The 72,089-nt window shown below is 37.1% G+C and overlaps 1 protein-coding gene across 1 annotated transcript; it reads right to left on the bottom strand.

Annotated features, from left to right (window-relative positions):
* Nucleotides 1–15,531: 15,531 nt before the first annotated feature.
* LOC145984161 (proteasome assembly chaperone 2) lies at nt 15,532–67,367 on the bottom strand. Its single transcript, XM_083117648.1, has 8 exons — nt 67,089–67,367; nt 57,714–57,882; nt 53,278–53,336; nt 37,810–37,988; nt 35,094–35,114; nt 29,355–29,480; nt 24,364–24,472; nt 15,532–19,232 (listed from the first exon to the last, which is right to left on the bottom strand). Exons 1-8 carry the CDS (start codon nt 67,233–67,235, stop codon nt 19,131–19,133), a joined length of 912 nt encoding a protein of 303 aa, XP_082973774.1. The 5' UTR covers nt 67,236–67,367; the 3' UTR covers nt 15,532–19,130.
* Nucleotides 67,368–72,089: the final 4,722 nt, after the last annotated feature.

Genomic DNA, 72,089 nt, shown 5'->3' with positions numbered 1-72,089 from the left:
TTTCACAACATTGAGAAGAACCTTTTTTGGACCAATTTTAAGAATCTGAAAATTAATAATTGTATTTAAAACCTATCTACCTGCATTATATTTAAATTTCAACGGCACTTTTTTGTTGACGGTAAAGAATCGAATGCATAGGCTACTCGAAAAAGATGGGTTACCAAAGCTTAACGCAGAATTGAATAAGAAATGTCGATGTACTGGTCTACTGGTTAATTTTTAATTGGGAGTCCAAACTCAAATATATCCATAATTTGAATTTGCAATTTGAAACAAAACTAAATTTCCAGCAATTTTGTTCGAGGTCGGAAAGAATTTTGCATTCGACTTATAGTGCAACTTGAAAGTCAGATTTTATGGATCATATTTGCATGGTACAAAATTGTATTCAAAGTGAATGAAGTGATGTGATACTGATAAGATTTATTTTGATTTAGTTTGCGACGTTAAGTGATTAACTTTGACTTACGTTTAAAAAAATATCATCCTTCAATACTGTTATCTATAATTTGAACTTTAAAATTCGGAGCTACTGCTGGCAGTGTCACTTTAGTATAAATAATGACAAGAGATGTCGACACTTAAATGCACATGTCATGAAGTACATAGGTGTTTTTTATATTAGGATATTCCAGAAATGCATCTAAGAAACTAAAAAATAATAAAATATGCAATGAAGATAATGTTTGCGTTATTAATTGCTGAATTAAGAGAATAAACATAAGAAAAATATCAGCTGTAAAATTGCATTATTTGACTCCATTCTCCCGGCGAGCCTAGATACACATATTAACGCAAACAAAATAAAGCCTTAGAATAGATAATAAAGGAATTGTAATGTCTCATCCTAGAGTATACTTTAATCTATACGCTCTGCTTTAATTAAGCCAACGTCACCTGAAGTCACTGTCTACATATTCAAAAATATCTGCCCTCGGTTCCAATTCCGGCCTAGGTATGAGTATTCTTTGTAAGTATCCCTTCATCAACTTCATCACTCATACTCATCTTCGCGATTAGCCAAATGTGGCTCAAAAGCGAAATAAAATAAACCAAACCAATTAATAAAAAAAATGTCTGCCATCAAAAAAATCATGTTAGGTCAGCGCTCAGCAGTGGCAGCTACAACCTCCCCAACGACATAAGAAACTCTTCTTCTCTCGGCCAATTCAAATCAAAATTAACAAATCACCTTCTGGAGTCAACTTACCAGAACTGAAAACAGGGAAATAAAATTAAACCTTCGTGTAAACTGGTAGGACCAACACCCACCGACTTTTTCTGTAATTTGACTATGTTTGTTTCGTGTGTGTTTATGTTTTACGTGTATTTTTTACTTAGTGTGTATTTTTTATGTTTTTTGCGTCTTTCTCTTTTATTTTTCTTGTGTTTTTCTTTTTTTGGTATCTTAATGTTCTTAGTTTTTATAGATTTCATTTCTTGGTATCTTAATGTTTTTAGTTTTTATATATTTAACATACAGTCAGCCATAAAAAATCAATTTATAAAATGTAATGTAGAGATGGTTAAGTGGAAGAAAAGGTTTGTGCCTTAACTTCGCCATCCAAAACAAGGAATAAATAAATAAATAAATTAATTAATTAATTAATGATCATGAAAACCGAGTTCCAAATTTTCTCATATACATATTCCACATGTAAGATATCAAAGAACTACAAAGTTAAAGATCGCTTTGTATTGTATAATTATATGCAAGAAGTGGTACACTTCTCTGATTTTTACTGAGGTGCAAGTTCATAGGCGTGTGCACGGGGGGAGGGGCAATTGCCCTCTTAATCATGGGCGTCCGCAGATTTTTTCCATTGAGGGGCAAGCAAGGTATTTTTCCAGGGGGGGAAACAAGGCATATTGCGCTCATTATAGTGTTGCCCTCTCAAAAAACGCCACTTGAGTTTGAAATTATAACGTTCCTGCATCCCCATTACAATAATTAAAGTAAATTACTGTTACTGAAATCAAATTATATGTGTGAAATATGTACTTTTAGGTTGACATTAATTTTTCAGTGGGAGGTAGGGCCATCCTTGTCCCCCCCTTCCCTCTTCCTCATCTCTTCTGAACGTCCATGCCCTATAAACTTTCACCTAGAAATTTAGTGTAGAGGAATCTTATCGCCGTTATTAAATGATATTATACTCTTAAAGAAAATGAAGTATTTTCAAACCCATGAAAATTTCAAGCAACTACGGGGGAGGGGTGTGCATTATTTCCTACGTAATTGAACTATAATACGCCTAAAATTAGACTAAGAGGATTTTCGCTTGGTCCGGACACACGCTATATATACACACCCCTCTTTCGTACCCATCAATACAGTAAAACAGTGAGATGGAATGAGGTTTTTCTTTCCGACTGAACTTTCATCAAGGTTTTTTACCCAGAAGCGGCAACTTCATACAAATATTGGAGGGGGGTGCAAGATTGACAAAAATATTCTTGAGGAATTTTGAGGGGCAGAAAATGCCTTGGCCCCCCTTAAGTTGCCGCCTTAGTGTTTGCCCCCTAATCGGAGGGTCTGCGCACGCCTGTGTGCAAGAGGTATTACACTACATGGGATGCAAGAGGTGATGTACAGTATTCAGATTCCATGTGTTCCTCCCGTTTTGTTAACTCTTGTATTGTTTATTGACTTGGTATTATTCGTGCCTTCATCCAAATCTGCATTATTATACAGGGTGTATAAAAACATGTGTCAGAAACTTTAGGGATTTATTCTTGACATCAAAACATAACAAAAAGTTCATATGAACATGGGTCCGAAAATCCTTCGTTAGAAAGGTATGAAAGGAAATAATATTCATGGCACAAAAATAAGACATTGACCAAACACATTTACATGTATGAAAGGATTTAATATTCATGGTACAAAAATGATACATTTACCAAACACATTGCCATTTACAAAAATTGCTCGAAGTGACCACCTCCTGCTTCCATGCATCCCCTGAGCCTGCGTTCCATACTTTGCCGTACGTTGTGGAAAACACCTGGTGTGTTGCGTATTTGGTCAAATTCATGATGGATACGCTCCCTCAGAACATCGACATTATTTACGGGAGTTGAATACACCAAGGATTTTAAATGTCCCCGAAGGAAAAAATCCATTGGGTTTAAATCTGGCGATCGGGCAGGCCATGCAATGGATCCCCTGCGACCAATCTATCTGTTCGGAAACTGGTTATCGAGAAACTTGTGAACTAGCCGTGTAAAATGAGGTGGAGCACCATCGTGCATAAACCACATTCGTTGGATGACGTCTAGAGGTACATCATCAAGTAAATGCAGCAACACATGTCTGAGAAACTGTAGATACGTTTGTCCAGTCAGACGTTGCGGAAGAAGTAGGGGCCAATGAGATGATCATGAATGATTCCACCCCACACGTTGAGGCTGAACCTCTGTTGATGTTCGTCTTGTCGCACTGCATGAGGGTTTTCATAAGCCCAGATGTGATTGTTATGATAATTGAAGATTCCATCACGTGAAAAGCCAGCCTCATCAGTGAATAAGGTACATGCTAAGAACTGCAGAAACACAGCACACTGCCCTAACATGCGTTGACATAAATTTATTCGTGGCTGAAAGTCTGCCTCATTTAATCCTTGCACCCGTTGAAGGTGATACGGGTACAGAAGATTTTCATGCAGAATGTTCCAGATCGTCATGTGATTAACGCCTTCCCTTCTCGCAATTCTCCTTGTACTGGTTGATGGAGTTTCATCCGCAGTCCGAGGAACCCGTTCTTCAAGCTCAGGCGTTCGTACATCGCGTGGTCTCCCACCATCTGCAACTCTCTTCTCAAATGTGCCTGTCTTTCGCAAGCGTTGGTGTAGTCATACAAACGTTCGTGCACAAGATAACTATCTCCCAGGGTAAAGTTCAGCATAACGTTGACGTGCTGAGTCCGCATTCCCATCTGCTAGGCCGTACATGTAGTGCATATCCGTCATTTCAGACACTGAATACATCGTTGTGATGTGTTGTGATGGAAGTTACTGTAAAACAGAACAAACGACAAACAGACAAAAAAAAAAAAAAAAAAAAAATGCCATGCCCAACTGTACACAAGAAGTGAATACAAATGCACATTTGAGGTACATTACACAGCCAGGAGTCACTACAGGGAATTCCTTTCATACCTCCCTAACGAAAGATTTGCGGACCCATGTTCATATGAACTTTTTGTTATGTTTTGATGTCACGAATAAATCCCTAAACTTTCTGACACATGTTTATATACACCCTGTATATTTACGTTACGTATATCGTCTTTCCACAATACTAGTATAGTTATAACTACAGGCACGTATCCAGAGGGGGCCTCAGGGGGCTCGAGCCCCCTCCGAAATTTTTCGATTTACACTAGATAAAATGAGATTTTTGGCTTGTGTGTGTGAAAAAAATATTGTGATTATAATTTAAACAGAGATATAATTATCGAGGAAAAGTGGAGAATGTTCTAGAACCCTGAGGGATAACCCTGTTATTGATAATATTGTATGTAAACTTTTCTTGCTCTTTCGGTGTTGTCGCAACGAAATTGAGCATTATTTTAAGATTTGTCAGCATTTGTAAGTTGCGCAACAAAGCACTGTTGAAGGTAGCGCCATGAGTAGGACGATTCGTTTGATTGCTAATTCTTTGAAAACCTCGAGAGGAAACGTTCTTGAATAGGAGGTGGAGTCGAACTACAAAACATTTTATGTGCGGAACATTCCAGAATATAATATGGCTATAAATACGCAGATTCAATTTCACGGTTGGTCTGTACAACAGAATCATTCAATAAGACTTCAGGAGTAAGTGTGACAGTCGATTAGTGATCAGTCCGTGTCCATTGACAGTTTTGTAAGATGTAGAGATTAAGGAGGGGGGGGGGGGGCGGGGAGAACTAGTGACACATTTTGCTGAAAAGTGCTGACGTCTACCACTATTACAAGTTCGGGTCCAAAGCTGAAGACGTTGCCGACAGTGTAGTGCTAGTTTCGGGTCATGAGCCGAAGAGATCGAAGGTCTCTAAAGTAAATATTTCAGCAGTAATGGGCATTGGAGCATCATTTAAAAAAAAAAAAATGGAAAAAAGCTGCATAGATAGACTGAAAATCTAAGTTTTGAGTGACGATTTATTAGTGACCGGACCAAGTTTCGTGTATGCTGTTTCGTGGGTTAAAAAAGGATTTTTAAGTCAACTGTTTTGGAAAAACACTCAAACACTGACTACCACAAAGGGGCAGCCATGAAGGCCGAAAATTTTATGAATGTCGAGAAGAGAAAGTAAGAAGATGTTGCATATGTGGAAATTTTAGCGGAAAAAGCAAGCTCGACCATGACTCTGGCATATACCGTGCCATTCTTTGTTCTACCAAGTGAGCTACCGAGTCACCCTTCGCTTCGCTTGATCTTTTGCTGTCGCTGCAGAGCAATGGCACAATATGCCTGGTGGAGCCTGCATTTTCCGTTAAAATTTCTGCATGGCACATCTCTTGTGTATGCCCAACCGTAAGATGTTGCCTGTTTAATTAACAAGCACAGAAAAAGGAGATAGAATAAAACTAAGGGACATTCCCACCAGTTGACAAGATATTTTTCTTCTGTGGTCAACACGAGCTGCCGTTTCAAGGTGACAATGAGATTGATGTTTCACACCGAAGCTACAAGCTATACGTGTCGCTTGAGGATTTCACAAATCGAACACAGGCTTGTGCAGCCTGTCGTGCCGCTACGGTGTGAAAATTTTCTGTTGATTGGGTCACTCATTGCAAACGACGTGTGTGTGCCTTCGGTCTGAATTCTTCCTAAATCTTGAAGATCCAAGTCACAAGGTAAAATTAGGATTTTTGTTAAGGTTACGTTTCGAAGACAAGCGACAACACCATAAAGTATCATATCCAAACTTGGAAGAACACATTCGAATGGGCCGGACCCTGTGGCTGAGTGGTTAGCACATCCATCGTGCTGCGACGCCAAGGGTCCCGGGTTCGAATCCCGCTCGGGTTGGTTGTTTGTGAATGTCCATTCATCAATTTCATCATTTCAGCACTCATCCCCATCTTCGCAAATTAGCCAAGAGGCACAAAACGCGAACTAAAGTAAAATAAATCAAATCAAATCAAAACATTTGAATGGATTGTCCATTGCATAACAGCTTCGTGAAACGGACACAACATACACATACTGAGCCCGGAGTTCCAACTACCAAGCAGCTTATAAATATTGACAACAGATGTCAGCGCCTGAACACTGATATTAAAAGTACATTCTTCACTTTAAAAGGCTAGAAATGTATTATAAGTAACGAATAAAATGTGAGAATATTACAGCATGTAATAATAATTCACTTATATGTTATTAGCTTATACAATTTTAACATTCTTCAAAATCGTAATTTATATAACGTGGAGAAACAATGAGAATACTCTTAAAAGTATGCACACTCTCATGAAAGGCTAAACCACTAATCCTACTTTCATTTTCTCTTCTAGGGAAGTTTGTATGGTTGGTGTCTCTGACACTATTTTTTGGAGGAGGAACCAGGTTCCTTCATAATTAATAAATTTAAACAGGAAAACGCTCGGTAGTACACACATAGATACATACAAAGCGTCTCGTTCGAATCCCGGTCTGAGAATGGGTGTTCTATGTGGGTGTCCATTCATCAACTTCATATCATCACTCATCCTCATCTTCGCGGTTACCCAAAAGTGGCAGAAAGCGAAGTATAATCAATCAAACCGTATGAACTCGACATTAAAGAAATGAAAAAGGATATAAATATTTGGACGACGGTTGAAATGTCAGATATATAGAATTATCTTGTCTTCCACTTTGCCTAGGTTTTATTACTGTGCATTTTATTATTACTACTACTATTATTTTACTGTTCTTGAAACACTGTAATTTTCATTACGTTCGTCCTAAAAATAACACTTTCCATATCTTGCTATGCTTTATGAAATAAGAGTTGTTACTTCTTCCATGTAAAATATGAAATCACGTTAACATTTTTTGAACACTTAGAGTATGACCCACTTGCAGTGGCGGCGATTAGGAGGGGGCAGTTGACCCCACTTTTTCCCCCGCACTATGCTAAACCTTATGTACAGTGGGATCCATGAGTATTACCGTGCAAATTGTCCATCACCAAGTTCGTGTACTTTATTTGACCCAACAAGAGCTTCAAGAATTAAAAAAAAACTCAAAACAAGCTGTTGACAACTTCTATATCAGCATACATGAAAATCCATCGCTTAAAAACACATAGGATGGAAGAGAAAAATTAATGAAAATAGTCATGGACAATTTGCACGGTAATACTCATGGATCCCACTGTACCAAGTGAAACTAAACAGTCCTCCCCCCACTTTTGCACCTTGCTCCCCCTAGTTTTGGAACCGCCACTGTCCACTTGCACACTAAAATGCAGAGAAAAACGGAAATTGTAGTTGCCTTGTACCACTGCACAAGCGTTAATTTTTCTGTTTCATTAAGGTCGGCAGGATTACCTCGCAAGCCATAACGAGCACTGTCTTGCCAACAGGGTGCGAAATCGCTGCAGTTTGGTGGGGAGGGTGAGGAGCAGACAGACACCACACACACACACTATATATATATATATGATACATAATGATGATAACCCACGGCGCGACAGCCCTCGAAGGACCTTCTTGGCCTATCTCCCGACTGCCAGTCTCCCTCCCACAATCCCACCTAGAGGTTAGAGGTGTGGAGTTCTTCAACCGGTAATTAGAGTGACGTGGGGTCAGCACGTCGAACCCTCAGTCGTTATAGGAGATATCCGAGATCGGGTTACGCTACTCACTCGCAGCTCCCCAATTTCCTCACGATGGTGGGTTGCCACCGGTGCTATACACAGGCCGAGAACTTGGAGACTGAACCCAGGCGAACTCGAACCCATGCCGTCCCGGAGTCGAAGTCCAAAGCACAGCGCCTTAGACCGCACGCCCACGGAGGAGGACATAATGCCATTAAATATGTGCCAATTATTAAATAATCAAATTATATCATAAAATATACAATAGCTATATTATATCGACTGTCCTTCATTCAAAATGTAATTACAAATTAAAGATTTTATTATACTATGTACAATGATTTGCCTGACTAAGGGGGGTGCGGCAAAAATTAAGAGACATTAAGAAGATAATAGTTTCCTAAATAAAATTCACGTCTAAATGCTATTACGTGTTTTATTAATATATTTATATATTTTGCGGTAGCTAACGAAAGGTGATGAGAAATGGAGAAGAAATAACAAGTCTGTGTTCTGGGTATTCCTGCATTCAGTATCCTTAGAGATGAGGCTCTTTGTTGTTCGCTCTTTGTGTAAGTTTTCGATATTATTCCAGTAAAGTATATTCGACTCCAAAATAAATTGTTTATGTTTGTTGTTGAAACAAAAACTCTACCCCCGGAAAAGTTTGGTGGGGGGAAATTTCAGGACAAGATCGGCGATGGGGGGAATTCCCCCTCTCCCGCCCCCAGGGATTTCGGACCCTGCTTACCAACAATTATTGAGTCCTGGCACATCTGGTTTTGATCGAGTTGTATCCATTTTCAGAGAATTAAGTATCAAAGAGGAATTTCCATTTAAGAAACTGATCATTGCACGATGAACAATTGCGTTTAAATCTCTCCCGCTTCCACATGAGGTCGCCTTTGTTTGCCTAGCAGATTCGCAATCTAAATATTATGTATTTCGATATGACATCGGGGAGGTCCAAAAGCACAGTCTGAAATCAAGGAAATTCCAATCAGGTTGACCAGAACGCGCTTCAGGGCCTCCCAATGGCGTCGTTGCCTTGTAATTAAGGGGTCCCGGGTTCAATACCCGGTGGAGGCTCATAGTGGTTCGGAACCCACTTTAAACTGTAGGTCAAGTCCCAATTAGCCTTGCTGTGCATAAAGTGGACTTAAAACACCAAATCAATCAATCAGAACGCTCTTCGGATTTGACCTCGCAACTTCCCGAATGCGAGACCGTTTTTCAAACCACTTGCCTAACTAGGAATTCGTAAATTCGAGCTCACAAACGGAGAGGACAGGAAGATCCACAGACTCCCCTTGAAGCGTCCCAACAAATATTCGAAATTTCACCTTGCTATGGAGAGAGAATTATAGATGTAATATTTTGCACTGTCAGAGGACGAAACAACAGTACATTCTCAGAACTAATCTTGTGTGCTGGCGAATTATTCATTCTCAACCATAACTTCATTTAAAATTCCGAAAAAGAACGGCTAGAATGGGACATTACGTCAATGTGATTTTAATGTGATGCTTTAGGAAAGCGGCATTCCACAATAGAAGCCACTAAATTCTGCCACTTGTCACCGTTTCAAATATTTCCGGAGGATGGAAATCTAAATGCTTTTCAGCTATCTCGCAAGGAAAACGAAACAAAGGAAAGATGATAAATAACATTTCGAGCTAAAAGCAAGAACATAAAACCATATTCATTTCGATATCACAATAGCTGCTCCTACTTGTAGAACAACCACAATAATCGTTGGTTCTTTGTTAACATACAGGCTTTATGAGAAAGGGCGTGGGGGGAACTAAAGCGTGAGAAACTCAACTTTTGATAAAGATTCGAGAACTCCGAATCGCTAGGCCTCTTTAGCAGTACGTGACCTGTACACAATGCTCGCGATATTTTTCGATGAAGGCTTGTCGCACGACTCTGGCTAACTTCTCGCTTAGGGTCAGTAGCCTTGTTTGCAACCGACAGCAAGAGTTGATCCAGAATTTTCCATCTGGGGGATGTAAGCCAAATTTTGGATCTTAAAAGAAGTGTTCAGGAAATTTGGGGCGTGTTTGTGCGCGTGTGTGTGTGTGTGTGTGTGTGGATAAATCACTGGGAGACACGATCTAGGAATGCTTATCGGTACAAACTCTACCATAAAGGCCCGCCTCCGCTTTCCTGATGGCGTAGTGGTAACGCCGTCGCCTTGTAATGAAGGGTAGGTATCTCGTTCGATACCCGATAGAGTCACATAAACTGTAGGTCCAGTCCAGATTAGTCTATCTGTGCATAAAGTGAACCTAAAACAGAAATTCAAATTATGAGGTATGCAAATTGTATCGCACTGAAGAAAAAAACATTCTTATATTTATTTAGCCTTGGTTGGTTGTTGTTCTAAGTCCACTTTATGCACAGTAAGGCTAATCGGGACTGGACCTACAGTTTAAAGTGGGATCCGAACCACAATGCGCCTCCACCGGGTATCGAACCCCGTTATTTAGCCTTATACATAGTGTATTGTACTGGGTGTCCCACTCAGACATTTGTCTATGGGTCAAATGATGGCTATATTGCACAAGTAAAATGGAATATTCCATTGTAACGTGAATCGTGGTAGGCAAGGGAAAGCGGGGTCAATTGTAACACGGGGTAAATGTAACATTCGCTACTGTGCTGTTCTCGTGAGTTATTTTCGTAAACTACTCAAACTGCGGAAATGAGAAGTCAGTTGTGAGTGCCTGCGTCAGGGACGTCGGAACTTTTTTCGGAGTGGGAGGTAAGTTCTTAAATTCACCAACATTTCTTCTAAATCTCTTTTCATATATATACATATATTTTATATATATATATATATATATAAGGCTCTCAAGGGCTGTCGCGCTGTGGGTTATATATATATATATATAATTATATATATATTACATATAATTATATATATATATATAATTAATATAAATTATATTAATAATTTTTTTTTTAATTTTTTATATATATTCATGTAATTTATATTACATTTTAGACTAAATTAGAGATGCTGCTCCTATCGTTCTCTCCGCTCTAGGTAATATAATTGCACAAACAAGCGGTGATAAATACATTAAGCAGCCAATCGATGCTCTGTAATGTTTTTAATTCCAATTATTCTTACTGTTAGCTAAACTGTGATGGTATGTATACACTGGGGCAATACCAGCTTCATTGAGGTCACATCACGATCTAGAAGAGGTGCTCCTTAATATATCAAAGTTCTTAATTGTTCAAGACTTTTTTTTAATCATATCATTTAAATACAGAAAATTACCAATGGCTAGAACAAAGTTGGAAGAACGTAATGATTGAGAATATAAAGCAACCTTTTGACAAGCTCTTGCATCGTTGGTTTGCGGGTTCCTTATAATATATACTGTTCTGATTTCAACACGTTCATCGGAAGTGACCTCCCTACCAAGACTAAGACCCATGAAACTTCCTTAGAATCTCCATACCATTGCTTAAAGCTCAAGCTAAGGAGACACTCAGCACACGTAAGAACAACACATAATCCCACATAGGATTATACTGGCTGCCAGTGGCGTAGCGTGATTCTATGAAAGGTGTAAGGCTTCCTTAGATAAACTTGACCTGAATATTGGATAAAGAAAACAAAAAAACATTTTAACTAAATAGAATCTATTTGAATCTAAGTCATGTATGGGCATACTCAATTTCAAACACAAAATGCACACTCTCTATGTTGGCAATAATTGCTAATGTATGTATTACTTAATGAAAATTCTCATTTATACTGCAACTCGATTTGACGATCCTTTAGTCTGAACACCTGAATCATGTCGTCGTAGAATCGGGAGTTTCTGATCTTGGAATTTTCCTTTTCAATGGATATCAGTCCCAAGTCAGATTTCCTTGCCTGAGTCTGTGTGCTGCGTTGAAATGTATGAATCCTCTTCAGTGCAGAAAACGACCTTTTCACCGACGAGCTTGAGGCAGGAACAGTGAGGAACAATTCTGTTAGTTTGTACACTTGTTCAACAGCTTCATTCAAATGGGTAGTACTCATGAAGTTTAAACACACTCTTTACTCGATATTCGGCTTCAGAATAAATTACCTGTAGCTCAACATTCAACTGATAGCAATTGAAAAATTTTGCATACACCTTAGTTAAGGACACAAACTCTTCTTCTGGAAAGGTCATGTCATATTTTTATTCTTATTAATCTTTTTCTTTCACTAAAAACGGCATTTGTGGGAAATGAGTAGAATACAATTTGCAAATGCAAATGCATTCGAGAATATTGCTCATTATCATGGTTACGATATTTGCACACATTTTGAAAAGCATACCAAGCAACTTAGTGAAAGGAAAAGGTCAAAAAAAATTCTGTAAATCATAACGCTAAGTATTACGCGCATGCTTAACATTATGGGCAACTGGGATGCACGCGCTAAACTTTGCGAGAGCTGCCGGATCTAGGATTGCCAGACATTCCTCTTTTATCGTTAACTTCGCTGCTTCTAATGGAGGTAATATCCAACATTAAACTATATCGTTTGTGAACTTAATAGTTAGTTTACACATTAAAAATGACACCCGTTTTGTTACACCTCCCGTCAAGCATTGTTGAAACAACACGGGAGTCGAATTTCTTTGTTCTCTTCAGACAGTGACAAGTATATGAGTCATATGCAGCGGCAACCATGTCAGCGTAAGCTTCGCCTGCCTGGGGACATAAATTATCGCCAGTTAGCACCCACCGGTAATGCACCTTACATCTGACTCAGAATCAGGGAGCCCTGTCATTGGTTGAGAAGATACTACGTAAGCAAACACACCCGCCATGGGCGAGTCCAAATCATTTCTTCCATTCACCTACACGTAAGTCCTCTGAAGAAGCCTTACAGAGAAACAACTCGAATCAAAACAAGTCCTCAATTGTTTCGTTAAAAGTTCTACTTGCAGTCTGATATTTCAGTGTGTGTTCGAGCAATAAATACGGTAATGAAATACGTTTTCTTCAATAATTTCAACTTGTAAGGTGGACTTACAAGCCTTACGTCGGCACTACGCCACTGCTGGCTGCGGGTCCAGGTGCCAGAGCCCTGATAGGAAATGTACAGTGGAACCAAAGGCAACGCAGACCCGCGAGTCCTGTGATCGAACTCCCCTGTGGAGGGGAGGGGAAGAGTGAAGCATGCTTTGACAATACTTCAGTAAAACTGAAAAACTTTTCCCAGATAAAGAGTACAATTAAGAAAGTACTCTTTTCAACTGCGGCTAGATCACTTGCTTGAGATGGTTTACTTGGACAGCTCTGCTTAACTGAAGAAATTTAACAAAAATATGAAGTGAACCATGTTTTTCTAGAAATCGAGTTTTGCACATTGACACTAGATTTTTTTTAATGTCCGTTACATAATGCAATGTATTTGTTTTTAGAATTTCACCTCTGCACATATTATTAAAAAAACACATCAACTTTACTTACTGTACCAAAACAGTTTTCTTTAAAAAAAACCTTAATGGATGTTATTTACAGAATCCACAAAAAATTAAAGAATTTGGGGGGGGGGGGGTTCGGACACCCTGGATACGCCCTTGTGAGGGAAGAAGGTTGAGTGTCCCTCACCCCTGTTTTTTCGCGAGATCACACATGCATACTATGTATAAATATCCAGAAATAGGGGTATCCCAGATGTATCCACTGACTCTCAAACTTCTTATGTGCAGAGCCAGTAACTGTTTGAGCGATTGATTGCAGGATATTTCACCATACATATGCTAATATATTGCATAATGTACTAATTAATTTTCATTTTGAACAAAGACGAACCAGATGTGGAACACAGGCAGTAGTTTGGGTGGCCGTGAACTAATTAATTAAATCATGGTAAGGGACAGTGTATCTCGTCAACATTTCATAGTGTAACACTAGTATATGTGCAATGGGGAACAAAAAAATCTCTGGGTCGCAGATTCAAACCTAGTAACCAGCCATACTATCACATTTTCTACAGTTCTCATTCCTGCAAGGTTAGTGCTGATGTTGCCCCTTTAATAATTAATAGACAGGAACATTTCTCTCCCGTTTTACACCCTCATCTGCCAAATCTGCGGCAACTTCTACTTAGGCGAAACCTCCACCCCCTTGAACCTAAGGATCAATAATCACAGTTCCTCCAGATTTCACAGTCACACCAACAGCCATACCACCACCTTCAATAACTGTCTCCGTGTTGCCATCATCCATCTTTTACCCCCTCCCCCACTCTGACACATCTTTCCGCAGGCGATGGGAAAGGGCCTATATAGCAGGCATGCATGCCACTATACCCCCCGGACTCAACCTAGCCAACCAGTAACCCTTTCCTCTCCTCCCCGAAACTATCCACCCACCTTACAGTAAACACTGGTTAAAGTACTTTTTGTTCTCTATCAACCGTTTCTGGCAACACTGATTGTAGACACGCCATGGTCAGTATTCTGTGCCTCTACTCCATGTCACGCCAATCTATCTATCTTCTACTTTGAAAATGCAACATATATCTCGAAATATAGAATTATTTCTCTTTGTGTGGTAAGTGTTTACTGTCTCCTTTATCATTTATTTATTTATATATATATATATATATATATATATAATATACGGTTCCGGTTCAGTCCTTCTCCTCACACCGATGATGCTACGAAGTTAGCGAAAATTTTAAATATTTCTACTGTCTGGTAAGTGTTTCCTTTTACCTTCTTTGATTTTTACTTAGCCCTTTTGGCCCTCCTTGCTTTTATCCATTATATATATGATTTGGGGAGGATGAGCCATTGGGCTTGGGGGCAACCCTGGAATTAGAAGTGGGTTAACCAGCTTCACGTTAATTTCTGCCACATGGTGCTTGGAAGACACATATCCCAGACAACCAGAGTGCAAGGAAGACAGTTATCTCAGGCATCCAATTTACACAATGATATCTCTAGTTAGTACATGTCTTGGTACACCATGAAACAAATTAAAAACCTACCTCCAAGCACCTTTCACATGGAAGGAAACATGCAAGTTAGAAGAGGGACGAACTTAAATTTAGTTCCTGAAGAGTTCAATCCTGTGTTACTCTGGACTGTAGTATTATATTCTTTGAACTTACTTCCTCTCCAAACCTGCATTTTAATCTGCCAATGATAATCCTGAGAAAAGGTTAAAAGCTTGGAGCTAGGTTTCCGTTTCATGCTGTTTCTGATTTTAGTTTTCGGTTACAAGGCCAGTTTGGATTTATAGTTGGACCACAGGTAAAAGGACCTCAGCATAGAGCATATAATATGCACCATAACCTTGCATGGAAGGCATGATGCATGAAGGCTTTTGGCCAGAGGTTCTTTTGTTTGTGGTCGCTCTACACCATGATTGTTCTGGCACAGGGAGTAAGAAGTTCATAAATATTTAATTATGTTTTTCTACTGTATGCAGATACTTATTAGGAATAAATAGCAGTGATAATATGTAATCAACTTATTGCTTTATGATATATAAAATGATCAACGTTGATTTGACTCCCCTTTTGTGCAATAAAAAACAAACTTCATGTTTTTTTTTTGTTTTTTTTTTTACTCAAGGCTAATTTTTATAGACCATTATGAGATTTAGTGTCCTTGTAAGAAATACATTCATTTACAGTCATCATCTTTGCATTGTATTATTGTGAATGCTATGATCTCCAAAGGAAACACATGCATTAAGGATCAATATAAGGAGAGACAAATTTTGGCATTATTTATTGAAAACTAACATTTTTACAAAATTTAAATTCATATAACCATATTACACATATTGAGGAACCTTCAAATCAGAACTGAACTACTAAAAAATTAGAATTTTTAAGAATGCTTTGATCAGATTTTATCTTGAGAATCTACTGTGGTTCCTCATTAGGTTAGACCAATGAAAATCTGAAATTTAACAATTTTAAACAGACTTGCAAATCAGAATGAAGAAATTGAACAATAAGTAATAATAAAAGGAGACAGAATTTTGTAAAATTCAGACTCCTTTTATCAACTATTCAAAAAAGTAATCCATGAACAATGCTCCATTATTATAATAAATACACTGATCAAAAAATAAAAGTAGTCACATATAGAACCTTAGATTTAAAAACATTGATTGCAGGTACAGATGATCTAATATGGCTACAGCTAAATTCAAACATTCCTTGCACCACCATTGCTGCTTTCTTTGTCATTTGTTAAAGACATCTAAATGCTTCATATAACACAAATCAAAGTGTGTGTGACAGTTGGTCAGTGTGCATTGTGGTGCTTAGAAGCCATGGCTGATTGTGATGACCAAGGTAGGGAGCAAGGGCGGCAATTGTCGTAGAATGAAACCACTCGTGCAGTTACACTGCTTCAAGGCCATTTCCCAGCTGCATGTTGCAAGAATACTGAGGGTTGTTCAGGGTACCACATGGGAAGTATGGAAATGTTTTCAAGAGCATGAGAGTAGCGCCAGATGCCCTGAAACAGGTCATCAAAGGAAAACAACTCCAGTACAGGAATGTTTTGTTCATTTAGAAGCATTACGGAACTGCCATGTTAAGTACCCAAGAAATGCGGGAGGACCTATTGCATGCTTTAGGTGTGAGGATTAGAGACCAAACTGTTAGAAACAGATTAAGGGAGGCTGCATTACGATTTGGACGGTCTGCTAAAGTCCCCCAGTTGACAAGAAGACATCATGCAATGCAAATGCAGTTTGACAGAGACCATATTCAGTGGCAACTAAACCCAGGTGTCCTGTTTTATTCTCTGACGAGTCCAATTTCTCCTTGCATGGTTCAGATGATCGTAAATGTGTTTGGAGAAGGCAAGGGGAACAATTCCATTCCCGAGCAATTGAACCAACTGTTGCATATGGAGGTGGATATGTTATGGTCTGGGAAGACATCAGTTTGGATACAAAAACTGATCTCCAGACCGTTCGAAATGGGACCTCAATTGCAAGTTGCTATATTGATGGTATCCTTGTGCCACATGGCATTCTTCAGATGAGAGAACGTGGGCAAAATGCTAATGTCGTTCCAAGATTCTTCCAGGAGCACAATTTGTAAAAAATGGAATAGTCACCTAGAAATCCAGGCTTGAATCTGATTGAGTATCTGTGGGATCAAGTATTCGAGACCGATCATGGCTGTAGGCAGGAAAGATTTTCGGGGGGGTTTCCATTCATAATTGTTCCCATGGGCGTCGCCAGAAATTTGAATAATAGAAATAATAACAATAATTATACAATAATAATTATAATTTGATGATAAAACATTTTTTTTCAAAATAATAATAATTATTATTATGATTGCTGCTGTTATATCCTTCAGGGGGCTTACTCAATCCAGCAGATGAGTGAATATCGAGCACAAGTTGTTTTTATTTACGTTTCATTCAGAAATGCATAATTATTATAGTTTGTTATTAAATTTTAGATACCTTCAAGAAAAAGCCTTAAAAGTTAGATGGACATTTTAGTCAAAGTTTTTGTTGTTTGGCCTTAAAACTTAATTTTTGGAATTTTGAAAACTAACTGTGGAACCAGTTATTATTTTTAAAAACTTAGACTGGTACATGTATTGTAATCTCAATCATGAACGTAATGAGCTACGAAACTGGAGATCCTAGGATTGAACTTCTATCAAGGAGGACTTTAAACCTTATCAGACAGACAATTTAAAAGATGGAAAGGGAATATTAGGACAATAGTAAGGGAATATTTAGTTTTACCAAGAAACAACACTGAAAAGAGGACAGCAGAAGTGAAAATGGAGGAGTTGCGGGTGGGCTCCGATTCCTGGAATAACTCCTGTTTCACTCTCAAGTTTCAGAATTCCAAATGTATGAAAATTCTAGCTAGATTGTTTCAACATTGTCTGCTTGTATTTTTGTGGAGCATCGAAAAAAATGTTTGAAAATGAGTTGCAGATTTTGGTTTCTGAACTTCCATAAATCCAACATGTCAGAAGTTTCAGGGGGATGGGTTGAACCCAAGAACAACCCCCCCCCCCTCTAAATACGGCCATAAGACCGATATCAACTTCCCCAAACACTTCAGGGATTTTCAAAAGCCCTTGTGGATGAATGAAAATGTCTACCTCAAGTAAACATACGGCATCTTGTCAGAAGCATGAGAAGATGATGAGTGCTGTCCATCAGGCCAGGGGAGGCAGTATTCCATGTTAACTTGCGGGCATTACCATGTAACCATGTTGATTTCTTTGTCTTTGACAAGTACACACAGGTATTCTTTGATTTGTGGCAAATGAACACTTTGGTTTCAGACATTAGGACAAACAAAACTATGAATTGAGTCACATAAGGATAATTTCTTTGTAATTTGTTGAGTGTCACAAAGAAGAGTTGTTTTCATGTTGTATTTTTCATTTTGATATGTAGCTGTACAATAAAGTTATACTAGTTTTAATAAGTGACTACTTTCATTTTTTGAGCAGTGTAGTATATTCCACTAAATAAGAAAACCAAATGTAAGAAAAGTTCTTGTGAATTAAAAACAACAGAAAATGGGCCTCTTTTCAATTTTATACACATTGGTACAGTCACGGACACTTCTGGATTGTAATGAACCCATGGAAAGTCAATGGGGTTGTTACAAGCCAGAAGTGTCTATCACTATACAACGGCCACATCACACTGAAGAAATTGAACAATAAGTAATAATTTCATTACTTGAGAAGACTGGATTTCATGAAATTCAGATTCATTTATGAAGTGCTTAAAAATTAATCCATGTAAAATACTCCTGCATTATAATGAATTTATACTCTTAACACATGAGAGTTAAGGGAAAAGGCCTCTCCGATGGTGCAGTGGTTGCATCATTGCCTTGTAATCAAGGGGTCTCAGGTTCGATACCTGGTGGAGGCCCATATTGGTTAGGATCCCACTTTAAACTGTAGGTCCACTCCCGATTAGCCTTACTGTGCATAAAATGGACTTAAAACACCAAATCAACCAATCAAGTTAAGGAAAGAAAAGTTACTGTACATTAAAAATAACTGAAATTTGACATTTTTTCAATTTTAAAACATATTGGTGCAGTGGAGAACATTCAACTCAAAACTACTCAAATATTAGTAAGTTTCAAAATAGTAGAATTTTAAAAAATAATAATATTAAATGTAGTATAGTCATGGACATGGAAAATGAGGTGATATTGTTCCAAATATAATTATAATTATGTAACTACCAACAATGATATAGCAAGTGTGTCTCATAGATCACAATTGAATAGAAAAATAATTTGTAATAACTTCAGTTATTGAAACAGTAAACATGGCAAGAAACTTTAAAGTTCAGAATATTTCCAGAGGTGGGCCAGAACCAAAGAATTTGTTCCAAGAAGGGGGCGCTGTCCAAATGCGTTTTTCAGTCATATTTCTTAAGGGATCATGCACCTGCAAGTATAAACAGTTCATTATTGACAGTGAAAAACACGATGACAACAAATCAAGATCTCATTACATTTCCTGATAAGACTTAGTTAAAAATTTGCTACATAAATGTCAATGACATACAATGAGAAGCATAATATTGCTAATAAATGTGAAATAAACACCCTGAACAACATTACTTTTCTGTACAAAAATAAATAAATAAATAGAGCATGTACAGAAACTACATAAGGTTAGAGAGAAAGAAAACTACATTCATTATTATCATGATACCCATCATTCTATAATTTTTATAGCAGTGTTGCCACAGTAACCTATTTTTACTAGTGTTTGAGAATGATGTGTATGTAAGTGGAAAATTAGTACAAATTTGATATTCGAGTATTACAATTAGGGAGTTATTCAAATTTGACATATTTTTTCAATAAACATATTTTTTATTTATCTTTTTGGTAACAGTTAGATATAGCGAAAACACATTTCATCAAATTTACAGGAGAAAAGACGGGAAATTACTTACGGAATTGAGTTCCTGTGGACTTTTGGAAGCTGGGAATAGTGTTTTTTTCCATTCGTGCAACTTACACGGCCGATAAATAATGTAATTTTTTCGACATTCATGTATCTCGTGCCACCATTACCGTCGACTACGTGAATCAAATGATCCATGCGTTCGATTATGTAACCCCCTGTCAAGTGTAGCAACCACGTGGTAGTTTTACAAGATGACATGTGAGCAGGTTTGTTTTTTTTCCAATTTAATTTTCTATGTTTGCCTAACCTAACTGAAAATTACCTAACCTTCCGTGAATGGTTTGTGGATCAATTTTAGCCTAAAAACCATCATTTTATGGTTAATAAGTGTTAGTGTAGCAACCACGTGGTCGTTTTACAAGATGACGTGTGAGCGGTTTATTTTTTCCAAATCAATTTTCTATGTTTGCCTAACCTAACTAAACCTAACCTAACCTTCTGTGAATGGTTTGTGGGTCAATTTTCGCTCAAAAACCTTTCATGAATAGTTTGTGCGGCATTTATCGGTTCATAAGTTTGGTAACACTGCATATCAGCTGACGACACTGCATATCAGCTGACGATAGACAACGTGAGTCAAGATTTGGCCGCCAATTAGCAACGACCAATAAATACTTATAATGTTAAAAATAACGCTTTTTTCATTGAAAAAAAGTAATCCCAAGTTGAAAAATGTTCTGCTATGCATATGAGGTAAGTACAAAAGAAATTAATTTGAAAATAAACGAGTTAAATGTGTTTTCGCTATTTCTAACGAGTACCATCTTTTTATATAAATATATTTGTTTTGAAGATAAATAGCATTTGGCCCAATTATATTGATGTATGTCATTTGGTTATCTGGATATCAAAATTATTCATATACCAATGAAATAAATTACATGGATATCTATAAACTGTGACATCAGGACATTTATCATCTAGATTATCCGTATTGCCATTATCTTGTAATAGAAGTGGTATATTTAAACTTCCTACACAAGTAAGTGTTATTGTCAAATTCTTTTGACACTGTTGCTGCATATAAAATTTACCTCAAAACTCTGAGAAGAAATGTAGCTGTAGCTACAACTACAGGAATTTTGTAGCTTCGCTACAGCTACATTTTTCAAAATGTAGCGCTGCTACAGCTACAAATTTTGTTAGCTAGCTACAGTAGCATCGCTACAAGTAGTGAGCTACTTCCAACCACTTTCTGGATCTACTGCTGTACAGACACCATCTGTTTTCTTCTGTGAACATGCAGCCACGCTGCGAAATACAGAACTTTTCTTTCTGTGTTTGAGTAGTCACATATAACTGGGCAGAGAAATATTTGAAGATGAATTTCACCCTCACCTCACAACACATCACTTATGAAAAGTTAACTAAGGTAACCATTACACAACACCATATCTACTACGCTGTGAACACTTTTCATCTAATTCTCTGGCACATGATGTATAGCAAGGACAATGTGCCACCTCCTGCTTGATACCTACTTTTCTCAACATTGAAGAATGCTAATGAGTTGTTTTTTGTATAAATGTTTTTGTACAATTATTATTTCAAATTCTCTCTACATATATGTTCTGTGGCAGCACAAAGAATGGTTTTGACCACAGTTTGAAACTCTGAATATTAAAATAGCTCCCACAAAATTACAATATTCATAGTTCATTCCTAGCTTGTCTAATAGACTTACATGGGCTTGTAGAGAATGACTAACGCACACAATTCAGTCTCTTAGAGCCATTCTTATGCTGCTTTTGCACATGCATGACTACTGGTGATTCACATGCACCAGTGACCTTCAAAGCAAGATGAAATAATCTTTGAGAAAGTTCCCTTCCACTGAGCTTGAGATTCTGGTCAACAAGGTAATATACAGTGAGTGACATTTGCTGCATAATTCATTATATTTTTATACTTTTATCCTGGACACCCTGTACATGATTGGCATACTTCTATACTCAGGTGCAACCTAACTTGACAGTGACGTCGTAACAGCATTGCAAACTTACAGCGTTCATAGTTTCACTGTCTACGCTCAGAAAAAAAGAAAAACCAGGGAATGAAATTCAATAGATTAAGATACAAGGGAAGGAATTTTAAAATGTCTCAATGCGAGGATTCTTGCACAACATTTTAACGCATAATAAATAACCATTAAACTGAGCATGATACATAAACATAATAAACTGTATGAAACTGATTTGGATTCAGATAATTAATACGGGATGGCAACGTGCCTTCAAACGGCAAGTTTGCAAGACTTGAGCAACATAACATAGTTCCTTACTTAAAGCACGTTGCATCGTATACAGTACATATAAATGCTTTAAAGATGTTAGATTCTGAAAAACCTGTTGAAATGAAGATTATCTGATCTGATTGTTTGCTGCAAGTCAAAATTTAAAAAAAATATGCGTGGGTTCGTTGACCCGAATCTCGGAGCAGGGTTGCAGGTCGAAGTGAGGGTAAGGGTGACTCTACATTTGTCTACTGGTTGCCTCAGTGAGCGAGATCTGGGCAAGTGTTCTGCTTCAATTGCTTGTGTGTTACTTTAAATCGCATTGTCAAGGGAAAACTTTGAATAGTCATATGTGGGGGGGGGGGGGGGGGGGGAATGTGTAAACATATTCGTACTTCTGATGAAACGCAGATTTCAATTGTCACAAAAACGTTTAGGGGCAATGGGAAAACTAAATTTCCAACAGTGGGAAAAGTGACTGCCGCAATTGATTGAGATCGTAATCCATAAGCACATCAACAATGAGGCGTATTTTGTACGACTTGGGTTTGTATTGTATTGAGTTAATGTCGGATTCGACCATTCTGTAAACAAAGCTTGGGAGGGCACAGCAGTTGTTTCACATTGCAAGCATGTATTTAGGGGGGGTCCATGGGAACCGGACCCCCACCCCCCGGAAGACTTACCAAGTACTAAAATTAAATATTCAAAATTGTGTAGCATTAGTTGTACAATCGATGGTTATACGAGTACCTCGCTGAACTTATTGAAAGGCAAGGAATTTGGCTCATACGGCTTCCAAAGATTTATACACACTACTACCTATGATAATATGCATGAAATGTTAATCACGAAACTTACTTTTCGTGAATTCCAATAGGTAATTAAAAGCAATCACAGTACAATTATTTTTGCCTATTATAATACGATCCAAGTCCTTTTCTGTTATTCAATAAACATCCAATTCTATGTCTATTTGACAAATTTCCTTGCCAGGGCTGTTGCTTTTACACAAATTTTGGCGATATTAACTATATGTAAGTTACATAATGGATAGATGTTGTTATATATCTTTTACCATTTTTTACCAATTCATGTAATAACAACAATGCAATATTAATTAAATTACATATTCAATTACTATTATTTTAATTCAATATAATTATTCTAATTATATTATTATTATTATTGAGAAACTTGGTCGGACCCCCCCCCCCTCCCCCGAAATGTATTTCTAGATACGTGCCTGTCACATTGGTATGCTTTCCATCTAGGCTCAGAGTTCAGATCTAAGCTAAAAATGGAAGGTTCTTTGTTGTGTAGGAAGCGAAGATGGTTTTATGGAAAGTGTTTATTTGTTGTTTCGTTCGAGAAAAGGCGTTGAGGCAGCGTTTTGAGACGTGGTTCGTCGATATTCTACCCAAACTGCAACCAAATAGCGTAATTGTCATGGATAATGGATTATCCGTAGCATTCTGTTCGCAATGAGAATATACCAAACAATGCTTCGAGAAAAAAGTACTTCAAGAGTGGCTTTCGTGGAAGACTGGCAAAGAAAGTTTACTTTATGTCAGTACTTCGTTTATTACACGTATTCAAAACATTAAAAGGCCATTAGTGTCTCAGTCCAAATATATTTTTAACTTTGTAATTTGTTTATCTTTTCGTGTTCATATTTCGTTAGCGCCAAGCATTGACATTTCTCCGCATGAAAATCAGCTGCACACAAGAATGTTCCGCTCCTTCTATGTGCTTTCTCTGCGGACTCCAGGACGCAAATGTGATTGAGAAAATGTTTCTTGCTTAGCAGGGAGTGATTCATCAAGTTGCAGTGCAGTCCCAGCTGATGTCACTGTCAAGATAGGTTGCACCAAGGTATAGGTGACGTGGGGTCCAATGTATTATTTTGTTAAGTGAATTATTGTAGTGATTTATTATGAGAAACAATTTGGGTTTGAGTTTTGGTTTCAAGTCCACTTGATGCACAGGAAGGCTAATCAGGACTGGATCTAGAGTTTAAAGTGGGATCCAAACCACCTGTGCCTCCACAGGAGAATCAAACCCAGGACTCCTTGATTACAAGGTGATGACAGAGAAACAATTTGGTTGATTGATTGATTTGCTTTATTTTACTGCGCTTTTTGTGCCACATTTGGCTAATTTGCAAAGATGGGGATGATATGAAATGATGAAATTGATAAATGGACACTCACAAACATCCATGCCCATGCCAGGATTCGAACCTGGTACCCCTGGCATTGTAGCACAATGTGCTAACCAGTCTGCCATGGGAGCCGGCAGAAACAATTTGGAAAGTAATATAAAATATTTCAGTAAAATATGTACTGTAAAAGTAAGAATACTCACTATGTGCAGCCAATCATTTGCCTTGGTAGCAAGAAAATGAGCATTAGGTCTGCTATCTCCTAGAGATACAAAGGTCACCAACACTGAGCATGGAATCCCTTCCTTGTGGCTGTAAAATGAAAAAAAGAAAAAAATAACATTGCACCAACACTGATCAAGTACATAGATATAAAATTTAACCATAGCAATATTATCTGGTATAAAATGCCAATCATGAAGACTGTTGATGGCAATTTCGTGAGTTCTTCCTTAGAAAATGGAAGCTATGATAGAAACTTATGAAGATGACATATCCCTTTATATTTTTAATAAAATGATAGATTATGCAATCAACTAGAACTAGTAATAGGAACAGAGGGTTAGCAAAACCATCAGCAATTAATTAATTTGTCTAAAAAATGCACTCCCGTGTAGCCAAATGGATGGTGTTCTCACTTTTGGGCATTCCTTCAATGATAATGTGAGGAGATTCAAGGAACAGAGGATTTTGAGCTTAGCTTTAAAAAAATGGATTTCACAAAGAAATTAGCACAGTAAGGCTAATCGGTACTGGGATGTAAACCACAATGTGCCTCCACCGGGTATCAAACCTGGGATCCCTTGATTACAAGACAACGACACTACCACTGCACCATCACGGAGGTCATTCAGAAATAATAAATCCTCCATATTAGAAGCAGGTTTTTATATAAGATGCGGAATTGTGTTGATGGTGTAACTAGTTTTGATAACACAGGCCTGAATTGGTTTGGATGACTAACAGATGACTGTTGTCTCTGAATAATTTCAGCATGCTGATTAAAAAAATTTAATCCATTTTTACCGATCATATCTAGTGTTTTTTAAAGAAAATAGCAATATATTAACTGCCTTAATTTCTCAATAAAATGTGTAGTTCCATCATTTCCTCGATAGATGGCTCTGGTTAGATGGTGGTAAAATATTTGTTTCCTACAATACAAATGCTCCAATACAGAACTATAAATGCACATAGAATAGTACCCATTAAATCCCCCTTCTATCTTCACAAGACACATTGACATGAAAATTGTAAATTTTGATTACATAAGTTCCATTTTCGAAATCCCTCATAAAAATTTCCTTCACAAAATGTCCAAAACTCAATGGTATAATGTAGTAGGTTGTTTGAACTTGATGATGTGGAGAAAAATCCTGATCTAGGGAAAAATCCTGAGATGATGGGAAGAAAGTTGTGATATCTATAATCAGCATTCAAAATACGGGTCCATGGTCACTTAACCCACCCTCGATTTTGCAAGGATTTTTTTTTATGAAGATTATGTGTTGCTAAGTGCAAAGAAAGAAATTCTGGAGTGCGGAAAGAAGTATTTAGTACTGTACAGCTGTTTATAGTTGAGATGTAGCCATTTAAAGTTGCGAGGTGGAAGTCTACTTGCAGCCATGTCAGTTTCGTAGCACCCGTACCGATCGATGTATGTGAAAATCTGTTTTTCCAACAAATGTCATGAAAATTGCTGTCAAAATTTTCCGCCAATTCTGGGCTCCCCCCCTGTGGTAATTAACCTACCACCTGCAACCGCTATCGTGGCCACGCCTCCACTTCGCTCCGGCTACCTGCATTTCTCTATCGAGTTCCTTTGGAAGGCATGTTATAAACTGCCTGGAGCAACCTGTCCAACACTATTTTCCACACTGAAACATTATAGGGTCAAAAACTTACCTCTTTATTCCAAGGCCAGGTACTTGCGGATCGAAGTGAAAGTCGTAATCATATGTTCAAAGTCTTTGTTGTTAATTTCCACAGAATACTAACCTCCCCGTACGTTCCACCATATAAGAAGTCTCAAATTATCCCATCCCACAAGTCATTCAGAAAATACAACCCTCCAATTCACAGCCTGCAGTTGCCAAAAAAAATGTGCACGATGTTCCAGAAGAATAATGTATTTACATACGCTGAGGATACCGTTCAACAATATGTTGAATGATATTCCTCATCGCGTCTCGCAGCTGTTTTCCATGTCAAACCACATAAACTCATCCGCAAATTATCCCATTCCACAAGTCAATCATAAGAAGAAAAAGAGAATGTGTAGATGTGCACCTGTGACATGAATCCATGATGGAAGCCCTGGAAAATCATATGTACGTTACGTAGGTACAGAATTTAAATATTAAGTTTCGTAGCATGTAGATCTCCAGAAATTACTTTCCGCGCTCCACAATTTATTTTTTTACACTTAGCAACAGATAATCTTTGTAAAAAAAAAAATCCTTGCGAAATTGAGGGTGGGTTAAGTGACCACGGAGCCCAAAATACTTCCAGAATCAAACCTATTGGTTTGTAAACAACTAAAATTTCCCTTGTTTCAATTTATTTTATTGTATTCTGTAAAAGGCCATAACAGAATGGCAAATATGAAAATTTTGATTGTGAAAAATCCTGATGTGATGGGGGAAAATGGATGTCATTTCCGTGATCAGCATTCAAAATACTTCCAGACTCACATATTGATTTGAAATCGTCTGAATTTTTTCCCAAAATGCAGCATTCCTTATGTCAGAGGCTTCTCCAGCAAAGTTAGGAGAGATTTATGAGGTTTTATGAATATTGTGGGCAATAAAACCAGCAGATATTTTGGGGGGAGGGGAACTGATCTGTGTTTAAAATAAAAAGTTTTCCCAAGGGGAATGCCAAGGGTATATATATTACCTGATTTGATTTGTTATTTGAGTCACTTTTCTGCCATTTTTTCGACTAATCATGATGATAATAATAATAATAAATTTTCTTTATTAAGCAAGCGATGTTCAGCCAAGGGCTGCTCTGCCACCTAACCATTGTCAATATGATAATACATATAAGATGTGATAAACTGCGTATGGAGCAGTAAGCTATATGTAAAATAATACACAGATACAAATAAAAGAAAAAAGGAAAAATACATAGGAATTAGTTGTATACAAAAAAAAAGTGTAACTAGAAATACAAAAGCCAATAGTAATAATAATACAATAATACACTTCCATATAGTGAGTGAGTTGATACCTTCAGTATGTGCCCTGACTCTGCCACTGTTCCATTAACAGCAGATCTTGAATGAGTGATGAAGTAACACTCAAAAAGAATGCCCATGCAATTTGAACCAGGAACCTAGCATTGTACTCGTAGCAGACTGTGCTAACCACTCTGCTGATTGAGTTGGTGTTTTAAGTTCAATTTATGCACAGTAAGGCTAATCGGAACTGGACCTACAGTTTAGGATTTTAATCACTATGTGCCTCCAGCCACTCTGCCATGAAGGTTCAAATATTGTATTACCTGTAGCTGTGATTGTGAATATGTGGGCAAACTAAGAGATCAATGAATAAGAGGTGGGGGAGCAAGATAATGACATGCAAACAATTGCCCCAAAACCTGCCTTTCAGAGTGTGTTATCTCCCTCAAACATCAGATTAGTTGAAGAAAAGTGATGAAACACATTCAAGGTCACCATACCCATAATGTCTGGGAAGCATCTTATATTGACAAGAATCAAGATAAGAAATTAAACAGGCAAGATGGCACTCTCAATCCCTTACGGGTCAATTTATGAGCCAAGTGAGAAATTAAACTCAGAACCAGTTCCCCTCCCCTCTTGCCTTCTTTGGACAACATGGCCTTGAATTGATGATGAATTTGCTGTGCCCAATATGTTTAAGAGTAGTTGTTGTTGTTGATTTAGTGTTTTAAGTCCACTTTATGCACAGTAAGGCTAATCGGGACTAGACCTACAGTTTAAAGTGGAATCCGAACCACTTGTGCCTCCACCGGGTATCGAACCCGGGACCCCTTGATTACAAGGTGACGACGCTACCACTGCGTCATCAGGGAAGCCATGTTTAAGAGTAGGATTGGTGTTATGCCGTGATGGGGTTTTCCTGCAGCCAATTGTGCTTCCATGGCTAGTGTATTGTTGTTATCTATTTTACTTTGCTTTTCTTTCTTTAATATGTATGTTTTCTTTAATGATGGTATTAAGCAGTGAAACTTTTTAGTGACAATGAATCTGGTTATAGGTTCTTTCAGATTTTCTTCCTGAAGTGAGATGGAATCAACTAGGCAAAGAAGACATGTGATCTTCAACAGTGGTCAGAAGTAATGTGCTACTGCAGCTAGCTACAAAACTTGTAGCTTTGCTGCTTCTTTTTTTTTAGAATTTTAGAATTCCAACTTTAGTAATAATTATCGCGCTCTAGCTTCCATCAACACAGCGGATTCTACTACAGTATGTGCCTACGAATCCCACAACAGTATATACATAAAAAAGTAAAGCTCCCCATACACTTGGCACCATTCCATGTTTGGGTAGGGCACCACACATTCTTCCATCTCGGTCATTTTGGAGGTGATGTGATCAGTACCACATTTGCTCTGGTAGAGGGGGTGGGGGGGGGGGTAATACAGCTTTCATCTCCTCTGCTTTCAGATAAAAATGACCTCTTCACCAGTTTCTTTTTGCCATAAGTATTGTATATTCAGTTTTGCAAACAATTTTTTTTTCATGTATTTCCCCCTGCCATTTGAATGTAACGTTGTATTGCACTGACACTGTATTGCATTAATAAAAACTGTGCAAGGCTTTCCTGTAACCATTTTCCTTCACTTGGCAAGTCAGAAAATTCTTTGCATGTGGTGAAAACTTGTACTAGTAAGCAACACTGTAGGGTGCTGTTTTCAGAACATTTACTTCAGGTGTACCACCACACTCGATAAGTCTCTGAAGCTGAACTTGAAATCAAATGTGTGTGCCACCTAATGTGAACAGAAGTGTACCATCATGAATGATTAATTTTTACAAACAGCTGTGCTCAAATTAATGTGTGGTTTTAAAAGATCAGTCCAACTAATCTGTTCATTCTTTTTCTCAAAGAAAAGAAAATAGAGTATCACATGCAGTACTGGATTTGAAAATAAACAAACAAATTCACTGTTAAATAGAACAATGGAAAAATATCTATTTCCTTACCACATTTGGTACAACAGTCTCGTAAGGCCACCACCAGGAATTACACACTTTGCTTCAATATCATATGGACCATTGATTAGGCCAGGCTGGGCAACACGTTTGTCCAATGGAATCCACTCCAGGTCACTGCAAAGTAGAATTTTATATTATGATCAAAACCCTAGTTAAGCATGTTTCAACTTCTATATTATGCACCAATAACATTTCACAATTATGAACATTAAACTTAAAAAAAATGCAGATTGCACCATTTGGTTTAACAAACTGCTTGGTTTCCGAAAAGTAAAGACATGTCTCACAAAGCACATTATAATTAAATACATGCAAATAGGACACTTCACAAAGTAGAGAAAATACATTGATTCACAGGACATGAGCCCTAGGCTCTTCAATCACTAACATACAACACTTCCAAACCATTACCTCCACCAGGAGTAAAATATAATTACAAATAAGTACAAAAACAACAAGTAATGGTTTATGTCTGGTGAAAAATAATGTGTCTATGTATACAGTGTTGTAGAAGCAACATATACATGGTATACACAAATGAATGGTGCAGTTATAAATGTAAATAAAAAAATGTTTTTCAACTTACGTCGTTGCAGCAAACACTGTTAGAGGCGGAAACTGTCCCAGTTTTTAAAGCTTCTCACACTCATTGCAGGGCATGTTAGCTTGTGCATCAAGTATGGCGTTGCAGGTCGAGAAGGCATACTGTGTTCTCTGGTTTGAGGTGTCGAAATCTGTGATTACGGTGCAGCTTGAGTTTCGTGCATGGTTCAATAAGAATCAGCCACACAAAAGTAACATAAACAGATGGTATCGACAGTTTGTGGAGAGTGGATGCTTGTGTAAAGGGAAAAGTTCTGGTTGACCTCGTGTGTCTGGTGAAAATGTGGTGAGAGGGAGTGCATGAGGCATTTCAGCGAAGTTCCTGCAAGTCAGTGGCAAGAGCAAGCAGGGAACTAACATGCCTACAATGACAGTATGGAAGGTGTTGTGTAAGCGGTTGTGCTTTAAACCATACAAGCTTCAATTGGTGCACGCGCTTACAGGATCAGACAAAATTAAAAGGTGTAATTTTTGTGAGGAAATACAGATCAGAATGGAGGAAGACAGTTTCATGGAAAGACTAATCTTTTCCAATGAGGCCACGTTCCACATCAGTGGCAAGGTGAACAGGCACAATATCCACATCTGGGGAACCAAGGCATCACATGCAATGAAAGAACACCAGCGTGATTCCGAAAAAGTGAACGTTTTCTGTGCAGTGTCCCGCGAAAAAGTCTATGGCCCATTTTTCTTTAATGAAGCAACTATTTTCTGGACATGTTAGAAAACTAAATAGCAACAGTAATGATTACATTCTACAATAGCATGGAGTTACTCCCCATTTTCACAAGAATGTGCAAAAGGTTCTGAATAATGATCTTCCTCCCAGATGGCTCAGATGTGCTGCAGATGGGGACAACAACATTCTCCCTTGACTCCCTCGTTCCCCAGATCTTACACCATGTGATATCTTTCTATGGGGGTTTATTAAAGACAGGGTTTATGCACACAACCAATGCCAACTTCCATACAGCAATTTTGTGATCGGATAATGCATGCAGTGCAGGACATTGCAGTGGTCATGTTACATCTGGTCTAGAACGAGTTTGATTACCACGTTGATTTGTGTCGTGTGACCAGGGAAGCCCACATTGAAGGATATCAAAAACTGGCAGAGTCTCCGCCTCTAACAGCGTCTGCTGCAACCACGTAAGTTGAAAAATATTTTTTTATTGACATTTATAACCGCACCATTCATTTGTGTATACCCTGTATAATGGCTACAATCACATTATTTGTGAAAAAAAGACAACATTTGAACACAAAAACTGACTACCTTTTGAGTATTTAAGTTCAGTATAGAAAATGATATTTCATAATTATTAGAAAATTATATTTCATAATTATTATGTTCAACGTATCACACTTGAAAATTTTGTATGTTACACAAAACAATAATAAAGAAACACTCCGTAAAATCTATGATATATTCACATTCTGGGGCTTCCTAGTAGTGTTCCTGTGGGGCAGTATAGTGCATACACTCAGTCCCAGATTTGCATATGCAGAGAATGGCATAGGATGGCGAAAGTGAGCTTCATTTCTGTGAAGGAGGGAAGAAAACCTCTGCCAGAGTTTACCAAGATACTGTGCTGGAGCCATTGGGAAGCATTTGACCAACACATTGTTCAATAATCAACAGTGAAGCTTCCAGCAGTTTTCTCTTTTTCCACAATTCTCGTTGTAATCCCATTACAAATCACAGACACACAAGCTGCACCATCATAACTTTGGCCTTAACTTTTACTTATGGAACATCCTTCCTCTGTTGTCTAGATATTCATAAAGAGTTCTGGGGCTATGCAAGTCTATTAAACTATTGCAAATATGTAAACAATAGCAAAACCAAACAACACAAAGATTCTGTGAAAAGATTTTGGAATTTGATAGCAGTTTTCAGGAGAGGAAATTTTCAAAATGGCTTTGCTAACATTGGCCAAAGGACCAGCCAAGTCCTAACACTTACACATACACACCCTGTGGAAAGCCATGAACAGGTTCAATACTTGACAACAATAAGAGGAAGTCTATACACATGTGCATGCATTCAAATGACTGGAACTTCGTATTAACAGACTTTGAGCCTGGAGAATATGCTGTTGGCAAGGAAAAGAAAACAAGAAACAGTGAAAAGTATGAACACAACAGATATAATGGTAATATTAGTTATCTTATGTTGCTCTTCTGCCTCTGTACGTACATTAATTTCATTGAGAACAGTGAATGATAATTTAACAAAATGAGAAACAAGGAACTTATACAACTGACACAACTTAGACCCAGAGAAGCAGGCACAAAGGAACTGGTAGAGCAATAAAAAAGGTAATAGTATTTCATATCATATAAAATATATTAAATAACCCATGGTGCAACACCCTGTGAGAGCCACAGCTTACCTACTAACAGCTGGCCTCAATCTCACATGGCTCAGCAGAGGTGGGCGATCATCCATAATATTGTATTTATGTGTAATGCACACTTATTTCAAAATTTTTGCCCCCAAAAATTGTGGTGCTTATTATGCATGGTCAGACAGACAACATGAAACCATGAATGTTTTCACTATGTCAATGCATATAACACGTATATATCAACAGGTGAAATCAAAAATTACGAGGTTTGAATTCTTTAGAAATAGCTAACGTGTGAAAAAAAAAAACAACTACACTGCTGGACAAAAAATAGCGGACACTTGTATTTTTGTGATAACTAGACCTCTGACTTTAGGTTTTTAACCTATTTTTTCCTTTGTAGGTAAATAAGAAATAACAAGTTACATCAATGTTTCATTAAAAAATGCAACAACTGGTGAAATATTATAGTGCCTAAAATAACCTATTCTGCTTGTTAGAACCTATTTTAGGTTTATGTGCCTAAATCAAACCTTTCTTTTAGGTTTTTATAGATTTTTCAGATTTTTTGGGATTTTTATATCTTGCAGAGGTATTTGCTTGGTTTGGTACCGAAAAAATCATTGACTAACGTGTTTGGAACATACTTTCAGTCGATTTCCCTCCCTCCTAAATCCATAATGTTTTTTCAAAGCTCTAAACAAAAAAAAATTTCTGGCGCCATTGTTAGGCTACCTGTACAGTTCAAAGTACAAACTTGTGATCCGTGTGGTCTTACTCACTTTTGCGTCAGTTCGGTACTTTCTGGTATTCATGCCTTGCGAAGTACGGTTTCAGCAATCAAATTTGCACCACTGACTATGTTTTTGTTGAAAGATCATTTTCATCATTTAAGATGATCCACACAGGCAAAAGGCAGAGTTTGACTGTGGATAACATGAAAAAGATTATGTATTCAGGGTGGTCACTCTAATATAAAATTCAACTATAATTCCCGGTTTTCAAGGCGAACTTTCCAAAAATTCAAGAGTACAAGCAGATGTTTTTCAGCCTTACGTATTACCGCCTCTCACCAACCACACACATACAAACAAATATATTAACAATATAAAGGGCCTGTGCGATTAATATGTATACAAAAAGTCTAATTCAATTATACAGTATACATATTTAAAATATTTAATTTAAGGTGTGCGGAGTTTACATTGGCCATTTCACATACTCAGACTAAAACATAATTTATTCTTCATATCAACAAAGTAACTTTTGCTAACAACACAAGTACAGTATTACAATAATTTGTGGATAATTTTGAAAATGAGGTACGCAAATGAAAATATGGTTAGAAAATTAATAATTGGTTGTTAATATACCTATTAAGATTTATTACGGTTCTTTTTAACGATTATACCTAATCTGTATTTTTCAGGAATTTTGAACAGTTTTAAGTTGTTTTTTTTTTTTTTTTGGAAGCTACGCACTTCAGGATTTTCCGAGCCTAATTTAAGATTTTTAGAACATATTTTAGGAACCTAAAAGCACACTTTTTAGGACCTAAAAATCCAAGGTATAGTGATAACGCATAAATTTTGATTCGAAGGCTAACTAAATTATTGGAAATATATTCAACAGAAAACAAACTTTGAGGATATTCTACATACATTAATAAGTTAAATTAGAACAAAAACGAGAGTTACAAAAAAGTACCAAACTGAAAGCGTAATGCATAAGTAATTGCAATTCAGATGTCAAATATTAAAGTGTCCGGGTTTTTTTGTCCAGCAGTATATAAAAGTGCAATGGCAGTTTCCCATGACTTTTCACTTTGTATCAGAGCATTTTGAGGCATCAAGAAAAGCAGCACCATTCTTGTAGAATTCGAGCATGCACCTCTCATCACACGAGATACGTATCAGCGGTATTTGTCAGGTGAGATATAATAGAAAATAACTTCCAGAGTGCTGCAAATCCATAACGTAATTTTGATCTCACTTCTACTACAGAATAAACAATGTGGTTACAGAAGTGAAAGCATTGAGATGCTAAACACAGTGGAGGGAGAGGTGGGAGGTGGCATGGGTTGATGACTCATTGAATAGGTATGATGTCAATTGTTCTTGATCAGCACAGCAACAGCTTTACAACGTACAACTCAGAAAGCCATTCTTGAATCTGAATTGTATTGCACATTATATACGCACATGCATTATACATGTGGAAATACAGCATAAAGGGCACATTAAAATTTAAATTATAACAAAACCAAAAAGTTAACACAACAGTGGAGGTTTGACATTCTACTTTTTGAGAGGAGTAAGGTGAAAAATCTTAAAATATGGGAAAATATAAAATCCAGGAAAATTTTATACCATGTTGTTTATTGGCTCATGAAAATTTGGAAAATGTAAAATCAGGGTTCCAATGTGTATGTATACTTGTTACATTCGATTATTACAATCTGTTGCATAATACAATCATTGTGCTGATAAAATTAATATGGTTAATGGCAATAATGAATATGGATGATGAGTTGATTAAAATCATTACAGTACAAATCCAAAGAAAAATTAATTAATCCACTAGAATTTGTGCACAAGTGGCCTGGTTTTGAAGCAAGTCATTCTAATGAATTGACCATATACATTAGAAAATTATTTTTAAAAACACCCATCACTAATAATGTTATCACCATTCAATGCACTTGCACACATGCATCTCGTATTTTCCAAACACACATGCACAGCAAAAATAATCTAAAATATGGAAAACTTACCAATATTTTGGCCAGCGTGAGCTGTCACCAGGACCAAATGAAAGGAAAGAAATTTATATTACAAAAACTCTACAAGGAAAGCAAAAATTATGTTAAAAGTACACTTTTAAAAATGAAATGTTGCACTCTTAAGCAATGCTTGCTTTAATTACTTTCCTTTGCCCTAGTTATCATTAGAGTGCAACTGTCTATGCTCTGAATCAATAATCAGGATTAATTGATTGATTGATTTGGTGTTTTAAGTCCACTTTATGCACAGTAAGGCTAATCGGGACTGGACCTACAGTTCCGAACCACTTTGTGCCTCCACCGGGTATCGAACCTGGGACCCCTTGTTTACAAGGCGACGACGCTACCACTGCGCCATCGGGGAGGCTCAATAATCAGGATTAAATTTTCCACCAAAATACTTATCAAGCAGGAAACAGATTACGATGTCCAATATTGAATTGGCAAAGAGGGAAATGTTTGGCAATTAATTGAAACATTTTAATTGTGAATAATGATTAGTATGAATAAAATTATGAATAAAACAATCAATCCAAAGTGTATATAAGTACATACTTTCAGTGTGTACTCTACTTTATCAACTATACCATGAATGAAATACATGATGATATTTCAAAAACACATTTGAACTTTGCAAACGACTTACGATCTAAGTATTAAAAAATTTCAGAAACCTTTAACAGACTAATAACTTCTTAAATGTTCACATAACCACAGTTGATAAAATTCAACATAAAATACAGATTTTTTTTTTACTTATGCGTGGCTTATAAAAGTCTTTCTACAGCCAACATTTGGAAAGATGCAGGCAGTGGACAGTGATGTACACCCAACGGTGAAAGAAATAGTGGGCAAATTGTCCATCACCATATTCATTCAGTCTGTTTTTCACAATGTGATGATCATGAATTGAAGTAAAAAACGTCAGTAGGCAGAGGACAACATCTGCTATGTATCAACAGAAATTCATTCCTTAAAACAAAACAGGGTGTGGAATAAAGTGTAATGAAAATTGTGATGAACAATTGGCCTGCAATTATCTCTTGCCGTTGACTGTATATTGTTAATACGAGACAGATGACGTACACAAGGCAGCTTTTAACGAAGTAACTTTTATCCATTTAGCCATATTACTATCAGTTTCTAACTTTCTTTACCTTTTTAATGTCACTTCATTAGATAACCATAAAGAAGGTTTGGCAATGGACCCAAAATGTTATTGAATACTTCAGCAGACTGTAACTTCTTCCACCTGGATGGGAGGTTTTCAAGAACATGCTTTGCAAATATGCAATGTTGCACAAAAAAATTGTAGGAGAAAATTGTCCATAGCCAGTTAGGGTTGGCTTTGTTATCTTTCCTCAAAGAATTGTACTGTTGTGGGAAGGACAATTTTGGCATTTCCTTCCCAAAACACACTCTCATGAAAAGAAAATCAAATTTTACACAGAAATTTATATTTAGAGTGCCCCTGTAACCACCCGTAATAAACCTAGGTGAATAGGATTGATTTGAGTTGATGTTTTAAGTCCACTTTATGCACAGTAAGGCTAACTGGGACTGGACCTACAGTTTAAAGTGGGTTCCTAACTACTATGTGCTTCAACTGGGTATCAAACTAGGGACCTCTCGATGCACACCCATATAATGACGACATGTTTCATAAGATCCTCGCAACAAAATTACAAAACCATGGAATTGTTTTTGAATAACCAATTTTTTCATCATGTGCTAAATAAAGGTTAAGCAGCAGTGGACAAAATTGAAAAGTACATACATTTTTTATTAAATTTAGGATTTATCTGAAAGTAATATTTTCTCAAATAATGGTCCTTTGCAGTATGTAAAATTCAAATAACTAGGTTAAATGGCCCATTGCTAGACCAATAGCCTACTAAGAAATAGTTAGCCACTCTTCTTTCTTTTTTTGTTATTGCATAATAGATTTTCATTTATTATTTATGATCAACTATAGGGAAACTTTCAACTATACTTAGACGGGGCCACAGGAACTCTCCGACAAGACATTTCTTGAGTAAATTACCCTTTCCTTCTTCTAACTGAGTATCTATATAAAGACAGAATGTCAACTTTGTACTTTCTGTGAAAGCCACACCAATTCCATCCAAAATAAAACACATTTCTGTTCATTTGAAGACTTGAAATTCATATTGACTAAAAATAAAACCAGATTCTGACAAACATCCAATACTTGTATTGCATTGTATATTGAGTATATCATACTTTAACATGCGTATAAATTTTTAAAAAAAGACAAAACTCCTATATTATCTGTAGTTTTGGAGAAATGATGTGTTAATTGCTGATTTATTTGATTCATTTTAAGTGACATGCAAGGCAAAAGTTACCATGTAACATTAAAATGATGGAAAGTTCATTATTGTATGTAAGGAAAGTGACTTTTCTTGTAAATATACTGTCTGGTGTCTTCTTTGAACGTAAAAAAATAAAACATCAATGTGTCGTGCATTTTCAATGCTAAATCATTCAAAATCAGCATTATATTGAATATGAAGTGGATAAATTGCATTACAATGAAGAAGGTACACACAGGACAATATGAGGATATATTTATTGTCAAAAGTTGCAGTCCTTAATGCTCCTAAGTTTTTGCTTCATTCAGTTTTGTGACACCGTGTATGTAACACAGATTTTAAATATTGATAATTTAAGATGTTGGACTTACCAGAACACCTCTCCATATTTTTCATGCAAATTAGGTGTAGCCAGGTATTGAAAAGGCTCTCCTTCAAGCTGTGATTCAACACGTTCTGTTACACTGCTGCTAGCCAGGATAACTACATTTGATATCAGCATACTCTTGCAAAACTTTATTACATCTTCAAGAAAGTGTTCTAATTCTTGCTGATTAAAAGAAGAAAAAGATGATTACATAAACGAACTCACAATGTTTTACAAAAAAGGACACATTTTTAACAATGTAAGATAAATATATATATATAACTTACGTGAGTGAGTAGGAATGGTTCAAAATGATGTTTCAGAAGTTTATACATACTTCCTTCATCAGGTAAATAAAAAACTTTAGGTGCCAAACATGGTACCGCGTTATCAAATCATAAGTTCAGGATTCAGGTTGAGGATAGAAAAGGTAAAAAACTTACAGTGACGGCATAAAAACTCCGAAGAAAGTCTTTACAAGTTAAAAACTCCCCATGTTAAGGCTAGGAAAGCGAGAAAGATTATTGTGAATGAAAGTAAAAATCAAGAAGATAGAGATGATGATGATGAAAAATGTAATGAAGGGCATTTCGTCGGAATCCCCTATCATAAGGGGGTTTCTGAAAAGATCGCAAAAACAATGAGAAAATACAGCGTAAAATGCGGGATGAAAAGGGGGGGAGGAATAAGGATAACCCGGAAGAACAAAAAAGGGGTATACCGGATAGAATGTGAATGCGGGAATGAATATGTCGGGCAGATGGGGAGAAACATGCGCACTAGATGGGGCGAACACGATAAAGATATTAAGGAAGGGGTACCCAAAACAGGCCTATCCCAACATATATATAATGAGCGGACATACGATCGTAAAACGAGAAGTAATTAGGAAAGAAGAGAATAAATTAAACAGGAACGTTTATGAAGCTGCATTTATATGCATTGGAAAAAGGAATAAGCTTAACAGAGATGATGGTAATCTGGAGGAAGGATGGATCGCCCTTCTTAAAAAATGTGATAAAGCAGTAAATACGGACACTAAAATGGGTTTTCATGTCACTCCCGAGGTTATGAGGGCCGTCAAAGAAGAGAGGGAGTTCACCTTGGAAAGGTGACGTACACGATCATTGAGGGCAACGATGGAGGGGAAATTCTCATTCAACGCAGCATAGGAGCGCTCACAGTCCATGTGTTCTACCTGACGGAAGCCTCTGGGAGGCTGTAATAGGTCGTCCACTTTTATTGGTTTTAACTGATTTGTTTTTAACATGGGGAGTTTTTAACTTGTGAAGACTATCTTCAGAGTTTTTATGCTGTCTCTAAGTTTTTAACCTTTTCTATCCTCACGTTTGATAATGCAATACCATGTTTGGCACCTAAGTTTTTTATTTACCTGATGAAGGAAGTAGTATAAACTTCCGAAACATCGTTTTGAACCATTCCTACTCACTCACGTAAGTTATATATACATTTTTATCTGTATTGATAGTGAGTAAAACACACCATTGTAAAATGTTTAACAATGTAAGGTTGGCTTTAGTTTAAAAAAACAAGTAATCATACTGAATAGTTTTAGCTTTATATTTGCATCCATCCAAAAAGAAATAACCTGATGTGGTGCTATGTCTCATAACTACATACATGTGTTACGGTCATTTCTTTTATATATTTACAGTAAAACATTCCTTTTATGTTACGTATGTCAGAGGACCAAAGTAAAAAAAAAAAATGTAAGAAATTGTATAATCCAGGAATGTATGCAGGGTTTCAGAGTATTTACTAGTGAATTCCACCATATTAACCAACCGCTTTGAGTTTTGTCACTGGCACTCTTTTGACTCAACAAGTGGCTAAGGTCACATATGACACAATTCTCACCTTGGTTGTACAGCTCTGGTGCACCCACCTTATTTCCCATACGTTGCTCTCTAAAATGACCATCTGTTTTATTCACTGGACCACCACCTTAGATGGCGACAGTTCTGAAATGTAGACAAGGTTCAAATGGCACTCTGTGCCTTCTTCATATTCTGCAGGTTTTCTATTTATTTTTTAAAGTTGATGTTTGCACAAAAAAACACCTGCAATTGTTCCAAATTAATTTTCGCCATAGATTGTGGAAAAAAAATTTGCAGAATTGTCTAGTAATTTTAAAGGTGTTTCACCTAAACTTCTGAGAAACTTACCTCTCTATATTCAAATATAATAGCAATTCTGTCCAAGTGGATGAAAATCAGTTCTGGGTTTCAAACCACAAATAAATTTCAGTTTTCAATTTGAGGAGGATTAATCATACATTTTCTCCATCATTCTTAATTCTATTTACAATTTTCATCTCATTCTGTATTACTGCTATATAGTTCTAACTTCATGGAATGTGGCAGAGTGAAAATTTTTCACAACAGCATTTTCATTAATTAGGAGTACCTACTTCAAAGTTGGATATTTTCTGTTGCTCTGAAGTGTCATGTTGACAAATTTACCAAAATCGGGACTTTTAATTTTTTCAGGATGGATAAATAAGAAGTGTTGAAGCATACATATCTCAGCCAACATTTAGAGGTTAAGACACTATTGTCACATGAACAAAACTTGCTCTTGTTTCTTTCTCTGTCCTATCATGTTCATTCCTTGTCATCCCAAAGCTCTTCAACCTCCTAATGTTTTAAGCTTTATCTTTGACCTGTCAATTCAGAAAGCACACATTGAAATTATGACTTCTGGTGACTAGAATTAAACATTAATTTATTATCCATCCACCACAGCCATTCGCTAGTAAGGTGTGCAAGTGAGTGAGAATTGCATCACCAGTGTGTCTTCCAGAAATTGTTGCAGATTTATGTTTGTGTGTGCAAACTGGCTTCCTGCTAGATGGCTATCAAATCGAGAACCAACTTGAGCATGTGCTTTTTCATTCACTGAAGTACGCAATGTTCCATCACAGGAAACCGTGAATCAGTCTGTCTTGCTCTGTCCTGGATTAGTGTGTGAGTGTATATACAGGGAGGTTATTTCAGTCGTTTACCGTCACAGCGTCGGCTGCCAAGCGGCCCCTTCATGCAACAGGTCCTGGCAAATTGACTTACAGGAAGTCCATAACAGAAACATTTGTTTTGTAATGTTTCCACTTTTCACAATTAGTTACAATTACAATTGAAATAAGCACGTACCTTGTCGCAAGGATGCTGCAAAAGGTGTGCTCCCAAATAAAAATATTTCTGGCACCTTATTTATGACATCTAATCTTAGATTAGACATCACTACTTTATCCTCAGTTTTCGCAAGAGCACCGGCAGCTTATTGGGGGTCAGGGGAGTTGTCAGCCGTGAGAGGGTGCTTCATACTGAATGAACATGACACCTGTCGGCAGTGATGCCAACCGTAGGGACATGTCCCTATGCATAGGGACTTTTCACTATATTTCACCCGTGTAGGGACAGATTTTACCAAATAAGTGAAAACATAGGAACTTTTTTCAATCTTGGAAAATAACATTTTATTGTGCAAAGTTGCAAAGCTTACTCACCAGTCAGTTGCACTTTCTTCGTGCTCGGTTTGGAATGAATGGATTAGTTTATCTGGATACTTTAGTGAGGAGGAGAAAAAAAACTAACTAACAAATCTCCATCAGAATTTTGGAACATGTTATCGGTTACCAAGAACTTTCAAGGCAAGTTCTTTTTTTAAAACATTTCCACTCTTGCGAAAATAGTGCTAACATTGCCACATTCTAACATGGAAACGGAAAGAATATTTTCAATGTTAAGTGATACAAAAACAAAAAAAGAGAAATAAAATGGGACCAGAATTGTTAAAGACTGCAGGAAATACAGCATCACCAACCAACATCTATCTCTTCACAGCAGCAGAATGTAGGAATTCAAATAACATAATCAACAGTAAACGACTCAATGTTGTTCATTAGGGATGTGCGGGATCCCGAAAAGTCAGGACCGGGATCGGGAAAACTTTTTTTCGTCTTTTCGGGATCCCAAGCAGTCTGGAAATACCGAATTGTCACTTTAAAGTAATTAATTCTCGACATTTTCTGTATTGCAAGTTTCTGGAACTTATCTAAGTTTTTATTCTAGAAATGCAAAAACAATCACTTAAAGTGAAAATGACGTGTAGAATTTGAGATTTCCAGAGCTTCGGGAAATTTCGAACATTTAAAAAAATTCCCATCCTGACCCAAAAGATTTTGTCCCGCACACCCCTATTATTCATTAAGGCAAGAATTTACAATACCGGACCCTTCTGTAATTTCTATGCTAAGTCTTATACTCACGAAATAATTAGTCGTAATGATTTATCTCAAGTTAACATGTTGGGATGAGGTGAAAAAATTGTTCATTAACGTGTAGAAGTTGTAAAATAAGCTTTTCAATTCTCGCAATGATTCTCAGTATACAAGTATGGTAGCCATATTTGTTGATATGAACAAATGACGATGTTCACAATTAGTTACGCTGTCTACAACGTTGCCACACTGTTGATTTCATACTTGGAGAGTATGGATCGTGTATGAATGGCGGAAGAGAACAGTAAAAAAGTTGTTAATGTTGTACAGATTTTTAGATGGAGTGTGCAGGAGGATGGCCGTGGGCTAATTAATAAACTTATGGATTTCGGTATATTGCCCAAAGAAGGTGCTTACATGTGACAGCAACAATCACGATGTAGAAGAACATGTGGAGTGTGGACTGATTTGATTATAGGTAAGTTTGGCAACAGTGCATCGATCGTAAAATTGTAGGATACGAAATTGGCGTCTTCGATGATGAACATTTGCCGTTAAAGTGCTACGAAAATAAGATTTTTTTATCGGTTCGTAATCACAATTAGCGCAAAACCATTCACGGATAGCCTCACTGACCATTCTCGGTAAGGTTTGGTTAAGTTAGGTTAGGCAAGGCAAACATAGTAAAAATTTGGGGTCAAAAAACCATGCCGGGTAGCCCCACAACCATTGACAGATAGCCCCACGAACCATTCAGGTAAGGTTAGGATAGGCGAACATAGTTAAAATTTGGGGTCGTAGTAATATCAGGAATGTATATTTCGTTTTTTTAAGTATTGGAAACACAAAATCTTCCAGTAAATAATGAGCACTCAATTTCACTTATTTTGCAATTTTTACACGTGACCCCCAAATTTTAACTTCAAATTCGTGATTAGGAGGCCTCAATTAGTGAGTATGCGAAATATTACAAAAAACGGGGAGGGGTCCTGTATTGTAAATTCGCTCCTTCATTAATTGTGGAAGCACCGAGCAGAAAGATTTGGTAAGTAAATGTGTATATTTTATCTTCTGTTTTGCACGCTCATGAGGTGGTGTTTTTTTAGTCACTTTACTTGGCGTAGGGACATTGCCGAGAAATGGTTAGCAACACTGTTGGCTACCAGACGTAGTGAGTGTACCGTACCCTCATGATCACTTCTGTTTGAGTTTATCAGTACGCGTGTTTTTTATACTGTGTTATTCAGTGCTAGTGCTTTATTGTGTGTTAATTGTTATTCATTCATTAGTTATGCCACTAAACAAATATAGTCTTGAACAAAGAGTTTTTATGTACGATAATTACGTAAAACGAATTCTTGCAGAAAAGTGGTCAGGCAATTACGAGAGACAGGATCTCTTGAACCTAAGAAACGTGTTGTATTGCTGTTGAAGGAGGCCATTTTCAACATCTCTTATAACACAGGAGGTTAGTGATCATCATTATTATTACTTTTAAATATCATTTTATGCTTTCGGTTTGCTTTATGCGCCGGGATGCTGTCTTCCCTTTCTGTCAACTGAGGATAAAGTAGCGATGTCTAATCTAAGATTAGATGTCAGAAATAAGGTGCCAGAAATATTTGTATTTGGGAGGACACCTTTTGCAGCATCCTTGCGACAAGGTACGTACTTATTTCAATTGTAATTGTAATTGTGAAAAGTGGAAACATTACAAAACAAGCGGTTTTTGTTACGGACTTCCTGTAAGTCAATTTGCCGGGACCTGTTGCATGAAGGGGCCGCTCGGCGGCTGACGCTGTGATGGTAAACGACTGAAATAACCTCCTTGTATATATACACCAGTGTTACCTCCCCTCCAAAACTCTCCATTGCCTGCATGAATCCACCTTACCAATATGCACGTGATAAAGTTGATAGGACGTTGCCACTCGAACTGGCAGATACCATGGTCTTGTTAAGTAGCTTTTTTGGAATGGCATTAAATGGAAACTGTCAACAACATTTTTGTTGCACAGTTTAGATTTTCAAATTCTTTCATTATTTAAAACTTCAGTTTGAAATACTACAGGAATAAAACAGGTTAATTGTAGCTTCATTACAGCATCATCGTTTTGTTTAATACCTGGGTTAATAGTGACTATGTGCTAGAAGATGACGAAAGACACTGGTGATTTGATTGAAGAATGTAAGTATAGTGAAGTGTTCAATTGTTATGCATATTTCACATGTACGTAATTTGTGTGTGGAGAGATCTTATTTTTGGTGAGTAGGCCAAGTCTCCTTTTTGTATATAGTATATATTAAACGTTAGGGCAAAAGATTAAAATAAAATTAGGAATTCGTGGGCAGCAAAATTTTTAGAGACAGTTGGTTATTGTGGAAAATAGAATCCTAAAATGTACGTGATATAATTTATGCCATATAATCTATTGTGCATTAAATCAGACTGAGAGAATAATATAAGCAGTATATTTATTGAAGTGAAACATACTTTATCTCCGTTCCGACTTTGTAGTTATATGCACTGTGGGAATTAAACTTTTTGCTTTGGTGGGGATGCCCACTCTAAGGTCTCCTGCAGGTTTTTTCCTCGGGGGAGGGGGGAATAGTAAGATTTCATATCTTGCTCTTCAGTCATAGAAACATCTATTGTTGTTGTTGTTTTGTTATTCTTATTATAAAATAATTATAGCTACCTTATTAATACTACTACTACTTTGGAAATCATAAAATAGAAATTGAATTTAAAATACTTTGGCACTGTATCAGGGTGGCTACAAACAAGCAGAAATGAAATTCCCTGACTTTTCCAGGTTTTCCAGGACAAAATTTACATTTTCCCTGACAATTACAAACTAAACTAAATCGATGTTTTTGCAAATGGAAATAATAAACTCATACAGATCCACGTATGGTTTTGTTAAGTACCAATATTATCTTCTATGAAATTGACTTAATTTCTCTATTCTCTATGATTTGAATTCAAACTGCAAAATAGTGAATTTGGAAAATTATTACAATTCACAAGCTAGGGAAGGATTACGGAATTTTGTCATAAGCAGTAAGTTTAAAATAAAAAACTTGATTAATATTAAAGTTACGACTAAATGAGATAAGAGTGAAGAGTGAATGATTAAGAAATACAATTTGTAATTTATCAGTCTCTTTATACTTTCTCGGTATTATATGTTGATATTTCCAATGAGGTTTGGAACCCTTTGCATGCAAGAACCATGAGTGCGGACTCATTTTTCAATGCATAAAGCTACTTGTCTCTTCTCTGTAAAGCAAACAACTTAACTCTTTCATCAATAGGATTTCTGCTTCAGTACAGTATATCCAAGTGAAGTACTGTGAAACTGACAACATGCAGTTATACCATTAATGTTGACGAAAAGGGTATGTAGGTATTAGAAATTTAACGCAACGAATTTATAGAATTGCACTGTATAGGTACCTGATTTAGCTAACCACACATTAAAACAGTTACACACTAATAATAAAAGCTTCTGAAAGTTCATATACGAGGGGCATCCTGAAAAGCTCTAATGGTGCCTATACGCAGCACTAGTAGTCGGAGAGCGACACACACACATGCTGGCAGGAAGAAGTGGCATGTAGCTTCATGATCATGTGCAGACCGGACGTTGTGAGTGATAGTATGGTCAGACGATGGTGCAGACAATTCATGGAAGGCCAATCGAATGTGCACAAGACCATACAGCTGAGTGCATCACTTCAGGTGAGAGATCTTGGACCACTCCCTGTACAGCCCTGGCCTTGAATGTACAGACTTTCATATCTTTGTTTAACTGATGAGGTTTCTGGCAGGATAAGGATTTGACAGCTACACTGTGATAGAAATAGTTCCAGTCTTTGCTGTCAGACACATATGCCATGGACATACAAAATTTAGTGCCATGCTACGACAAATGTCAGAACAACGGTGGTGATTATGCCGAAAATTAGGTTACGACTCAATTGTTACTAATGCAATAAATTGCAACTGATATTCTTGTTTTATTTATGCCTAATTGGTAGGACCTTGATATTTTGTTATTTTTTTTCAAATTGGTGTATTTTCTTATTTTTTATATTTTTACTATATGTTGTTATTTTTCCAAAATTTCATATTTTCATTTTAGCGCATTTTCTGGCAAATATCTAAAATTATGCCTTCATGGTGTTTTTAAACTACTGTTTCAAATTGTAAGTCACATGGCTTACACCTCTTCGTGTTTGATATCTTGAAAATTATTGTGGGAAAGTTATTTTCCATACCCCTTTTTTAATTTTATGGTAAGGATTTTAGGTAATGGAATTTTCCCCGTATATACTGAAGGGTGCATAAGGACCTTAAGTGGCGACGCACCCAAAAAATTAAATCAATTAATCTCACGTGACAGATACCGATATATTATGGCACCAAAAATTGGCATTATCTTGTTTTTGACTTGTTAGTTTTACATTTCCCAAAATTCGCGTTTTTGTTTTAGAACATTTACCTGCCAAATATACCGAAACATAATACTCCATTGTGCTTTTAAATTGTAGGTCACATGGTCTACATATTTTCGTGACAGTTTGAAATGTTGGAACAGATTTTTGAGGAATTAAAAGTAAAGTGCTCCACTGCACTTTTTCATGAAGGTGTATAGGGGTGTGGAGTTAGGGCCCCACACTTTCTTGATCACGGCTGAAGGTGGGGGTGATGTGATCAGCACCACGCTCCTGGCTACCTTTATCCCTCAAAGTTTCCTCAAGGTACAAGCTTCATATGATGCTGGGTGGGTGCCGGAGCAGTTTGAATAGGTGGAAAACATCCCGGTTCTCCCCTGCAGGGGATCAACCCTGGGTCTCTCGCATAGTAGTCAGACGCCCTAACGACTGAGCTCCAATATTACTCGCTCGACAAATGCAGATGGTGCACACTTAGCTTGGTAATTCAAAACATATCTTGTGCGACAAATACGAAGATGTGACTCCCATGTGACGGTAGATACGCACTCGATCTCCTGTTAGAACCCTGCCACTTTGCTCTGTGATGCAAATGGTTTTGATAGAAGTTGAAATTATTCGGAATTATTCCATGTACGTATAACTCTATAGTTTACCCTTGAGTAAAATGTTGGAAAACTTGCATGTTCTATGTACACAAACATGGCCTAGAAAGGACAAAAATGTTGGATTTCATGGAATTTTTCGTTGTTGTAGGACATTTCTTTAAAAAAATCGCTAAAAACGTCAACAATTCGCATTATTTAGAACGGGCAAAAAAATGTGTCCAGACATCACTGCACATTCGTAAACATAACTTCGCAGCAATTACCATTTTTCACGGTTTTGGCGTTTGCGAAAAATCAATGTCTCTACTAATTGGAAATTACTTTCTGGCCACCCCTTGTATAAATCAGTAGATGGAAAGTGAAAATTTAGCAGGGCTGGCAGAGAAAAGTCAATTCTTGAAGAAAGTGATTTGCCTTTATGATTGAATGATTCGAGTAAATATGATATTAAAGTATTTACATATTTATTATTAGTATTTTATTTCATAATATTGGACATTAACCTTACTCAGTGAGAGATTAATGACCATCTCTCATGAGTTTAAACAGACAGGACAGAGAGTTGTTTTAATTTCATTGCAATACTAGTGTTGCACTTGTCAATTTTTATAACATTCACGAATGCAGATTTGTGTTTCACTTTTTCGTGATAGTATTCAAAATATATCCCGTTTGGTTGGATTCTTCTTGATATCCAAGAATAGTGCAATGTCATTGTAAATGTATGTTAACTTGTGCGAAACCAGTAATACGCCAGGATGATGAAAGAAGACCTTCGTAAGCACTGCTACATTAAATAAGGTGAAGTGAGCCAGAAGAGTAATATTTGCAGTCTAAAGCTCTTCTTGTTTATGCATGCGATTTTTGTTGGATGTTGCAGTCCATGCAATTTCTGTCGCATGTTGTAGTGAGATAATGTGTCAGGTGGCAATATTCGACAAAAATCGTATGTATCAATGTAACCTATTTGTTTCCATGTTCCTTCAGTTTACCCAACAAAATGCCTTACTACGACATCCGTTGACAAGTCCCCTTACTACTCCCATACGGACAAGAAAAAAATATAATTCAATATGTATTTTCCATGTAATATTTAGAGGCTTAACCTTTACTCCCCCGATGATATAGTATCATCAGAGTAAGGTCGTACTGGCCCGATGATACCATATGGTATCATGGTGCTGATTACGAAATGAATGTGCTTTTTGGACCTTCATACTCTTATGTTTGGGTGGAAACTCTGACACAGGTCTGGAGCAAGCCTGGGAAATTCATATTGATTACCAACTTAACCCCCCCCCCCTCACCCATCTCCGCAAGATATCCGAACAGAGTTTCACATTTTGGCTCATTATTCAACTTGTATTGCACCCAGGAACATGAAACATGTTTCAATCTCTTTGAAAACGTCCATTCTGTGAAGAGAATACTAAGGATTGCAGCTTCTCCCTAAAATAGCTGGAGAAGGGGGGGGGGGGCAAACTCCAGATTTTTATGTTTTATCTTCATTGAAATTCGGTGGTCGCGCCCCCAAACCACCCTTCCTCGGATCGACATTCTGAATTGTACACGGTTGCATGCTCTGATGGTTTAGCTGCAAAACAAAACTTATCCGAAGTAGATTGCTTCCATAGTGCCCGAGTTATAACAATTTTCCTCCAAAAATGCAAATTACCTATTTTTAGTAAAAAACAGTTTCACATTTTGGCTTATTATTCAACTTGTATGGCACCCAAAAACATGAAACATGTTTCACTCTCTTTGGAAACGTCCATTCTGTGAAGAGAATACTAAGGATTGCACCTTCATTGAAATTCGGGGATCGTGCCCCCCAAACCCCTTCTTCGGTTCGGTGTTCTGAATTGTACACGGTTGCATGCTCCGATGTTCTAGCTGCAAAACAAAACTTATCCGAAGTAGATTGCTCCCATAGTGCCAGAGTTATAACAATTTTCCTCCAAAAATGCAAATTGCCTATTTTTCGTAAAAAAAAAAGAAAATAAATCACATTTTGGCTTAGTATTCAACTTCTATGGCACCAAAGAACATGAAACATGTTTCATTCTCTTGAAAAATGTCCATTCTTTGAAAATAATACTAAAGGTCGCGCCTTCTCGCCAAAATAGTGGGAGAAGAGGGGGCAAACTCCAAATTTTTATGTTTATTCCATTGAAATTCGGGGGTTGCGCCCCCAAACTCCCCTTCCTCGGTTCGGCGTTCTGAATTGTACACGGTTGCATGCTCTGATGTTCTAGCTGCACAACAAAACTTATCCAAAGTAGATTGCTTCCATAGTGCCCGAGTTATAACAATTTTCCTCCAAAATTGCAAATTGCCAGTTTTTCGTAAAAAAAAAAAAAAAGATCACATTTTGGCTAATTATTCAACTTGTATGGCACCCAAGAACATGAAATATGTTTCATTTTCTTGCGAAATGTCCATTCTTTGAAAATAATACTAAAGTTCGCGCCATCTCCCCAAAATAGCGGGAGAAGAGGGTGCAAACTAAAGCTTTTTATGTTTTTTCCATTGAAATTCGAGGGATGTGCCCCCCCCCCCTTCCTCGGTTCGGTGTTCTGAATTGTACACAGTTGCATGCGCTGATGTTTTAGCTGCAAAACAAAAGTTATCCTAAGTAGATTTCTCCCATAGTGCCCGAGTTATAACAATTTTCCTCCAAAAAGTGTTCGAATTTAAAATTCCCGCCGTGAAGCCCGGGTGAGAGAAATTGTCTCTCTCTCTCTCTTTCTCTCCTCCTGCCATCAATGGTTTCTGGCGCCGTGGTTGTGTTGCGCATAAAAGGGTCCTAAAAGTTAAGGCCAAAACTTACGAACGAGATATCCTGTTCCCGTGCAGAGTTCCATAACGATATTTAAAAAAAAAAATGAAGACGAAATTCCCTGACTTTTTTTGACACCTCAAATTCCTTGACTTTTCCCGGTTTTCCAGGTCTGTCTCCACCCTGTGTATACAAGTTCAGACAGTCTGTTATCTAGATAGAAACTGGACTTGCCTTACATTCTTTCTATAAATATCTATCACTTTGTTGATGAACAGTTCTTTGTCAATTTGTACTTTTTCACAAAGCACAAATATCAAACAGATATCACTTAATATACTGCCCTTCATGGTTTTTCTGATCCATGTTTTTACATGCCGAAGGGTACACCTACTGTAATAATTGAAAATGACTGGGTGTGAATTATCGAGGACATATCCTGAATTTTCGTAATCCCAAACAGCCGAGAAATTTGAAAGGATCTTATTTAAAAGAGGCTTATTCTTGATTGTTTTCTGCACTGTGTGTCTGAATTTTTTTAAAATTAACAGTTTTTATTCCAGAAGGGAAAAAACAACAACAAAGATGAAAGTGTGTACAATTTGATATTTAAACCAAATATTTTGACCTGATCGGGAAATTGAGATTTTTTTTTCTGTCCCGAACTTCAGAATTATTAATATTTCCTTCCCAATCAAATCCCGACTAAATTTTTTCCATCCTGCACACCCCTAGTTACAGCAGTCAACATGATTCTAATGTCTCTTGTTATTATTTTGGACATGGCAGTTAATTACTGTAACTGACAGCCTGTAAATAAAGAATGCAATATTCTTTGTCATAAAATATGTCTAATTTTTCCATTCGAATTACATGAATTTTTTTCAGACATCTCAGGTGGGCAAGTCCCTCCCCCCTTCTGTTGGCCCACTCAGTATCATATTTGCGATTTCATTTTGCAACTTAGGTTTTTTGGGTGTGCAAATTTGTATATATGTTACCAGTCAGTAAACTAATCTATTGCCCTGCAGTTCTAAGTACCTTGAATATTGGTTCTAACCTAGGTCAGTTATGATGTAAATTAGAAACAGAGTATTTACATTCTAACGAAACCCAAACTCATACACAAAATGAGCTATCAAACTTGTAACACCAAAAAATTGTCTAAATTTCCATTGCCAGGTACACAAGTTTCTTGCGAACACTTGAATACATATTCGATGAGATTGGTCAGTTGCAGAATAATTCTCCATTATTCCATAAGGTTCCATACTTTTCAGCATAGAAATTTTTGATGACTTGAGAATTAATAGATACGAATAATTTTTCAGTTGTATGTGTTAGTTAATGGTATACTGTATGCTTTCAATTCAATTTCATTTGAGGGAGATAAAAACATCCCTGGCAGGGATAAAAATAATATTCTTTTGCTGGGGATAAAATGTCTTATGGGAGGGAAATCCCCAGAATCCCCCTCCCCATTAATTTGCACTGGTTATATGGACCCAGATTTATGTGTCAAATATTACAATAAACAGGCAAGTTTTGAAAGGAGATTCTATCGACTTTGCATACAATTATTTCAGCCCCCACTTATATTTATTTCAATCCAAAGTAGTGTGTGTGGCAGGTCTGTGTGAATGATTGGAATTGTATGTGTATTTCATATGTCTTACAGATGTCGCTAAAGCAGGACACTAGACAATGTCCAATGTTTTGGCCAGTTCCGTTGCACACAATTGTGCAGTTAGGATGTGTATGTGTTTACGAATCTGAACTTTTTCTACAGACCTAATTTTTACAGCTCTCTAAGAATCCATTGTAGTGAATGGTTTTGGTTGCTGCTTCCATTTTTGAAGACTAAACTATTCACTGAGTAGTTACAAGGAGAAAATACTACCTCTCTTACAAAATATTCTATTACAGTATAGAGACCATAACACACCTTGTTACAAACAGATGGTAGCAGCCCACAGAGACCGTGCTACTGTTACAGGCTCTAAAGACTTTCCTACCTTTTAATCGACAGTTATCATGCCTAAAAGTACTGATAGATGTGACAGTGATTGATATGTACGGTGGCATGAAATCAGCATTATTATAAGCAGAAATCACATTATTGAATATCAAATTAGTTTAGTGATGGCGACCCTCCAAATACCCACGAGAAAATTGAAGTGTTGAGAAGATTGTGATTCACATGAATGTTTGTCATTATTTTTAGCATGCGGAGATGCATTATAAGCAATAATCAGCAATTTTACGTGGCATGATTTGATGTCAGTGGCAAGTTTGGGTCTCACTCATCACATGTAAGACAGCACCTTCATGTCCTGACGTCACTGCAGAATGCCTTCATTGTTACGTCAGGCTCGTTACATTTCATTCTCTTAGAATAAATAATACAAGCCCCAAAAAATTGTAGTGTATTTATGCTAAGAGAACTAAACCTAACAACAAAGAACTTCTGCAGTGACATCAGAATATGATGGGTGTTTATGATTGATTGATTGATTGATTTGCTTTATTTTACTTTGCTTCTTGTGGCACTTTTGACGAAGATGGGGATGAGTGATGACATGATGAAATTGATTAATGGACACTCACAAACATACATGCCCAGGCCGGGATTGGAACCCTGGACCCCTAGCGTCATAGTCTGATGTGCTAACCACTCCACCATGGGGGCTGGCTTTATGGTGTTTATCATCTGAGTGAAAAGTGAGACCACCAGCTAGTGTTACATGCCAGTTGCGCACTTATCATACAGGTGAAGGTTGTTAGTGGGAAGTGTGCTAGCAAAGATGTCGTCACATTGTTCTATGATGGAAACTGCACAATTTATTTTGAACATTGTTGTTAGGTAAGGAGAGGCTAAGAGTGTAAGGTTAAATAGTGATAGCAATTTTACGTTATTTTTTTAAAATTTTTCATGTGGTTGTTTTTTGTGAGTGGGTAACGAAATTTGCTTCAAAACAAACTGTGAAAGTGATGATTTATCATTTTTGTTAGGAGGGTTACTTTTAATGTTGATAGTAGCAAAGCATTATCCTTTGATATCCCCCATGTTTCTTTATTCCTGTACATGTTGAAAATAGCTTTCAAATAAGTGGTGAAAGTGGTTCAAGATGCAAGAAATTGGAAGTGACGTGGGTCACATTTCAGGGCTAAGTATCTCTCTTATATATATATAGTTTCCACATGATAAAATGACTTTAAGGCATCTTAAAACATAGAAATTTGCAGATTGGAAAAAAAAATTGGAATTTACAAGGATATACGGTCCGTCGCCAACCCCTTACATTATACGATACATGAATCATGTGCTCAATATTCTACACTACATTGCAACTAATCAAAAGAAGTTAAGTAAGTCCTCCTTACCCTTATCATTGGTGCTCTAAACTGGAACATGAACAGATGGTGTTTGGAGTCATGGTAGACTGAAAAAAAGGCCCACAATTAAATCTAGCTGAATTCTTTGCAAGTACTATGACATCACACATTACCCCACACACTGGCTTAAAAGCACTAAAAGTGCCATAGCGTTGATTGAAAAAAAAAAAAAAAAAAAAAAAAAAAACTACAGTAGTATATTCGTAGTTTCAGAGATATTAATTCTTGTTTAAGAATTACAGGGTTTCAAATTCCCGCTGAAAATACCCTGGCCTTAGCACAAGTAAAATGTTTTTTTTTCTCTCCATAACTATCAACACCAAGTGGATATTTTTTGCAACGAGAGTGCCACACACAGCAGACAACAAGCAGGAACAGTTTTCAGTCCTCTAATCTTGGTGTAGCCTAATTGGGGGACAGCCAAATACAAAATTTCATGAAACAAATAAATTCTTTTTAATTTTCTTCCTCTTCTACTGGATAAAGATAAAAATCATTTTTCTGCTATAAGCTTACAGCCTGCTCCATACCAAACAAAACAAGGTGTTATTTCAGGGTGTCTACTAAATGTCTGTTTTTAAATTCCAGGTTTTTTCCAGGTCTATATTTTTTTAAACAAAGAAAAGTTTTTAATGTTGATAACCCCTACCAAAAGACCAGTTGAGAAAAATTTGCAGTAACTAACAAACGGAAGCAGAGTTCTCACCTTTAACTGCCGTGTAATTCATATCCCTTGGTAGTAGGAAATTTTTTACATTTTGTTCTTACTACAAAAGTTCTAAAAATTATTAATTTAAATTCTAAGCATATGTTAATTTATATAATTACATGCTACTGCATATTCTTCTTGGATAGGGAATGGCCAGTTACTTTATTTTTACAAAATTTACTCATACTCATACATATTTGGTCATACCCAGGACCAAGCTTTCACAGACTTTCTCAAAATTAACGAATAAATCCCTTGGATCGCAGCATTCCCCCCAAAATTCAAGTGGAGACAGTGACAGACTCTGCTCAGTTATCCCCGTGGTTGCCATCTACGTACTCACAAAACATAAGTCCCTAAGTGAAGTGGACATATGTAGTGAAAAATGGTACTTTTGAGAAAAATCCAGGTTTCTGGTTAAATTCCAGGCTTTTTCCAGGTTATCCAGGTACAAAAGTAGATTCAAGGCTAATTCCATGTTTCCCAGGTCAGTAGACACCCTGTATTTGCAACTCTATCATTCGTAGTTTCAGAGATATTAATTCTTAATTGAAGCATTGTGGGAATTTAAATTTCCCACTAAAAGCACATGCTGGGCGTTAGCACATATACTGGGGAAAACAGCCTGGGCATCCAAAGGTTAAAGTCAAATTAACCCAGTGCAGGCACGTATCTACAAATATGTTTTGTGGGGGGGGGGGTCGAACCAAGTGTCTCAGAGATAATAATAATAGTAGTAGTGATAATAAAATAATAATAATAATGTTTAAATTAAAATAATTATATTAAATCAAATTAATACTAATTACAATACATAAATTAAAATTATATTATTATCACACAATTAGGTAAAAAGACTATACAAGAATAGAGATATAACAGTGCATATTCATTACATAGCTTACCTATAGTTATGATCGGAATAACTTACATAAGAACAAGTGCCCTGGCAATGATATTAATGTCAAATAGATGAATAATTTAATATTTATCGAATAAGAAAAATGATGTTACATGTAGTTAGACAAAAGTAAGTCTCTGATTAAAATTTTATACATATTATTTTGAGTAGTAGTGTACATAAATCTTCTTTGTAATGTGATTCAAAGCCGTATGATCCCAATATAATCCTTGCCTTCTAAAAAGTTCAGGGGAAATAAATTAATAACAATCGATTATGCAACAAATGCTAATATTTTCATTACTTAATTTGTACTTGGTAAGTCCGCATCCCTGGACCCTCCTAAATACGTACTTCCTGTCCTTCAAAGCCATATGATCCCAATATAATCCTTGTCTTACAACAAGTTGAGAGAAATTCACATAACAACAGCTAAATGAATTAATTTTTGATTATTTAATTTTAGTACTAGATAAATATTTGGGGGGGGGGGGGTCCGGATCCCCTGGACCCCCAATAAATATGTCCTTGATCCAGTGGTACAGCCAATGACAAATATAATAAATATAATGATGTAGTAGGCAAATTATCCTTGATTATTTTCAAACTCTTTTATAACTCTACTATTATGCATTGTTTTAAGGAATGGGATTCTGTTGATTCAAAGCAGATGCTTTCCTCTGCTCATTGACAATTTTCTTTCAATTCATGATCATCATATTGTGAAACAGACTGAAAGAAAATAGTAATGGAAAACTTACCTACTACAGGGAGTCCATAAAGTCCTGCAAAAAACTAAAACTCTATAACTTGAAAACTATTAAAGTTTATTAACAAAATATTTTGTGTGTACTTACAGCAAGGTTCAAAGTTTATTTCCTGCTTGTTAGGTTCATCGCCAAACCTCCAATTGTGCACCATTCACGTCCAAACACTGTTGCAGTCTTTTTGTGAAACCGAGAATTGCGTGCTGACGCTGCTCTCCTGAGATATTCAGAATTACATCTCTTATTTTTTCTTTTAGGTCATCCAGATTAGCTGGTTTCTGTGAATACACCTCGGTTTTTACATGTTCCCACAACCAATAATCGCAAGGTGTCAAGTCTGGTGATTTTGCAGGCCAAGGTGTGGGCCCTCTTCGGCCAATCCATCTACCTTGAAATTGTTTGTTAAGAAACTGCCGAACTTGTACGGCCGAGCCTTCACCTTCTTGCGTACGATCTTGTGTAATGTTGACTTCGGTATTCCCAGTTCCAGTGATCTTCGTTTCAGCGATTTCATTGGACTGCGATGCACGCTGTCCTGCACTGACTGAATCACATCGTCACTTGATCCTTGCCTTCCACTGCGTGGCAAATCTGACACACTTCCCGTTGCCTTGAACTTTTTATACCATCTCTTGATACTTGAATTTGCGGGGGGTGTTTTCCCATATGTTGTCTGGAACTTTCTCTGCACTGAAACACAAGATTTTAACTCTGCAAACCACAGAACACACTGTGCCTTTTCCTGGATGAACGCCATCTTAAGTCACATGATCACGTGATTACCAGTGCAAGCATCACTGAGCAGTGTGGCCAGAACAAAACTTTAACTTCCACCCTTTTCACCCAAAAAATGTGTATTGTTAAACGCAACAGCTAAAAAGTTATAGAGTATTAGTTTTTTGCAGGACTTTATGGACTCCCTGTATTTCTTATACAATTTGATATACTACAACCATTCAAGTACATGGGCTTATGGGCAGTTGTTCATGAAGTGATGTGTATTTTCATATGTTTTTACTTTATATTTAGACTGACTTTCTACTGAATATTGAATTAATTAAGTAGAACACAGAGAGACACATACAACAATTGGTAGAGGCATGCATATTTCGTTTTTGACAAAAACACAAAATGTGAAATAACACGTCGTAATGTTAATTTTTTTTGTTTCTGAAAGGGGTGAGGTGCATTTTTCCACCCTGTTTTGTCACGAAATAATGTGAAATGGACTGCAAAATGCGAAAGAGACTTTTAAAAACACGAAAGTTAGAGTTTATTTACTAACGTGCCACTTTCTGAAGTCAGAATTATCCTGAGAGGTATGCAACTCAAGGAAAATTGATTAATTCTGCTGTAAATATTTGAGAAGCAAAAATGGATCCCTTTATACAGTAAAAAACTTAATATTTTCGTAACAACTTAAATGTGCTATTATAAGGAATATGTTTATTTTGTGTAGTAAGTGCAGTTTTTAAATGAAATTTGGGATTATATTCACATTGTTAAAACCAAAATGTGATTTTATATACTGCTTTTTCACCTCTATAACAGCAAAATTTTATTTTATTTACTGCTTTTGAACCGAAATGAACTTGGTTTTTGTATCAAAATTTTGCTTTTTTATTTACCAAAAATATGTGCCTCTAACAATTGGCAGTTTCTAATGCTTAGTTAGTCCATTAAGTTAAAGCAGAGCTTTATCAGAGAAAAATTAACGAAACATCACTTAATTGAAATTAGGGATCGGAAGGATCAATTTGTACCGTATCAGTATCAAACAAATAGGAATATTGCTGTCTTGGTTTATCTCTGATTTTGTACACAAATGACGATAAACATCCTTTTTGGCTAAACTTATTGGAGTTACCCCTCTATGTATTTGCAATAAAAAAAAGCAGTGAATATACCATTTACCTTTATGGAACATCTGTAATTTTATATCAGAGCAGTTGAATATTGGTTACTGGTATTGGTAAATTTTACATTGGTCACATCCCTAAATGTAAATATTTTTGATCATCATCTTCATATTTACTATTATGTTTACCTTCAGCACTGGACACAGGATGAGGTTCAGGATCTTCAGAACTGTAGGGACAATCTCCAACAACTTCTCTGATGGCAGGATGAAATATGTATCCAACTTTTTTTGGCTTCATTGTTTCTATCAGCAGATCCATAGCTAACTGTGCCACATTACCCTCAGAAATTGCTGGCTGAAAAGATAACAACTTGGTTATTACCAAAACATCTCACGGCAATGAAACTTAATTATTTCCAGGAAATGATAAAATTGGGATGTAAAAAATGAAAAACAATGCAACTAAAAGAAAAAAAGAAAGAAAGTGTCCATCCAGGTTTATGAATAAATAAGCATTAAAAACATTTACATATAGACTAGATGAACAACAATTAGATGTTTGTCATTGAATATCCATCATTCAGACATTGAACTGCATCCCCATGTTTTTATTGTGTTGGTATATCATATCTTTCTTATGATGCATTGTGTGGGAGCAGGACAGTAAACAGATGGCTGCTCGCACACAAAGAATCATAGGAAAAGCTTGAAGGGATGTCATAACAGACAGATATCAACACATTCAAACATTAATTCTTTTAACAAAAAGCCCTAAAAATGACCCACCTGAGAATGAAAACATTTCTCATCACTAGACCTCAGATGTTAGGTTTTCAACCTATTTATGTCAGCATTTCGTCAAAAAACACAACAACTGATGAAGTTTTATAGTGCCTAAAAAAACTATTTTGCTTGTTAGAACCTATTTTAGGTTTATGCACCTAAATCAAGGCTTTTTTTAGGTTTCTATATATTTTTAAAGGTTTTACAGGATTTTTATATCACATAGAGGCATTTGCTTTATATGGTGATGAAAAATTTCAATAATGAACGTGTTTGAAATATACTCCCTGTTGATTTCCCTTCCTCCAAGTCCTTGGTGTTTTATCGAAACTCTAAACAAAGCAAAATGTCTGGTGCCACTGTTGCCTGTACAATCCAAAGTGGTCTGATCTGTGTGGTCTTGCTCACTTTCGCATCACTTCGGTGCTTTGTGGCATTCACGCCTTGCAAACTAACATTTCAGCATTGAAGTTTGAACCACTGACTATGTTTTTGGTGGAAGATTATTTTCAGCATATAAGATGATCCTCACAGACAAAATTGCAGAGTTTGACTGTGGATAACATGAGAAAAGATTGCTGTCTAACTATACAGCGAAGAGTGGACTTTAATAGCAAATTTCCAATGGTAAGTTCTGCAATCGCCGTACGGTTAGGCAATGCACATAACTTACATAAGAACAACTGCCCTGGCAATGATGTTAATGTCAAATAGATGAATAATTGAATATTTATCGAATAAGAAAAATTGATTGATTGAGTTGGTGTTTTAAGTCCACTTTATACACAGTAAGGCTAATCAGGACTGGACCTACATTTTAAGTGGGATCCGAACCACTATGTGCCTCCACAGAGTATCGAACCTGTGACCACTTGATTACAAGGCGACGATGCTACCACTGCACCATCGGAGAGGCCCTGAATAAGTAAAATGGTGTTACAGGTAAGTCCACTCCAAATTTCGTTGCAATATCTTTATTAGTGTCCGAGTTATGACCGAAATACAGGGTTCCGCCCTGAGTGAAACCCCCATTATTTGTATCTTTACCTATTTAACATTGCTCTTCAGTCACTTTTGGCAGATTGTAATGATGGGGGTAACTGATCATATGATACTGAAATTGATGAAGGGAGACTCACAAAGAATACCTATATGTAGCGGTTCAGAATGTTTAATGATTATCCATAGGTTTCATAGAGTATTACGAAGTTGTGTAGAAAACCGGAAGTGATAGTGGGAGGAAGTTCGAAGCTTGGACAAGCTAATTAGTACACTTAAAGTTTCACTAAGTATTATTTATGAGAAATTATGATTTCAAAATGTTTAATTACCTGAACATGTTAAATTGCAGAAAAACACTGAAACTCATTACTCAAAATAATATCCGAACTTTCAAATTATTGTCAGGAATACATAAACACAAGTGCATGTTTGCATGTTCACACAAGTGTTTAGTTGTTATGTGCACTGAGTATGAAGGTTAGATTTTCATTCTTGAATGTTATTAAGTATTCTTTAACTCCCACAAGAAAAACATGATGTAATAAATAAATAAATATCTTATGCAAAGTGATAACGTCAACACCTTGCAATCAAGAGGGTCCAGGATTTAATGCCTGGTGGAGGCACATAGTGGTTCAGATCCCACTTTAAACTGTAGGTCCAGTCCTGATTAGCCTATCTGTGGACAAAGCAGACAAAAACTCATGATTTATTTGGAATTAAATAATCGGAACTCGAGCCACCCATGCCTAGAGGGACTCTCATCCTGGGAACTTGGATGGGTAGATCAAAAGTCGAACACTTTAGAACATGCAGCAGAGGTACCCACAGGGCGTAGGGGATAGACTGTGCCATCAAGATTTTTGGGAGGGAATTTTTTCCCTTCAAATTGTACAAAATTAAACATGTACATATTTTTCAAAAAGTAAAAAAAAATTTAAAAAAATACACCTTATATGCACCAAGTTTATCCCATTAAATGAAGAAACAAAAGTATTTATAGGTAGGGGTGCCCACAGGCGGGTTTGTGGATGCACATGGCATCCACCCAACTTTGGAGGGGGGAGGGATTATGATGGAAATTTCACATGAATAACGTAGCATTTTACAAAAGTTGAACTACGTTATCAATTGGCCATTGCTGCTGTACAAATAGCAATTTATTGACTTCCAAGAGAATTGTAACTGGCAGCATGTATTATCGCAAAGGGGGGGGGGATATCCAACCCTTACATATTAGGCCTTAAATTGACACATTAATTCTGGAGGGATTGAATACCAGACTGGGGTGGACAATATCCAGCTCTTGATTTTGAGTTGATGTTTAAAGCCCACTTTATGCACAGTAAGGATAATCGGGACTGGACCGATAGTGGGATCCAAACTATACCACCAGGTATCAAACCCAGGACCCTTCATTACAAGGCAAAAGTCTTAGATTATGGCAGGTATTTTAGTTAGGGGGGTTGAGCATTAAATTCAAGGAGGTATCCAATTCTTGTGTATTACTTTGTCTTTGACTGTTGCAGAAATTCTGGTGGGGGTACTCAGAATAATTTGTTTTGGATGAGGCAATGTCCAATCTTCATAAGTCTAAAATTGGTATGGAAATTTTGGTGGGAGGATTGCGTATTAAATTTAATGGGGGAGATATGAAGCTCTTGATAAAGTGTTAATTTTCAGATTGTCAAGGGATTTCTGTAGTGGGGGGAGAGTTCGAATATTGTATTTTGGGGACTACATTTAGTGATATGGTATCCACATGATTTTGGCACCGAATATGCAAAAAGAGAAGCTGGAAAGAGTAAATATCAAGGGATCCTAAGAAAGTACTGTCACCCCATTAAATCAATATTCTTGAAAGCCTGCAAAGAAATAGATGTAACAATTTTCTTTCTTGCTCGCTTAGCTCACTATGTGTTGTTAAATGTGTGTTTGGCATTTTACTGAGGTGAATGTGAAGTTTTAAACTGTAGCTGCATTATGAGATATTGACAAATAGCATCACTTCTCAAAATATAATGCTTAGTGTTGGTACACTGCTTACACTACACTGTAGGTGCATTATTTGGAAGATGTAGTTCTATTTGTACTACTGATTCCCTGTATGCATTCCCCCAAGTAGGAGGGTGAGTTCTTTGAAGGAGGAACTGTATTATATTCTTGCCCTGAGCTTAGGAATTTCTAGCTAGTGTTCCGTAACATCTCGTGAAACAATAATTGAAGTGGTCACATGGCTGCAGCATGTTATTTGGTTTGTCCAGGTTAAATTTTCTCTTAAGTTGTGAGCAATTTGTGTTAAATAATCAAACTGTGGGTTTTATAAATCTTAATTCGCTATTCACAAACACTGTTTAAATCCAAATTTATATAATTACACTTACTACATTTAACCAATCAATGTGTTAGCTTTCCATTATTTTGAAAAGTGAACAATTAAAAAAATATATGGACACTACACTACATTGCAGATTGCACATTACAAACTACATTACAATATGGCATTTACTGTATTAAAATAAACATCAAGTATTACATATTCATCCAAACTATTTTGAGAGAATTATAATGAATGAGTTTGAGGGGGTAATGCATCCACGGTCTTGGGGTGGTAGACATCCCTGCTTAGAGAGGAGGGGAAGATAAATTATAGTGTTAAAAAGTTAACTTTCAGTAGACACGATGGCGTAATTAAATACTTTATGGGGATAATAACATGGTTTGAGGGATCAAAGGTCATGATTTGGTGCGAAGCATGACATAATTTGGGGAGGGCACCCATGGTATGCAGTATGGCACATCTTACAGTACTTTAGTATTATACGGACTACCTAATTTCAGACAGTCTTGTCTTCTGAGGTTAGGTTAGGTTACTGAATGCCTTTTTCGTTTCCTTACCTAACCTAACCTCAGAAAACAGACAGTCTGAAATGAGGTAGTCCGTATAATACTAAAGTACCCATTTTACAAATTAACTTTTATCCAAATCCTTTTAGTGAACATGAATGCTGCCTTATAGCTTATGTAGTTTATTTTGTGATGACGTTACCTGTTCCCTACATATAATGCATCTTTGCATAATGGTGTGAAGGTCTTATCACCGTCTTATGATTTTCTCAAATTCTCCTAGCAGAAAGACTAATTCATAGAACTGTGGCATTCATCGCCACACAAAATTTAAACCTTCCTTAAAGAATGAGCACTATTTGGATTCCAAAAAAAGTTATTTACTTTGAAAAAAAAAAAACATTTAAAATTACCTTACACAAGCATGCACCTCCCCATGGACAAAGCATTCTCCATTGAAAGAAGCGACAGTAAGTATTGTAGACTAGTGGGAATGAATGTAGAAGTTATTTAGAGCTTTTCTTTAGAAAGCATTTAGGGACATTATTTTAATGCTAAAACTGATCCACCTAATCTAACCACGAAAGCATTCATTCGTAACCAAGACGATAGTAAATGAATGGCTGTTGGCAAGTAAAGAATTATGTAGAAGGGGCATTCCATTTTCACGGGTGGAGGATGCAGATTACATTTTTGATATTAAAGTAAGCTAACTATTCTACTAATAGTTAAGCAAGATTTTTCTTAAAGTTTCCGTGCAATGAAATATGAAACTTAACTCTCTTAATTAAACATAACTACCCTTAAAATACTTTCCCAGTTAACAATTTTGTGTCATGGTGGGACAGACGGGTAACAGTTCCGATTGTTTTGAATATTTTCAAATTCTCCTAGCAGGAAGACTAATTATTGTAGAATTTTGTCAATCATTGTCACACAAAATTTGAACCTTCCTTAAAGTAATGACCACCGTTTTGATTTCGAAAAAAGTTATTTATGTTGAAAAAACAATGAAGCCGTTTACCCACTGTACCCCCTCGAGAATTACGCCAATTTTATTTTTTTTTATCAACAGATTTCAATGTTTTACATAATGTAAAAGTGGTTCCTGCATTAGGAAAGCACAACTAACAGAGATATTTGATCCCAAAGAATGGCCCACGTAAGTTAAAACTTGCAACTTTGGAGTACTTTCGCTGCTTTCTGTTAACATATTTGCATGTAGTGAGTGTTACTCACTATATAATATAATCAATACTAAATTAGTATAAAATTGGACTTACTTACGTGAGTGAGTATGAGGTTTTGAAAACAACATTTCGGGGTACAACTTCCCCCTTTTTCAGGTTCTTATTTTCTCTAGGCACTAACATGTCACAAAGTGTTAAAAAGGATTAGGTTAGAGGTTGGGTTAAGAAACACTTAAAATAATCACTGCCAACATTCCTGTCTAAAAAGCACCGGTTAAAAATCCAGTTTTAAAAAAAAGTTCTCCATTTCCCGTGAGACCTCTTAAAACTGGGGTCCTATACAATTGGTAAAACACGTTCTGTTGCCGAACCAGCATCATGCTGGTGGTGCTGGCTGGGCAACAGAACGTGTTTTACCGATTATGGAATTTAAAATTATAGCTGTTGTTGTGGAAAGTCATTTTGGGTGCTATATTCACTTGTGCGAAGCCTTCGGGCTGTTCTGCTCCACAGTAAAGTAACATGCTATGGTAACACACATACTTTACTTCACAATAGGGATGTGCCGAAGCCGATTACAGATGTATGAAAATCAGCCGAAATTGACACATCGGTATCGGAATCGGCAAAAATCCGATATTTAAACTGGTACAGATTATACTAGAGTTTTTACCTTCTAATAAGTTTTATATTTTAATTTTGTAAGATTTATTGAAAATTAGTTTATGATTCGTCATTATTGTAGAGTTTTTGTAATAAAATTAATGCAAACTCATTCAGAGGATCAACCTAACTATAAATCGGAAATAACACAGTACATTGCTGAACCAGGATCTGCTATTGTATTGGAAATTCAAAAATGAATATTCAAACATGAAGCAAGTCCTGAGAAAATACTTGGGCATACCTGGTGCACCAGTATTCAGTGATTGAGTGTTCAGTGTTGCTGAACAGATTTCAGATAAGAAAAGAAGTAGGTTACTTCCTGAAGTGCTTCCAAATCTCGTGTTTCTGAAGTTGAATCTGGCAGAACAGGAATTTGTTTTGAATTTCAAAGAACTGCTTGTGTACTAATGTTTAATCTCTTGAGAATCCATGTTCTTCTTAAAGGTTCACATAACATTTTGTAGATGCAAATGTACATTCGCATCTCTTGAGAATATATATGTATATACATATGGTATGCAATAGAAATGTACATAGCAAATTTATTTTTGTCATGCTGAAAATAACATCCCATTTCTGTTTAATAATCTTATGTATCGGAATCGGTTAAATATCGGCATCGGTATCGGTTCCAAAAATTATCGGTGAGTACATCGGCAAATTTTCAGCTTCGTCACATCCCTACTTCACAATAACACATTTCCGAGAGCTAAAATCAACTCAAAACATTCATAAACAACAAAATCTTCATAGACCATGCAAGATATTTCACAAAACTATAAAATGACCTTACTCAAGCGTGCACGCTTCCCATGAACAATGTATTTTCTGTTGACAAGCGACTGTAAGTATCGTAGACTAGTGGGAATTAATGTAGAAGTAAATTGGAACCTTAGTAGAATGCATTTAGGGACTTTTACTTTAATGCTAAGAGAATCAAACCTGGCCTGAGTAACCTAACTACGAAAGCATAAATTGAACAAAATCTTAAGTAATTGCTAAAACTCCACAGTATGTGTTAACAGAAGTAAATCAAAATCAAACCATGTTAAAACTGCATTCGCAGCATGATGAAATCACAATAACACAAAAGGAACTTGGGCCAAATAAATTATTTAAGACAAAAACAGAAGGTAATTGACTTTTGAATATTCTAGTAGAGTTGACGGGGAAATGTAACAGATATAGGAGAAATTAATTGTTCATTGGTGTCACCGGTGGGACACAATAGAAAACAAGAGTAAATCAAAAAGTTAAGATCAACGAACAAATTTAAAATACCGGTACCATCGAGGCTCCGTACCCCCCTCCCCATAAGGTGGTGATTTTTGTGTCACTTATGAAGATTACGTTCTATATGAACAATTTGTGTTGTTTTTAGCTTTAGGAGATGTATTATAGTGGAGTAATGAGAGTTTTTTGATGGGACTATTTACTATCTGCATGTGATATGAAAGAACATGTTACGTTATTTGTGTTTTGTAACTTTGAGCCGTATTGGAAATATCTGAGATTGAAGGTTGGCAAACCTGGTTTGAAGGTGGGTGTGAGTTTTTAGTGAGGTAAGTGCTATTCATTGAAAATGCATATTGGGGGGTGTATCAACATTTTCAGTATCGTGGCGTTCTTCGGCCGGGAGCCGAGGTGTATATCTGTGAGTTGCAGGAGGATGGTTTAGTGACTGAAAAAAATAAATGTGTCAAATGCAGTGGACGATATCACAGGAATGTGTGGATGAAGTTAAAAATACGGCACCAAGCAGAGTGTGGCCAATTTCTTTCATTTTTCTCATAGACAATAATTTAGGCCTTGTAATCACGAATCTGCAGTAAAATTTGGCACTGACGTCATGTACGGGTAGCCCCACAAACCATTCACGGATATCCCCACAAACCATTCATAGATAGCCCCACAAACCATGCACGGTAAGTTTAGGTTAGGCAAACAGTTAAAATTTGGGGTCGTAGTAATGTCAGGATACGCAAGGAGTGTTAGTTTTTCTGCTGTTTGGGAATTTTTTAGGTAACAGTTCAGTATATCGGAGATACATTTCTTCATTTTTACACAAGCAACTACTTATGGAAATGAGTTTTTCTAAGGTTTCTAACGTTCATCGAGGTATTTTCTTTCATCGTGGAATCTATTTGGCTGGGAAATCATGTATTTTTCAAGAGAAATAACTCACCGACGCACAATTGCCATTGCTTTTGCTACGTGAACTGCATGCTCCGCACATTTGATGATGTAACCCACTGTCAGTGTTTCAAACTCCTTTTTTTACTATGCTTGCCTAACCTAACCTAACCTTATGGAAATGGTTCGTGGGGCTATCCGTCAGCTACCGTGCATAATGGCACCTTGAACTATGTTCCGCAATACACAATTCGTAAGTACGAACCATGAGAAACACAAAATATCCGATTTTAATGTGTCTCCGATATAACGAACTGTTACCATTTTTTACAGGAAAAATGAGCGATAGTAATCCGGAATAGGAGTTCCTTGTGCTTACACAGGTCATACTTTGCGATGAAATATCTCAGTTATTTGAGGTTTCCTAATGCTGGGACCACTTTTATATTATGTAAAACATTGAAATCTGTCGATTAAAATAAAAACAGACGTAATTCTCGAGGGGGTACAGTGGCTCGACGGCACCAAAATACCTTCTAACTTAATTAAGTGTAATATTTGCATTTTTATCCACACGAAAAGTCTAGATTGCTCACGCACAAGACATGATAAAGTCACAGCATTGCATTTAATTTTGAAAATTAAGATTTGCCCCAGAAGTATCTGCTAGTGAAAGACCAGTGTCAAGGAAACACGCAGTAAGTAATTGCTAAAACTCCGCAGTATATGTTAACACACGTTAATCGAAATCGAACCACGTAAAAATTGCATACGTCGCATGATGAAATCGCAATTATATAAAAGGAACTTGGGCCCGGTGGAAATATTAGGCAAGGACCACGTTGGCTGAACATTAAATACGCGAGCGATATAATTTGTTGTTCCTCGATCTTACCGTAGTTACACCAGTTTCTTTTATTATTATTATTTGTTATCTTACCAAAATTAGAGTACAATCTGGATCTTCTATACATTTCTCCATGTGAAACGAAAAGCCAATTTCTTCCTCAGTGTTGTAGTCAGCAGACAAATTTTCATCGCCCTCGCTGCCGGGATCGTCGTACTTAACGCTAGTATGCATATTCATCTTGCATTAACAAAGCTACAACTTGAAGAAATACTACCGAACAAGCTTACTCGAGTCAATCTTTATCATTGTTCATTCAATAGATTCAATAGTTTAATGCACAGATTATACAAAGAACGAAGTCTTTACAAATGGCGCACACGAGGGTGAAGTTTGTGGTATCTCTTATCGCACAAGGCGAGAGCAACCTTTCGTTCTTACGTCATTGAGGCATACTTTTTCATTGTTACGCTAAATGCCTATGTTGTTAGGTTTTGCTTGTTATGTTTAGTTCTATATATGTACATTTGCTGTGTATGCATGCTAAGTGAACCAAACCGAAGAGACATAACCTAACAACGTACTCATTCCTCGTCTGACATCAGAACACGAAGTTGTTCTCACGATGTGCGATAAAGGACACCCTGAAGTTTGTATTGTTACCATGGGAACGGGTAACAGTAGAAGATAGAAGTGCGTTTAGTAGATTTTTTTATTTACCATGGTATTTTTTTTTAGTTTGTAAACTTAATTTCTTGCCTCTTTCGGCTAATCACAACGATGAGGATAAATGAAGATGAAATGGTAAAATGATTAAAATATGTTTGTGTTATAATTTAAAATTCGTGTAGTGTAATCATTTTACCATGGCGAAGTCTCGATCAGCTGTTGTAAATTGCGAAAGTTTGCTGCATGTTTTGCATTACCATAATGACAGTTAATTATTCCAGGAACGGTAATAAATGCAGCAACGTTTGTAAATATATGTTTAAAAATTAATATTAGGTGGTCATTTATGTGCGTATTCTGAAAATGTTATGTATTAGCAGTTTCACTGTAAATTCGTGAGTAGGTTTTGAGTTGAGTACATTGCTGGTAAAAAGGTAAAAAAAAAGGTAAAGTGTTCCCCTGTGCTTAGCACCACGCCATGAAGGCGTATAGGGGGTGTGGGGGTAACGCCCTACACTTTCTTGATCCGGTCGTGAGTGGAGGTGATGTGATCAGCATCACGCCCCTGACCGCCTTTACCCCCCAGGGTTTCCCCCAGGTACCCATGTTATTCGACGCTGGGTGGGCGCCGGAGCCGCTTCCATCGTTAGAAAAGTTCCCGGATTTGAACCGGCCGGGGACCGAACCCGGGACCTTTAGCATGGTAGTCAGACGCGTTACCGACTGAGCCACCGCGGCCACATTGCTGGTACAGAAATATAAATAAAAACTACGGTAGCAGATTAAAGTAATGCGTTTGATGCTTCCAAAATGGCGCACGGACGTCGGAACTTATTTCGGAGTGGGAGGGCAAGTTCATAAATCCACCAATCAATTTTTTTCCTACACATATTATATATATATATATGTGTGTGTGTGGGTGTGGGTGTGGGTGTGGGTGTGTGTGGGTGTGTGTGTGGGGGTGGGTGTGTGTGTGTATGTGAGTGAGCGCGTGCGTGCGTGTGTGTACACATACATACATACATACATACGTTCATACATAGGCGATCGGAGATGAACTCCCTACCAAGACTAAAAACCCATAAAACTTTCTTAAAATCTCCAAATCTTTGCTAAAAGCTGAAGCTGTAAAAGGGGCATTCGGCACACGTAAGGACAACACATAACCGCAAAGAGGATTATAATGGCTGTGGGACCAGGCGCCAGATATTTCTTGGGAAATGTAAGCCGTAAAATTTCCTTGTAGGGCGGTCAAGTAACCTTTGAAATTCCCTTTGGGCGCCCTACAGATATCACCTTGTAATTAAATGGTCCCTTGTTTGTTACTAGCCTGGCTCCCAACACTTTACCTCCACACTCGAGGTTCGGTGCACTTCGTACTCGGCTCAGATTTGTCTAGGGGTATCTTTCTTTGTACGACAATGCACGTGGGTTGCTACAAGTCAACATAATTATATAATAAACTACAAGAGACAACGGATAACCTTTGCGAAACCTTTATGATCAGGGGGATAAATTACCTTGTCCAGCATTTGTGAAATTAAAAACGGAAATTTTGGATAATTTCTATAGTTTAATTAACGTAAAATTTAAAGTATATACAAGTCGTATCCGAACGTTCATTTCTCTAATTATTTATCGGGCCAAAACTCTAATTTTGATGTTGGAATCTCTATTGTTTGTACCTGGATGCTTTACATTTCATGAATTACATCTGAAGTACGCTTGTCACAAGGTAGACTCGCGTTACTCCAAGAAACGTCTTAACAGGCGCTAGGTCGCCCGACGTGTACATTTCTCAACCTCCACGGTGACAAGGCACTAGGCTGCCCGGCGCACCGTAATTACTTCAAAATAACATCCAGTACAAACTACCTTTTTACCTGTAAACTGGACACCAAGGCACTAGCTTGCCCGGCAATACAATCTCTTACAGCATCCGTTTCGGGAGACCTGTCCTCCGGTCCCAGCTGACCGAAGCAAAAACAGCCTCTCCCTTCCAAGTCTCAGTTCCAACAGCCGACCTCCCCTACTCTCATCTGGGAGTTTATATACGTTTGGTTGGCGTCTGTTGCCAACCGCCCTTCTTTCAAAATTTTTAATCTTTAACAGCTAATCTGCCCGCCTTTCTTTTGAACGTTCGAAACACGAAGAAAGAACAGAGAGTTACATGGTATTTATACATGGAATAATATGAACCTAAAAATGCATAATAAATTGATTTACACTAATCACATATATATGTTTATACACGTAATTACCTAATTAATTAACATATTAATACATATTTCAATAAGAAGAAAAAAACACTGTTGCCCTGACACGGGGGCAGGGTAACAGATTCCCCCTCCCCAGCGTTACAATTCAATCTGAAATTTAAAATTTCAGTCTATGTGAATTGTCTTAAAGTCACTGAGAAAGTTAAGCACTGCATCTGAAAAAGGAAAAGTTCACTGAAAATGTTATTTTTCACTACACATCAGAACCGTCTCTCTGAAAAGAAGAGTCTCGATTTCACTGCACTAAATATCCTATTTCCACACGGTTTCTTCCTCCGGGAATCCTGGAATCTCCTGGACATCTGGGTCATCTGGTCATCAGGACTGCTCCCCGGTGAAGACAGCTCCTCCACCTTCCAACGAACATGTCCGACTCCCGCTCTAGGGTCAACTCAGCCTCTTCTCCTCGGTCCATCCGAAGATCCACCGGCCCCTTAGTCTCCTAGTCCTTGTGTCTGGGACATCCGCGGTACTCGGTTCGACTCCTGTCGAATTTCAGCTTCAAATGCTTTCAAAAAGTTCTATCGTTCGATCACACGACCCGACTTAAATATGGCTTTTCCATTTTTCATCTATAAGGAAACTTTCCCTTCCTTTTCCGGTTATCGAACTGCCATCCTTCAGCATTCTCTTAGCGACGAGAATATTCATCTCCTTTTATCGGTAAAAGGTTTACATAACATAAAATCCAACAGTCCGAAATTTATATCTTACATTCAATTGAAATAAATTTACCAGAACACTAATGTGTAGCGACAATAAATCAGGAACTTAATTAACTACTGTAAAAACTCGAAGTCGACTTCTTTTTCATCATTTTTCACAGCCCTTCTAACCCCTCCCCTTGAAATGGATTCTCAGGGTAGAATTTAGGGACGAGTGCTTTCCCTCACACTTCTCAAATTTCTTCTCGGAATGACCTTCAGCTGGTCAACGTTAGCCAGAACTCTCTTCCCCTCACCTTCCTTTTCCAAAACAACATTATTTGGGTTAGTGAATTTCTGAATTCTGTAGATCCCTTTGAATTTCGGGAAAAAGCACGCAGTTTGCTTATTAAAAGCAGACGAAATTCTATGCTCTTGAAGCAGTACTTGATCTCCGACACGAAGATTAACCCTTCTTCTGCCCTTATTGTAGGCCCTTGACGCCTTTTGCCTCGTCTTTTCTTCTTTTTCTCTTGCAAATTCGAAAGCCGCGCCTATTCTTTCCCTTAACTGTATGACGTAATCCATCTGTCTCTCCGCCGTGACGTCTTCCCCGGTTCCATCTTCCCTCTGAAGCTCCATTTTCCGAGTGTCATGTGGCCTGTGCAAATCACGTCCAAAGAACAAGAATGACGGCTTCAATCCAGTCATCGAATTCGTTGCATTATTAATGGCAAAACTAATCGCGTCCAAGTTTTCAGCCCACGACGAGTGTTCTCGGCAAAACTTCCCAAGTGCTTGCTTGATTATCTTAATAGCTGCTTCTGATTTGTTTCCCTTCGGTCTATATGGGGTAATATAGACAGGCTTGCAATTCACAGAACGCAACGTTTGTGAATACAGTTTGCTTCGAAATACACTCTGGTTGTCACTGACAACGTATTTCGGGAATCCTGATTGAAAACAGTACTTCAAAAATGCTTGCGAGATCGTCCTCGCCGTTGTAGTTCTAAGTGGTGTCAAACTAATGTGCCTTGAGAACTCATCTTGAATGACTAAACAGTACTTGTATCTCCCCTTCGTACTTGTAGGCAGTGGTCCAAAAATGTCCAGAAACACTTTGTATCCAGGCGCAGTAGTTTTCCTCGAGTTCATAAATCCCATCTTTCTGCTGTTGTCAGGATTATACTGAAGACAAGTGATACAACTTTTGCAATAGTTACTGACATCTTTGACTACTCCGTCCCAAGTATAATTCTCTAGGACCTTAAACAATGTCTTTCCATGTCCTAAGTGCGCAGATAATAAATCATCATGCGAAGATTTAAGTACTTCATTCTTTAACTTCTCTGGTACCCACAGCTTCAATGTGGAGCTAAACGGTGGATATAGTCCAGTGTTTTTGTCAACGAAACGGTAAAGCAGTCCATCATCGTCGAGACAGGAATGTTGCAGATAAAAGTCAAATTTTCTCTTCTCTCGAGCATCCTTTATTTCAACTT

The sequence above is a fragment of the Lepisma saccharinum genome, chromosome 2 (genome assembly GCF_977018435.1).
Source record: "Lepisma saccharinum chromosome 2, izLepSacc3.1, whole genome shotgun sequence".
NCBI lineage: Eukaryota > Metazoa > Arthropoda > Insecta > Zygentoma > Lepismatidae > Lepisma > Lepisma saccharinum.
This window is presented reverse-complemented; position numbering and strand designations above follow the sequence as displayed.

What these genes read in the sequence shown, in the direction of transcription:
- LOC145984161 (XM_083117648.1), bottom strand. Translation starts at nt 67,235, where the DNA reads ATGAATATGCATACTAGCGTTAAGTACGACGATCCCGGCAGCGAGGGC. An exon ending in TCCTGTGTCCAGTGCTGAAG is followed by an intron (nt 53,337 to 57,713) that starts GTAAACATAATA and finishes CCTTTTTTTCAG; the next exon opens with TCTACCATGACTCCAAACAC. An exon ending in TTAGAGCACCAATGATAAGG is followed by an intron (nt 37,989 to 53,277) that starts GTAAGGAGGACT and finishes TCTTTTAATCAG; the next exon opens with CAAGAATTAGAACACTTTCT.